A 70,910-nucleotide genomic window follows, 5' to 3' on the forward strand; every position below is an offset into this window, starting at 1 on the left:
ATTTTGATTTCATTAATTTTTCTGTCAATTCCTATTTCCAATCTCCTTGATTGCTGCTCTAGTTTTTTCTTCTGCTTACTTTGGACTTACTCTTGAGAATTTCTAAAGTCTACTCCCTTAGCAAATTTCAAGTATACAATATGCTAACTCTAGTTACCGTGCTGTACATGATGTCCGCAGGATGTATCTATCTTACAACCACAGGTTTGTACTCGTCGATCACTTTTACCCATGACCCCTGCTCCCTCATCCTAGCCAAGCATCTAATCTAATCTCTTTACGAGTCTGGATTTTTAAGATTCCACAAATGCGTGAGATCATACAGTGTTTGTCTTGCCCTGCTTTATTTCACTTGGCATAACACCCTCAGGGTCCATCCATGTGGTCACAAAGGGCAGGATTTCCTTTTTTTAATTGAGGAATAATATTCCATTATATGTATGCATTTACATATTTCAAATATTCAAAAATTTTAATTCCACCACAATTAACACACATTAGTTTCAAGTGTACAATATAGTGGTTCAACAGTTTCATGTATTACTCCGTGCTCATTCTAACGGTGCTCTTCCTCTCCTCCACCTACTTCACTCATTCCTCCCACCCACCTTCCCTCTTGCAACCACGCTTGTTCTCTGTATTTGAGAGTCTGTTTTTTTGTTTTTCTTTGTTCATTTGTTTCTCAAAGTCCACATGAGTGAAATCATACGGTATTTGTCTTTCCCTGACCTTACTTCACTTAGCATTACACCTTCTAGATCTATCCGTGTTGTTGCAAATGGCCAAGATTTCATTCTTCCTATGGCTGAACAAACATTCCATTGTATACATACCAGATTTTGTTATCCACTCATCGATCTATGGGCACTCAGGCTGTTTTCATGTGGCTATTGTAAATGATGTTTCAATTAACATGGGAATATAGGTTTCTTTTTGAAACACTGATTTCATGATCTTTGGATATACACCGAGAAGTGAAATTGCTGGATATTGTAGTTGTCTTTTAAAATATTTTATTTATTTATCTGACAGAGACAGAGCACAAACAGTGTGAGCAGCAGGCAGAGGGAGAGGGAGAGGCAGCCCCCCATTTCCCCCTGCTGAGCAAGAAGCCCAACGCAGGACTCGATCCCAGGACTCTGGGATCATGACCTGAGCCAAAGGCAGATGCTTAACTGACTGAGCCACCCCTTTTAAAAAATTTTTTTTAAATTAATTTTTAATTTTTAAAGGAACTTTCACACTGTTTTCCACAGTGGCTGCACAAGTCTACATTCCTTTTTTTTTTTTTTCTTTTTGAGAGGCAGAGGCTTTAACCCACTGAGCCACCCAGGCGCCCCGCAAGTCTACATTCCTACACAGTGACAGAGATTCCTTTTTCTCCACATCCTCACCAACACTTGTTCTCTTTTGGTTTTTTTGACCATAGCCATTCCAACATGTGTAGTTGAAATTTCACTGTGGTTTTAATTTGCATTTCTCTAATGATTAATGATGTTGAGAATTTTTTTCATGTAACCTGGTGGCCATTTTAGTATCTTCTTCGGGGAAAAAAAAATGTCTATTCAAGTTTTTAAACTATCATTTAAATTGGATTATTAGTGGGTTTTTATTTTAATGCACTGTAAGAATTCCTTACGTATTTTGAATATTAAACCTGCATCAGATACATGGTTTATAAATATTTCTTCCCGTTTCATAGGTTGCCTTTTCATTTTGCTGTTTCTTTTGCTGTGCAGAAGCTTTTAGTTTGATGTAGTACTGCTTGTTTTTTCTTTTTATTTTTTGTGCTTTTGATGTCCTGTCCAAAAATGTGTTTCCAAGACCAATGTCAAGAAGCTTTCCCCTTATGTTTTCGTCTACAAATTTTATAACTTTAGGTTTTACATTTAAATTTTAGATTATTGACTTTAGATTTTTTCTAGTTATATGCATCCAATGCTAGTAATGTCCAGCTAAGTAGATTTCACTGCATCTCACAAATTTTGATGTTTTGTTTTCATTTGCATTTCATTCAAAACATTTAAAAATTTGAGATTTCTTCCTTGGTTTACATATTGTTTAGAAGTTTTTTTTTTAAAATCTTGCTTTAGTCCATTTATGCTGCTATACTAAAATTGTTTTAATGAGGGGATTTCACCTGGTCAAGTAAAAACATTTTTTGAGTATAGTACCCTTAAAGAGATTTCCTTATTAAAAAAAAAAAAATACCATAGACCTGGGTGCTTCACAACAATAGAAACTTATTCCTGGGGCGCCTGGGTGGCTCAGTGGGTTAAGCCTCTGCCTTCTGCTTGGGTCAGTCTCAGGGTCCTGGGATCCAGCCCCGCATCAGGCTCTCTGCTCAGCGGAGAGCCTGCTTCCCCCTCTCTCTCTGCCTGCCTCTATGCCGATTTGTGATCTCTGTCAAATAAATAAATAATTTTTTTTTAAAAGTGCTAAACCGGGCACTCACAGTGTTTATTTAAAAAAAAAAAGGAAGAACAACAATAGAAACTTATTCCTGATAGTTCTGAAGACTGTGAAGTCCAAGGTTGGGAAGGGATAGCAGATTCAGGGTCTGTTGAGAGCCCACTTTTTGCTGTGTCCTCAGCAAAAAGGGAGTTCTGTGGGCCCTCTTTCATACAGCACCAATCTGATCCATCAGTACTCTACCCTCATGACATTCTCACCTCTCAAAGGCCCTACCTTCCAATATCGTCACGTTCAGGATTAAGTTTCAGCGTATGAATTCTGGAGGACATACACATTCAGTACACTGAAAATCCTCATGTATTTGGGGATTTTCCAGCTATCTTTTGTTATTGAATCTAGTTAAATTGTGTTGTGTTCTGAGCGCACACATTGCATGATTTCTATTCTTTTAAATGTGTTAATATGTTCTGGGGAGCAGAGTGTGGTTGATCTTGTTAGATGCTCCATGTGAGCTGCAGAAGGATGTTGGTTGGATGTTGAAAGATGAAGTTGTCTACTGTTGCCAACTATATGCAGTTGACTGAGAGAGCTGTCGAGTCCAACTGTGTCCTTACTGATTTTCTGCCTGTTGGATCTGTCCATTTCTGGGAACGGGGTGTTCAAATCTCCAACTATGACAGTGAATTCCTCAAGTTCTCCCTGCAAATCACCAGCTTTTGTATCACATGGTCGGACACCATCGTTAGGGGACTACACGTTGAGGATGGTTCTAGTCTTGGAGAACTGATCCCTTTGTCCTTATAGAAGATCTGTCTTTATCCTTGTGAACTTGCCGTGCTCTGACGTTTGTCCAAAGATTAACACAGCTACGCCCACTTTCTTTGGATTAGTGTTAGGATGGCATGTCTTTCTCCATTCTTTTGCTGTTGATTTATGTGTGTCTGTATAATTAAAATGGGCTTCTTGAAGTGCCTGGGTGGCTCAGTGTCTACCTTCTGCTCAGGTCATGATCCCAAAGTCCTGGGATCGAGCCCCACAACAGGTTCCCTGCTCTGCAGGAAGTCTGCTTCTCCCTCTGCTCCTTACCCAACTCACTAATAAATAAAATCTTAATAAAGTAAAATAAAACAACATGGGTTTCTTGCAGACAACATACAGGGAGTTCTTTACTGACCCACTCCAACAGCCTATCTTTTAATCGGTGTATTTAGGCCACTTTTAAAGTAATCACTGCCCTTGTTCCTTGTTCTGATTTTTGTCTTCTTTCTTACCCTATCAGTTATGCTTTTTTATTTTTTAATTTTTATTTATTTATTTATTTTTAAGATTTATTTGACAGAAAGAGCGATCACAGGTAGGCAGAGAGGCAGGCAGAGTGGGGGAAGCAGGCTCTCCGCTGAGCAGAGATGGTGATGGGCTCGATCCCAGGACCCTGGGATCATGACCTGAGCCGAAGGCAGAGGCTTAACCCACTGAGCCACGCAGGTGCCCCAGTTATGCTTTTTTAAAACCTTTTTTGGTCACTGCCGAACAATTTGCAAAATATATTTACAATTACTGCAAGTGCACTTCAGTTTTTATTTTTTGAGGAGGGGAGCGGGGAGAGGGAGAATGAATCTTCAACAGGTTGCACACCCAGCATGAAGCCTGACGCCAGGCTTTATCTCACAACCCTGAGATCGTGACCGGAGCCGAAATCCAGAGCTGCATTGTTAACCAAGTGAGCCACCCAGGCGTCCTTATGCAAGTCCACTTTCAAATAACACCATGGCACTTCTCAATTAGTTCAAGGACCTTATAGTAACAAAATATTCCTAATTCTTATCTCCTGTCCCTTGTATCATGGCTGTCTTTCACCTCACACATATGCTGTCATCTTCAAAAACATTACTCTTATCTGGAGCAAACTGACTAGATTAGCTCTCTCCCTTCTCGAACAGTCGTCCTTTCTTTATGCAGAGCCGATTTCCGACCTATGTGATTCTCCCTCTCTCTGGAAAACGTGCATCTGTTGCAAGGCAGGCAAACCGGCAACGAATTCCCTCAATTTTCTCTCAGCAAGTCTTTATTTTCCGATGGTAATTCACAGGATACACAATTATAGCTCGGTCTTTTCCCCTCTCTAACCAGCTTAAAGATTTCCTACCGCTCTGCCCTTGCATGTTTTCTAAGTCAGATGTAAATCTTATCTTTCACTCACTAGATGTACAACCCTCCCCCAACCCCCAAACTCTCTGGGTTTTTTAAAGGTTTTTTTTTTTTTTTTTAAAGATTTTATTTATTTGACAGACAGAGATCACAAGTAGGCAGAGAGGGGGAAGCAGGCTCCCCGCTGAGCAGAGACGGTGCGGGGCTCGATCCCAGGGTCCTGGGATCATGCCCTGAGCCGAAGGCAGCGGCTTTACCCCACTGAGCCACCCAGCGCCGCTAGAGGTTCTTTACCTACGACTCTCTGCAGTTCGAGTGTCACGCGCCGCGGTGCAATTTTATTTTGGAATTTGTCCTCCTTCCTGTTCTCTGAGCTTGGATCTGCAACAAGTTGGGAAAACTCTGTCACGGTCATTCCAAGTATCGCTTCTTTTCCTCTCTCTTTTCCTGCCGGTGTCCCCCTGGGCTTATGCTACACCTTTTGTTGTTGTCCCAGAGTTATCTCTCTCTCTTTTTTTTTCCATTCTTTTTTCCCTCTTTGCTGTTCAGTTCGGACATTCCTACTGACATTACCTGAGGCTCAGCAATTCTTCAGGTGTGTCCCATCTCTTAAGGAGCTCATCAAAGGCTTTCTTCATTACTGCCACAGTGGTTTATTTCTGGAATTTTAAGAATCATTTCACCTCTCTGTTTGTATTACCCATCTGTCTCTACATGGTGTCTACTTTTTCCATTACTGCCCTCAATAGTAGTCAAGGTTATTTTAAGTTCCTGGTCTGATACTTCCAACATTTCTGCTGTATCTGATACTTACGTGTCTTTTCAGTGTTTGGTTTTTGGGGTTTTTTTCCCCTTTGATTTTATTATGCTTTAAGTTTTTGTTGAAAGCCAGACCATGATGTACTAGAGAAAGGGAACCACAGTAAATGGGAATTAGTAATATACTGGTAAGGTGCAGAGCACACTACAGACCTACAACTAGGTCTGGGACCAGAGCACCTGTGCCTCTAGGTTCTGAACTCAAGGGCTTCGCAGTTTTCTTCTCGCCCCTCCAGGTAGTGAAGTACGGCCAGAGGGACAGGAGTTCGGGATTTCCCTTCCCCGGGTCTCTTAGGCCTTGGCAAAATAGTTCGTCCTGAGAGGAGGGCTGGTTAAAACCAGAATACTCTGGAATATTTAAAAATGGCTCCTTTCCCCCTTCCGCACTGGACAGAAGCCTGAGGGGACTTTTCTCCGGGATCTACAGCGAGACTCCCGTAGAGCTGCTGGAGGCAAACTCACCTAAGTGTGAGGGTCCCCTCCGACTGGGCCCTCCCGGATTCTCCACTGCCCTGGGCCTTCAGCAATCTGCCAATGACAGTTCAGGTTTTCCTGCCCAGCTTATAACTGCTCTGGTAGGTTCTAATTCTCTGTATGTGTCTCGTGCCCTGTGACCTCACTTCTCTGCCGGATCCAAGAAGGAAGGTTGGTTTTCCAGTTTGTTCAGCTTCTAACTTGTTAGGACAAAGTGATGACTTCCAAACTCCCTACAAGCTGGACCAGTAAACTAGAGGTTCTGCTGGAAGACTTTTGAGGACTGATACCATTTCTCATTATGTCTCTAGGATTGTTTCCCCTGAAGTTTTTGTACTTGGTGGGACTGAAGTGGCTTGCCAATTCATTAAGGTTACCTAGTGTTTTAGCAGTGTTGTATCTTACAACCCTTTTTATTCATGTCAGGTTTGTCAATCTGTCGATCTTTTCTAGGAATTAACTTTTGTTTTCATTGATCTTTTTCTGTTGATTGTCCTATTTCACTCGGCTCAGTTCTCTTCACTATTTCCTTCTGTCTGCTGCGCTCAGGTTTGGATTCTCTCATTTCTTGGTGTATAAATGTTCATAGGACTTTATTGTTATCCTCTGTATTTCTGTCATGTCAGAAGTGATTCCCCATCTTCATTTCTGATTTTTAGTAGTGTCTTTTTTCATAGTGTAAAGGTCTGTCATTTTGCTGATCTTTCCAAAGAAACAACTTCAGGTTTTGTTGATTTTTCTCCATTTTTCCCCATGGAAAAGAGGGCAATTCAACCAAAGGTCTATCTTCAAGCTGGCGTTGTTGTTTCCAACTTTGGGAACCTATCAGGAGCTGGGGTGAAAACCACTGCAGGTAGATGGAACTAGAGGGCATTATGCTAAGTGAAATAAGTCAATCAGAAAAAGACAATTATCATAGGATCTGACAGGAGGAATTTGAGAAACAAGACAGAGGACCATAGGGGAACAAGGAAAAATGAAACAAGACGAAACCAGAGAGGGAGACAAACCACAGAGACTCAATCTCAGGAAACAAGCTGCGGGTCGCTAGAGTGGAAGGGGGTGATAGAGAGGGCGGCTGGGTGGTGGACACTGGGGAGGCTGTGTGTGGTGGTGAGGGCTGTGCACTGTGTAAGACTGATGATGAACCACAGACCTGTACCCCTGAAAACAATACACTGTATATTAATTTAAAAACACACACAACACTGCAGGGAGATGGAGGAGGTGGGAATGGAGACGCACAGAGACACACCCTCTTAGAAAGGAAAGCCAAGCACGCGGCCTTCCATGGCCAGCTGACCCCCCACGCCCCCCTATCAAGAGACTGCCACTCCATCCCTGAAACGAAGAACCATGTGTGCACAAACCCAGAGCATGCTGTGAGGCAGAGAAGGCTCAGCATCTGTGCTTGGGAGTCAAACACCCCAAATGACAGGACTGGGCCAGAGCCATGATGCCCCCCACACAAGTGGCAGCCAAGGGCTAGATGGCACCTGCCCTGCCCGGCCCACTGCCAGCATCCCCTCCTCAAGGGTCCTGGTGGGGCAGCATGGGCCAGCAGGGGAGGAAGAGTCCTTTTAGCTACTGAATTAGAAAAATGAGTCTCTTTCAAAAGAGGTTTCAAGCTGAACACGGGTTCCAGCCGCTGCTACACAAGCCAGATGGGAACCATGAGAGGAAGGGGCCCTGCAGACCACAAGGCAAGAGGAGACTGTGGGTAGAGGGAGGTGTCCTGGGACGAGGCCAGGGCAGTGAGACCCTGGCCTCAGACAGCAACCTGAGGTCTGGGCAGTCCCTTGGGCCTGACTGAGGCTGTCAGACGAATGCTGCCGGAGTGTCCCCAGGACGCCCTGTCCCCTCAGCCAGAATCTGCCCCTAAGCTCACAGCAGGACAAGCTCAGCGTTCCTCCTAGGCATTCCTACAGGTGAACATGGCTACGCATCCCTGAGTTCACAGACCAAGAGTCTGGACAGCAAAGGACCCCACATTATCCAAATCTCTGCTTCCTGAGAGAGGACAGTGTGAAGGTGATGTGCTCTCGCTGCCACACCGCTGGGGCTCGGGACACCTGAGGGCCACTGCCAGAGGCAACCCACACCTCCCCTCCTGCCCGAACCTCCGGAAACGGGCCCCAGGCTGTGTCCCACTTCCTCCCACCAGCAGTCACAGACAGGCTGGTTTTGTTGTTTTAGGCACTGGGGTTACGGTGCCTTGCTGGCTCCACAGTCACCTGGAGCCGCGGGTCCGAGCAGCCACAGAGAACAAGTCTTGTGCTTTTGTATTATTCTTTATTTATTGGTCCTACCAACGCGACCCTTACCAGGCCCCCTGTTCCTATGTGCACTGGCTTTGCCGACACTCGTGCCGTTCACCCGCGTCCCGAGTTGAGAGCGACTGCTCCGTCCTAGTCCTTTTCCAGGCTCTGCCTTATTTCCTCAGAATCTGAAGGCATTTTTTGTTTGTTTGTTAGGGTCTGTGTAAAGGTTCCTTGGCAGGAAAACATGCATATGATCTTAAAATAAAGACAACATTTCTGACACTAAGGTAATGCACAGAAAAAAAATACAGTACTCAGACATCATTGCAAATAAATACCCCATACAGATGAAGTCATCGTAAATGTAACATTGTTTCTTATGAACCAACACTGTAATAGAAGGTAAAAATAGGGGTCCCTATAACTAGGAATAAGAAATGCTTATTCCAGGAAACAGAATTCTTTTATTCTTGCTACTTAAATATTATTATAATTTGTCCTTTATTTTGGAGAAGGGAAGACACTTTCTTCCTCTGTGAGTACCAATTTCACCGTAAGCGCAGCCTCACTCAGCAAACCCGACAGGACACAGCCCTGGGTTGCTGAGGAGCTATACCGAGTTCTGTTTCCTGAAATGAACAGTGATTAGTTACACCAAGCCAGAGAACATAGAACGTCTCTTCCTCACAGCTGCGGAGAGTACTACGGCTAGCCCTCGCCCCAGCGCACGGGGCCGACAGCGCCGGCGCCCCTGCCTCCTGCTCTTCGCAAACGTGGCATGCTGTTCGCACCGCCTGCTTAGCTTGTCCCCCAGGTCCATTTGGTTCCCAAAGCACACTCGATGCGTGTGTGTTCACGTTCCTTCTCTCAGCCCCTGAATTTGCAAGGATCTGCACGGTGAAGAATCACTGACTAACAGAATTTCGCACAATTGCTGTTTTCTTTCCCTCGATGAAGATGCCCAGGCTCAGGCACGAAGGTGTGCGCCCGTTCACACCTCTTGGTCCACCCTGGCCTGCAACACTCCCAACCAGCTCTTTGCTATCCATGTCAGAGCCGAAACTACGCTGGGACACCTCCCTTAACTGATGAAGGCACTACTGGCAATGATTACTAACAAAAAGGTGTTGAAATAGAACACCCTAAAAATCGACGACTGTAGGATTTTCTAAGTGTACCACAATTTGGCACAACAACCAGAGTAACAAAACAATTCCAATTTGGAATTTCACTGGAACAGTTGTATAAAATTCTGTTAATCAGTCATGCTTCACAATGTCCCAAAACCCAGAAGATTCTGGAATTTGTAGGTAATACTACTCACTCAATAATTTATCTTTTTGTTTTCAAGTGCCTATTACTGTTTAACCAGAGCAAAGGTCAAGTTTTCTTCTTGTTACATTGAACTATTCCTAAGAATAATAATAATACAATATGAAAAACCCCAGAATTGGAATACCCTGGATTTCTTAATGAACATGGCATTTAAAATCTGTAATTTCAAACATGAACCATAATGCCGTGTTAACATAAAAGGCTGCTGAACCACAGCGCGGACACGTATCGCTGAGCTCCTTGCCGGGTCGAGGCCTCCATCTAAACAGTCTAGAGCTACATGCTAGGAAAACACATCCATGCCACGTGCTGATGTCAGATCAACACGGCGGGAGCTAAGACGGAGCACTACAGGACCACGAGACAGACCACGGCATCTGAGACCGTCTCTATGGGAGGGATTAAGGAAGCAAATATAATATCAAAATATCAAAAGTGCACAGGTTGATCGGATAAAAAAAGGGCGTCTGTAGCAGGGAGCCCCGGTGCTGAGTGTTTCTAGCGGGTTTCTAAGCAAGCCTGGTGGCCGCTGTCCGAGCGGGTTCTTCAGCGCTGCACAGAGGCCTTCCAGGCAGCAGCTGGCGGCATTCTCAACATTAAAGCTTTTCTCTCTCTGCCATTAAACACTCAGGGAATGCTAACTTGGAAAGAACTGCAGTGGCATATCCAAACACGTTTCTAAGTGGACTTTTAGGCTGCCCTTCCTTCCTCGGCGTGGGCCCGCGGGAGGGGGAGGGGCTGCAGTGTGACAGGGCCGCGGCCGAGTCCTCCCGGCAGCTACTCTACAGCTGGAAACGGGAGAAAACAAGACAGCGTTAGAACCAGCACCGCTCAGATGACCGCCGCCCGGGCTGGGGCAGGACGTGGTGCATTAGTCGGCGGCAGAGAAGACCTGCGTGTGTTAGGAGGCGCCGCCAGCCCCACTGCCTCAGGGAGCACCTGCAAGCAGGAGAGCAGCGGCAAGAAGCGGCGGGCGGGCCGGCGGGCGGCCGGCCAGGGCCCCGGGAGACCTGCCTGCAGAGGGAGCGGCCCGGCCCCTCTTCGGCTGGGAGAGGGATCCGAGACCCAACAGCTCATCAGCAAAGCAGCCTGGTACTCGGGACTGGCACGGCCGGGCCCGCCATCCCCCTACTCTGGTTGTCTGCCAAGCCCACCGCGGTCTGTGCAGTGCCTGGAGTCTGCTGGGGACCGAGATGTGCCTGGGAAAGGAGGCGAGAGCTGTATCGGGGCAACATAAACCCCCCTGGGCATGGAGAGATCAGGCAAGGAGCCCTTCAGGGAAAAGACAGAAGCCTCGGGTCCTGCAGCCCCCAGGGAAACAGGAAGAGAAATACTGCAAAGGAAAGTGGGACCTCAGGTGGCCGTGGACGCCAGCACTGGGAACGGAGAGTCCTACAGCTGCCTATGCTGCCCGTGCCCACATCTGCAACTGCACTGATGAGGGGGACGCACCACCTGCGTGCGGAACAGGCCCCGGGCATGCGGGGCTCCCTCTCCACACTGGGCTGGGCTCTGGCTACAGAGTGGGAGTCCCTTGTCCCAGCCCATCCACTGGAGATTTCTAGAGCCCTGCTCTGGGGGTGTGTGATGATGAGCAGAGGCTGCAGAAACCTGCCACGAAGGCTGGCACACCCTAAGTACAAAACGATGGGCTTCCTGTGAGAACAGGGTTTGGCCAGGCACTTACGAAGTTTTTCTCAAGGAAAAACCCCAGGCCTTGGGCCTACCAATATGTCACCTCACAGGCCACCAGACGGGTGTGCAGATCTCAGAAGAGAGGCTGAGCTCTGGACCTCGCGAGCATGAGCTGTGCCCTGTGCATGCACGTGCCCAGACTGGAGGACGCAGGAGTCGGGGCTACTGTTTCTCTGGGCTTGGGGAGGGAACTGTGTCCTGAATGTGCTGTGCAGTGAGATGCCGCATAAACCACAAAGGAATTCTGTGAACTGTGCCAAGCTTGGCGCGGCCCCTGACGCTGCGCCTGGCACCGGGCCGGACCCGCTAACGCCGCTGCATTAGACACGTGCGGAGAACATGCAAGTTTCAATTCGGGTTCTGCTCCCCCTCCTCACCCCTGGCAGGGGCCAACGGCACACAGACCCTGGGAAGCCACATGTGTGCTAGGACACATCACTCGGACCCCCCCGACACCCCCTCCCCCACCAGGAGAGCAGCTGCTGTGAAGGGTGAGAACAGACACAAAGCTCACAGGGTCCAGGTGGAACAGCACGCCGCCTCGGCCACATCCTTCCCTCTGTGCATTAGTCACGGTTAAGACCAGCCTAGCACCGCGGTCCCACTGCTGCTGGGTTAGTGGAGGTGAAGCGGACAGGTGACGTGCGGCAGGGTAGCTGCAGCGGCGGCCCCGTGGCCCTAATCGCAGTAAATGTTATACTTCTCGCCACAGACCACCTGGGTGGTGAGCCCGGTGCCCTCGGCCCTGTCGCTGGCACAGGCACAGGAGTGACTTACGCTCGGGGTGCCCGGCTTGGCCTTGGAGGCGGCCTTGGCGCGGCCCCGCCGGGTCTGCTCGTGGTCCAGCTCGAGCAGCTCCAGCCGCTGGGTGAGCGCCAGCTTCTGCTGGATGGCCATGCGCAGCAGGGAGTTGAGAGTCTTCTTCTCGTCCTCCGCGGCCGCCAGCTGCCGCTGCATCTCGTCCAGCTGTGTGATGTACTCGTCACACCTGTGGGCGCGCCAGAGGCGAGAGCGTGGCTGCAGCGGCTGGCAGAGCACCCCGCGGCGCACGCGCAGTGGAGGCCCCACCCAGAGCGCAGAGGGCAAGGGGACTCAGAGCAGACTGCAAGGACACGCCTGCCTCTCAGAGGTTCGCTTCCTCTAGGAAGGGCTCCCCAGCTGGTTTTCAGTAACGGGAGATGGCGGCTGCTCTGCGAACTTCCAGAAGGCTAAGGGGCACCCGGCCCTCACAGGTAAACCCAGAGGCAGGACCTGCCTTGTTTCCGGATCACTGTGCACAGTAGGTGCTGAGTTAAGTCACCAGATGACCCACCAGAGTCTGGGAAAGGCACATATAAATGTGACCCTTCTTGCCATCTCCTTACCTGGGACCTATGTCCCCTCTCTCCGTGGAGCTGGGAGAGAAACACCCACTGCAGGTCTGTCCCTGAGGGAGGCAGTGGTGGGCAGGCCCATCCCTCACTCCCCCTGCCATGGCCCTCCCTCTTGCAATTCTGTGATCTCAGCTGCATTTGAGATGCCAAGTTGTTAAATGAAACTGATTACATGGGCTCGTCCCATCCCCGGTGCCTGCCCAAGACCAGCCCCTGTGGGTGGTGCAAACACCCAAAAGCAGGGCCCTGAGCAGCCTCCTGCTCTGACTTCTGGGGGAGGTGGATGGGTGCCTATGTCCACAGCTGGCTGCTCTCCCCAGCTTAATCCCTGGCCAGCAGGTCAGATGGGGCACCCCAGGACGTCACTGCCAGGCAGGGACACTTCCTTGTGAATCTACAAACTTCCTGTGGAGTTCTGGGGAGCTAACTATACTCGGTATCAGCCTCAGCCCGCACCCCCTTTTGACCTCGTGCCTCCAGCCCGGCCTCTGGGCCCTGGTCTCTCAGCCTCTGCCGCCAGCCCCGTCCTCTTGCGAGGGGAGTGCAGACGGCACTGCAGGTGACAGCCCTGTGGGCCTTCAGCAGCTGCAGGGGTGGAGCCCCCCGCAGGGCCTGACCCCGGGCCCCCTGGCAGGAGCCGTGGCAAGTACCTGGTGGCGAACATGGCGCGCAACGAGGAGAAGGTGGCCGCATCCTCCTTGAGGGCCTTCAGCTCGTTGCGCAGCTTCATCATGGTCTCGGTCACCATGGCCTTCTCGTTCTCGTACTTGCTCTTCAGATTGGCCAGGGCCACCTCAGCCGTCTGGGGGTCAGAAACACGAAGGGCAGGGGCTTGAGAAACACGGGTCCCTGCCGGAGGCCCAGGGAGGGGGGAGCCCCGCCCGCCCAGCCGCACACCTGCTTGTTGGCCTTGAGCACGGTGCGCAGCGTGGTGATCTGCTCCCGCTTGGTGCTCAGCAGGGACTTCAACTTGAGAATCTCCTCCATGAGCGCCTCCCGGTCCTTATCTGCAGCGGGGCCCAGCTCCTGGGAGGCCAGGCGCTGCCGCGACAGCTCTGTGGTGCGGTCCACGGCCGCTTGCAGGTGCCTGATCTGGTCGCGGATGATGGCGATCAGGTTGTAGATGTTCATGGGCTCCCGTCGCGGGTCACTCAGGGGCGAGGGCAGAGAGGGGCTGGGCGAGGGGCTGCTGTCCCCCGCGCCACCCTCTGTGGCAGGAGGCCCTTTGGGCAGGACGGGTGAGCGGCGCCCGCGGGCCTCAGGGCTGCAGCGGCCGGCGCCGGCCGGGCCCTCTCGGTAGTAGTCCAGCACAACGCGGGTGGGCGTCTCGTTGTTACACATGCACACGTGATGGTAGAGGTTGGCCAGCTCCTCGCTGAAGGTCACCAGCTCGTCCTGGGCCACGCTCAGGCTGCCCTGTGTCTCACCTGCAACATCACTCACCTTCTTCAGCTCCGCCTGCAGCCGGGCCAGCAGCTCGCGGTCCTGGCGGCTGGCCTTCTCCAGCAGGGAGACCTTCTCTGTGAGTGCCTGGCTCTCGGCCTCGTGCTGGCCCTTCTCCTCTGCGTACCGGGCCTCACCGGCCTCATGCTCACTGCGCAGGGCTTTCAGCTGCTCGCGGAGCTCACCTGCCTCCGCCAGGGCCACACGGTACTTGCAAGCCAGGATCTCAGGCCCATTGATGTCCACCTCGTAGTAGTCACCGTCCTCGTGGCTGTCACGCTCCTTCTCGCTGTCCAGGGCCGTCCGCCGCTCCTTGCCGGCCTGCAGGCGCCGCAGGGCGGTGAGGTTCTCTGTGAGGCGGCTCACCTCCTCATGCTGCTCCGACAGGGCTCCCCGCGCCTGCTCCAGCTGCTTCTGCGTGTCCTGCAGTGTGGTCAGCAGGCCCACCTTCTCCCGCTCCATCTGCAAGAGCACAGGAGGCCCGTCAGCAGCCCGCAGGACCCCCAGGACAGACCCAGTGATGACCCCGCCTGTGCCACAGCAATCGCCCTGCAGGTCTCTGTGACGTGGGCAATGCGGGTGCCATGTGTGGAGCCCTGAGGGGCCCTCCCAGCCTGGAAGCATGCGGAGCTGAGACGGCCCTCCTTGGAGATGTGTGCCAGCCAGGGGCGGGCCACGGTGCAGACGCCAGGAGACCTGACATGATGCAGCATGGGAGGCTGCACGTGGGCCCGTGAAAGGGCATGAGGGAACCCTGGACAGGGCCCAAACTGCCACCTCATCGCCAGGACCCTCCTCCTCAGGGCACCTCCCCTGCAACTCTGCACTGTCACTACAGCAACGACGGGGCCTTTACAGTAAACACCAGTAAGAGGGGACGCGCGCACCCCCAAGGCCCCGGCGCTGTGATGACCCCCGCCGCCCGCACCTGCATCAGCTGCTGCTTCAGCTTCTGGATCTCGGAGATGTTGAGCTCGCTGAGGAGGTCGGACACCAGGCTGGGGGAGGGTGGGGCGAGGCCGTCCTTGGAGGGCGTGGAGGTCCTGTTGTCTGGGGGCAGCTTGGCCAGGCCGCCATGCTCGAAGCCGTTGGCCAGGGCCTCGGTGTCGTCGCTGAGCTTGAGGCCGTCCAGGGAGACGTGCAGGTGGCTGGTGTAGAGGGAGTCGTTGATGCTCATGTAGTGGGACAGCTCCTTGCGCAGGCTGAGCTTCTGCTCTCGCTCTGTCTTCAGGGTCTCCAGCGCCTCCTCCAGCTGCCGCTCCGAGATCTCCTTGAGCCTGATGGCATCCTCCAGCTGGCTGTTGAGGTACTCGGTCTCCTCCTCCAGACGCTTGATCTCATGCTTGAGGCCTTCAAACTCCACCTGGAAAGACAGGGACGCTGTCCTGTGCCCATACGAGGGGGACATACTGGCGTGTGGCCACCGCAGCAAGGGCTGCTGGATGCTCAGGGGCTCTGGGTCCCATGCACCTGCTGCTGGCAGAGCCGGAGACACGACCGGACCCGGAACACATGCATCCCTGCTGCACGCGGGTCGGGTCACTTGAAACAGCAGCACACACACACTGGCTGGAAATTCCAGAGCTACTTCACGAACATGAATAGTTGGTTAAATATTCTAAGAAACCTAAAACACGCTATCAATGCCCATGCAAGGACCATCACTTCTAATCCTCTCTGCAAGCAAAAGCATGAGTACTGCCACAGAGGAGGGACATGCCGCAGCACGCCTGGCACCCAGACCTGGAGACACCCCAGTGGGAGCAGCAGACAATCCGGTCACACGGACTGAAGCCGTGTCTGCGGGCAGACAAGGGAGGTTCCTGCAGAGGAGGCTACAGGGAATTTTTTTTTTTTAAGGTTTTATTTATTCATTAGACAGATAGAGATCACAAGTAGGCAGAGAGGCAGACAGAGAGGTAGAAGTAGGCTCCCTGCTGAGCAGAGAGCCCGATGTGGGGCTCGATCCCAGGACCCTGAGATCATGACCTGAGCCGAAGGCAGAGGCTTTAACCCACTGAGCCACCCAGGCGCCCCAGAGGCTACAGGGAATTTCTGAAAGTATTTACCATTCTGTTATATTGGTGCAAGAAATGAAGAACACAACCCAGGGGCAGGGAGGCTGGGGAGGGAACTGGACTCCACCATCTGCCTCAGTTTCCTTGTCTCAGGACACTTGTGCATGACCACTGATGTGCAGTGTCCAGCAGGCCTGCTGTTGACATACACACGTGAACCCAGGCCTTCCCACGCAAGATTCAAACATCCAGGGCGCTGAGCTTTGGGGTTGCTGAGAAAAGGTCCCCCAGCCCCACCCTGCAGAGCTGTAGTGCCTGGAGAGGTTGGCAGGTGTAGGCCTTCAGGGATCTCACGTGGGTGTTCTGTTACCAGTGGAGGTGACCCTCCTGACCCCATCACAGCCTGAGGTGACCCTGCCTGTTGTTGGGGTTGTCTGAGTGCAGAGATAAGAGTTCGGACCTCTCCCTACTGCTCCTCAGTGCCCATCATCCTACCCGGGAGGCTACTAGGGCCCGGGACCACACACAGACAGAGGAGCAGGCAAACTGCTGTGGGAGAGAGGGGCCTGGACACCCCGCCTCCTGGGGTTCGGGTGTCTCCTCTCCATCACCTTCTGTATTTTTGTCCCACTTTTGCTGACTGGGACACCTTGGCCAGGCCAGCAGTCAGCCAATACTACAGGCAGAGACCTCATTCTCATGGTCCAGGAGAAGCCAGGTCCTGACCCCACACCCCTTAGTCCACAGCAATGTGCTGTGTGGCCCTGGGCTTGGCGATGGGAAAGAAGGCAGGGAACCGCCTGCAGACCACAGACCCGCGAAGCGAGGGGCAGGGGCTGCAGCCCGAACACTTGCCTGGTTCTGCCTGAGCACAGACACCTGCTTCTGCAGGCTGATGTTCTCCTCCTCCAGCTCCGAGTAGTCCTGCAGCAGGCGGGCCTCTCGGAACTTATACTCCTTGATGTCATCCCGCAGGCGGCCACGCTGCGTCTCCACGTTCTGGTTGATCTGCCAAGAGGAAGGTGAATGTGGGCAGCTGGCCACAGCTGGTCCCACTGGCGCTGGCAGCCACATAGCTGTGCCAGGACCTGGCTGGGTCCCTTGACCTCAGTCCCTGTGACATTCTGGGCTGTCCTGTATGTGATAGGACATTTCGTAGTTCCCTCCCACACTGTGACAACTAGAATGGTCTCCAGACGTCGCTGACATCCCTGGGGGCAGAAATGATCCCTAGACAAACTACCTCCCACCTGTCCCGTGTCCACACCCCAGGCGGCATCTTGTTCCTCGGGCCGGCGCCGCCCCCGGGCCCTCCCCTTTGCCTTCGCTCCTCGTGAACCGGCCTCTCCACCGTGCTGGGGCTTTGTAGACAAGACCCCAAGACTCCACGCAGGCACACACGTGCCAGCAATGCTGGATGGGTAAGATGAAACAGGGCCAGAGAGCAGGAAGGAAAACGTGAAAGCAACAGACAGGGGGAGTCATCTGGTGTCAAGCACCTGACAACTCACTACATGAGTCTCCGGCAAAGTGACCCGAGGCGGTGGCCAAGAGCGACACCAGAACGAACACACAGCACGGGACAGGCTGAAGAAAAGCAAGACTCACCCAGAAAGCAAAACTCCTGTTGAACAGGCAAAAATATGCAAAATGATACGGTCCAAGCGGCAACGTGAGAAAACACTGTCACTCACTGGAGGCAGCTGGGAATCCCTGACAAAGCCCCACACAAGCTCCGCGCTCGCACAGCCCTTGGTTGCTGCCCTTGTTAACTGTCAGGGTTAACGTCTGTGGCAACGTGGAGAGGCCCCCACATCCACGCACTTGGGCAAACGCCCGTCCAGACGCCACCACGCTAGATACAGGTCAGAGTGACGCCTGATCAGCACACTCTGAGAGAAGCAGAGCACCCTCCACGACGGGCCTCCTCCCATCGGTTCCAAGCCCCAAAGAAAAGATTAGAATGCTCTGGAAAGAGGAATTTTGCCTCCAGACCCCTCAGACTCCAACTGTAACCTCAGCCCTTCCCTGGGTGTCCAGCCACTGGCCCACCACCCTCACTCACCTGAGCTAAATCCTTACACGAAGCCAACCCTCTCCCCTGCTGTGCGGCGCTGGAGAGCCTCCCTACCGCCACAATCACGGACTCGTAAGAACCGTGACCGTGGGCCTGCCACGTCCACATGGCTACAGCATGCCGGGTGCTCCCCACTTGTGGCTCAGCCCACCCCGGCCTGCCGCACCTGCTCAGACCACCTGTCTGCTCCGTGGGGGTGGACACAGGAGGTGGCACGGGAAGCACAGTCCCGAGCAAGATCCGCTCCTCTTCTTCCACACAGGCTTTACTTAAAGCTCAATAACCACCTTCAAAACCCAAGGGCCCTGAGGTGGACAGAAACAGTAGATGGTGGCCGGGAGGAGGGGGTGCACAGGCCAGCCTGGGCTCCCAGACCCTCTGAGCCCCAAATCCTGAACTCCAGACTGCACGTGGAGGCCCTAGTGCACTGAAGGCACACACAGCCTGTGTCCTTGACTGACACAGAACTCCGTGGAACGTGCACGCGCCGCTGGTTCCGTCTGCTCCAGGCAGCACGGTCACCCCTGCCCAGAATTCCTCACTTCCCATGAACACCAGGCACATGCCTGCTCTGCGTCTCCAGAAATGCCCTGCCTACCCAGCCCTCTCTCACCTGGGGTGCAAGAGGTGCCCAAACACACGTGATATGACCTGACAAGGCCACCACTCAGGATGGAAGCCAGAGCCGGAACCCCGCAGCTACCTACCCTCTAGACTGCAGAAAGAGACACGAGGGGTAGCTCCCCCGACGGCCAGGACAACCTTCCCAACTCAGGGTGATGGGCCCACAGGGAGCCCATCCCATCTTGCTCTGTTGCTAAAAATGACAACACGGCCTCCCATCACCAGCACCTGGGCCGACAAAGGGCAGGGGGCCCCATGGGCGGAGAGGTCAGGGGCGCCAAGCTCACAGAGTGGCCCAGGACGCGTGCGGCAGGTGAGGGCACCGTCTGGGAATGCTACAGGATCCAGATGCCTACAGCAGACACAGCACCTCTGCCCAGCACACACCCAACTCTGAGGGCTCCGACGAGCTGCAACTGGCCACCATGTGCTTTGGTTTTCCCCAAAGTAAGCATCTTTTCCCAGACAGCCTGTCGATGGCGGCCTTATGATGGGCACAGGCAGTAAACACGTGACCCTCTGCCCCGACTGTGCAGGCCAGCTGGAGAAGGTGGACATGTGGGTTCCTCAGGTTCCTCATCAGCAAACCCTCTCCATGCCCCTCAGTGCCCCCAGCCTGTCAGCATGCTCCCACCTCAGCCCCCAGGGGCTCTGAGGAGAACTTGGGAGCAGATACTCCCCTTCATTGAGGAAGCCCTGAGGAGGCCCATAGGGAATGGCAGGCGGAACTTGCCCTGGACCAAACGGCTGTCCTCACACAGCCAGAGCAGCACCTTCCTGGCAGGAGGCACTGGTAGGTCAGGCCTTTGTCCTTCCAGCCAGGGCTGTGCCCACCCTCCCTGTCCACCCCAAGAAGGGAGGCACCCCAGGTGTGTGTGTGCATGTTGGGGGAGCGAGGGGTGGAGGGAGAGGAGGGGAGTCATGGCTGGGAGATGCCCTGCCTGGAAGGTTCCAGAGCAGTGGTGACGCCCTAGGTCCTGGGTCCTGCAGCCTGGGCCACAGCCGCAGGAGCTCCGGGTGGTGGGAGGAGGAGCCAGGAGTGAGAGGCAGGAAGGAGCATCAGGAGAGGGAACCGAGGAAGAAGCCTCACTTGGCCTGTGACAACCACACAAGCCGATCAGAGGGACCCAAAGGGGTCTCACAGGTGGTGACTCTCTCCTGCAGGCGCTCAGCTGTACTTCCCTCTCCCTTCCTCCCAGTGGGTTCTAGGAAGGTGATAAGCGATGACCCAGGCTGGACCTGCTGTCTTGGGGCAAACAGAGTCCTGTGATGGGCCCAGCCCTGCAGCTCCTGCCGCGACAGCAAGTGTCCACAGCTGTGTCATACGCACAGCAGCCGAGGCGCCTGTGAGACTGACACCTTACTGGAGTTCCTAGGAAGCCCCATGCCAACAGCCGCCGTCACCAGAAGGGCCAGCTCTAAAAGGGGGTAGGCTGGGGTGGCAGGTGGGCCTGCCTGCGACCAGGAGCCACCTTCTCCCGGCTGGGCAGGGCTCCCTGAAGTGCCTGGGCAGGTTAAGTGTTCTCCGCGTGTAACGGCAGAGGCCAAGGCTCGGGTGAGCTTGCCCTGTGCAGGCTGTCCAGGAGACACCTGCCTCTCCACAGACAAGCCTTGCCCAATTGACCTCATCTCCTGGCGGGCTGCTGCACATCGTACCCTGCTCCCCAGGAGGACGAGCACTTCCTCATGGGACCCATTCCCTCAAGACCCACACAGGCCTCCCGGTCCTCCTCCTGTGTGGGGCTCCACCCCTGTGGCCTCTTCAACATACCCACGTCCCCTCCTCTTGCCTCTAGGCTATCTGCCCATGTGACAGTCCCATCTCCCAGACCCTGGGCTGGGGGCCACCCCACGCTGAAGACCCACCTGGCGCCCGACAAGGCTGCTCCTGCCCCTAGCACCCGACTGTGCTAGACGCCTCACCTTGTGACCAGACGCCTTGCTTCCTTCCAGCGGGCTCTGGGCGGCCCAACACCACCACAGCGGCAATCAAGCCTTTCCTGGCTTCTGCCCTGGGTGACAGGGAGCACAGGTGTCTGCTGTGACAACTCTGTCCTTTATTCTGCGGCCCTAGACACATGGGGTCCACCAGGGCAGCAAGGACAGGGCCTGCCACGACAAAGAGATGACCTGGCAGGGCGCCCCAGGGCAGATGAGGCTGACCCCTCACCAACCCAGTCCCACCTCTCAGGAAGGCCTCGGTGTGTGCACGAGACTGGACTCTGCCTCTAGCCAGCTGTGGTCATGCCCAACTCCCCGGGACTCTGCTGCTTCCTATGCAAAAATGAGGCTCAAGGTCACGTCCCAGGACAGATGCTAGCTGGGCCCACCCAGACAACAGCACAGAAGTCAGAGGTCAGGACCCCAGAGCTGCTCGTTGGTTTCGCCATCCATGAGACGAGCAAAGTACGTGGATGCCCACGGGCTCACCAAAAGGAGTTGTTCTGGGGCAGCTGAAGCTGTCCCATGAGCTAAGCACATCTGTTATACAGGTCACATGACAGAAGCTATTGGATGCCCCTGGAAAGTCGACACTGGGGACTAGACACAAGCTGACTGTCTCGGGGGGTCTGGTCAAAGGACACACGGATGGCAGCAAGCCCAGGCACCAGGAGGGACAGCTATCGTCACGGAAGGGGTGTCCCCTGGGGTGACCCCGCACGACTTGCAGTGCATGTCCCACAAAAGCAGGTATGGGGCCGCACTTCTTGGGGATAGCGCTTGGTGTTGTGTTCCTGCGGTTCAGGCTCCTGAAGTGGGCCTGAGCCTCCCGTGCCAGCCTCTGGGAAGGGAGGAGACGCCACGTGCCCCCAGGATCAGCAGAAGAGTTCAGAACAGGGAACAGCCGGGGCTGGTGAGGGAGCGGATCCTGGTCTGAGCAGGGAGTAGTGGGGCTGACGGGGCAAGAAGCAGGGCCTTGAGAGGAAGAGGCGGCTGAGGGTGCGTGGGGTGGGGTGGGCAGGCCTCCTGAAGCACCAACAGGAAGAGCAGGAATCCCAGCCCCACCAAACCTGGTCTCACGAGGGACCAGCTGAGCTAATTTCCTGACGCACACAGCCAGGAGTCTGCAGGTCCCCAGGGTGTTCCAGACAGCCAGACAAGCCCTTCTGGAAGAGGAGGAGGGTGGAATGAGCCTGGCCAGCGGAGGGGCTGAGACTGCCTCAGTAATGTCAAACCCTGCTCCCATCCCAAGGCGGGTGATCCCGTGGGAGGAAGTGAGATCATGCACTCTGGCTCCACAACAGGATCCAAGCCAAGCTCCTCCCAGACCCACAAGCCTTGGTGACCTCTGACCCCAACCAGGGGCAGTGACTGCTCCCCCTGCTGCCAGATCCTGGGCTCTGTCCCAGAGCTCGCTGGAGTCCCCTCCTGGATCTGTGGGACCCTGACTGCTCCATACCCTCCCATCCGAAGCGTGAAACGGACAACCATCCGTCCCTCTGGTCACCTGTCACCCCTGAAGGAAACAGAGGGCAGACAGTGGGTCTCCCTGCGGCCCAGAACAAGGCCCCCTGCCCTTCTGGATGAGAACCCGGGGGTCCCGAGGCCATGGCCAGGACTCGCTCACACGGGGTCATGGCCACATGTGCTGGCCCTGTCGCTCGCCCACCCCATCATCGGTGGCACCAGACACTCGCCCCGACCCCACCAGGTGTGCCCGTCACCTCCTTCAGCTCCTGCGCCACGGACGCCAGGCGCTCGTTCTCCGACTGCGTGTTGGTGAGCACGTTCCGCAGCTGCTTCAGCTCGGTCTGCAGCTCCAGCACCTTGCGCACGTAGTACTGCTCCTTGGAGGCCGACTCCTGGATCAGACTCTCCTCCCGGCTCTCGCCGTCTGCCGCCACCTTCTTGTGGTTCGTGTGCGCCTGTCCAAATGCCTGTGCAGAGACCAGACGCTCGTAAGAGAGAGGTCGACGCTGGCCGGCCCTGTGGCAGGACACTCTGCTCACTCAAGTGCACACAAGCTGGACATCGGGGGAGGACGTGATGGGACATGGGGGGGGGGCTAGATGGGGGCCACTGGCCACGGGGGGGGTACTGGACACCTAAGGGCCACACAGGCTGCAGGTGGGAGTGACGGCGAAGAGGAGCTGGGAGGGGCTGATGGCCGAGGTGGGCTAGGACGGACCCAGCACAGGGAGTGGCTGGGGGCCGAGAGAGACGAGGTGGAAATGGGGTGTGCAGCAGAACAGCCCCTTTTGGGAGTCAGGCTGCTGACCCAGGGCCCAGGCAGGGGACTCCTACCCTAGTACCAGGGCAGGTCTGAGGCCCCCAACAGCACCCCTCTGCCCCACTCCAGATGGGAGAAACTGAGGCTCAGGGAGGCACCCTTCCCCTGCCTGATCTTGAGCACTCTATTCACCTATCCTGAGAGGCCACGGAGACCAGGGAGGCTTGGGAGGGTGTGAGACCAGGCCAGGGCCTAGTGATGGCACAGGACCATGAACCAGGATACTCAGAACCAGTCAACAGACTAGGACTGGGGCAAAGAGCAGAAAGTACCAGACAGAGGGGAGAGGGCACTGCCACCCCAACTGTGAGATCCAGGGAGGGCTCTGGGCTGCAATAGGCAGGGGGCCCTGCCCCCAGGCTCAGGGAGGAGCCCTCAAAGGGGAGCACAACCTGGCATGGTAGAGCCGACCCAGTCCACAGCCTCGGTCCTGAGCTGGTTGTGGCCCCCACCCAGTGCCTCCGTCCAGCTCTGGACAGCCCCAGTCCTCAGGACACAAATCCCAGGGGCCTGTGTATGTCCCCCGCAGCGGCCCCCTTCCCAGTGGCCATGCTCTGCAGATTCTCTATAGGGCTCCCGGCTCACAGAAGAAAAACAAAATCCAGGGAGAGCTACCAAAGAAGGAGTTGATGTGTTTATTTCTTGCAAAGAAACAAGGGCATTTTTACTATTTGCTATTTGATAAGAAGTCCAGGAACTCTGAGAAAACAATTGGGACAATATGCATAAAGATAAGGGTGTTACTGAGCAGGATCCTTTCTGATATAAAAAAATCAAGGGACGCCTGGGCGGCTTAGTCAGCTGAGCAGCTGAGCGGCTGCCTTCCCACTGGAGTTGTGATCCTGGGGCCCACAATTGAGCCCCACATGGGGAATCCTTGCTCAGCAGGGAGCCTGCTTCTCCTTCTCTCACTCCCCCTGCTTGTGCTCACTCTCTCTGATTTAAAAACAGATAAACAGGGGCGCCTGGGTGGCTCAGTGGATTAAGCCTCTGCCTTCGGCCCGGGTCATGATCTCAGGGTCCTGGGATGGAGCCCCGCGTCGGGCTCTCTGCTCCACAAGGAAGCCTGCTTCTCCCTCTCTCTCTGCCTGCCTCTCTGCCTGCTTGTGATCTCTGCCTGTCAAATAAATAAATAAAATCTTAAAAAAAATAAAAAATAAAAACAGATAAATGAAAAAATATTGAAAAAAAAAATCAAAACGTAGAAAGCCGTGGTGGACGGGTAGATGACGTGGGGTCTCCCCTTCCCAAGGACGGCTCCTGCTCTTCTGCCCCCAGCTGCCAGCATGGCCCACTCTGTGAAAACCCGTTTCCTTTCAAACCACGTCGGCTCAGCTCTAATTCCCGATGCTGTCCTCCTCTGTCCCCGGCCCAAATGAAAGACCAAACAGAGCCCAGATTCATGCCTACACAGGGCCCGGCCCAACCGGTGGCGGTGCGGACTGCCAGCTGCACACCAGCCTGGGGTGTGCCAGACCCCGCCAGGCTTCTGGAGGCACAGGAAGGACCCAACCCATGAGGCAGGTGCCCTGAATGAGAGCTGTATCTCCAAGCCTCCAGGCCAGCCTGACTGGGCGACCAGAGTACAACACACTTCTGAACCCCAAGCTGGAGTGTAGACGTCTCACTAGGCAGTGGGTCAACCACCAGAGGCTGTCCCAAGGTGAGACAGCTAAATGTTGTGACGCACACAGGTGTGTGCACACACACGTCCAGGCCTGCCAGGCTCAGCTCAAATCTGCACCTCCGCCCAGGCCCCAGCCCAGCCCTCAAGCACTGAGACAACAGAGCTGGAGATTTAAACATCCTGCTGAGCTAATAAAACAGTCACAGGCACTGATCTGGCTCCTGTGAGCAAAAGTTACCATTAACAGGGAACTTTATGTGACTAAGCACCAGAGAGTGAGGGGCAGGGTTCAGGTGAGCTCCGTGACAGCCCTCGTCCCCCCACAAAAGGACCTCTGGGTGTGGCACCAAAAGACAGACAATGGTGGGCATGCTGGCAGACCTTTGGGGAGGGGCGGTGCTGCAAGGTGGTGGACAAAGCAGAAGTGGCAGATGGCAGGCAAAGGCACAACTGGTGCAAACCCGTGAGAGAGCCACTGGCAGCCAACAGGAGGAGGTGGGGGTTGGAGGCAAAGACACGGAGCCCGTAAGTGCTCTCTGGTCCTGACCAACAAAGCTGATGGGCACAACCTGAAGGCATCAAAGTATGTCCCAGAACAAAGCCTGGGAACCCACACAGGAATTAACAGCACCAGTTCCCAACGCCGTAAAAGGGAAACCAGTCCACCACAATAGGGAGAGCTCACCGTCACTGGGAGAGGAGCTCACCATTGCCAAGGTGAGAGCCAGGAGACTGATTTCCACGGGTTCAGGATACAGACCAGACCCTGATCACATCAACAGCGACCCAGAAGACTTGCAAGATGGAAGTACAGAAACTGACGTGAGTGGGGCAACAGGTGGGCTTAGCAGCCGGCACAATGTGGAAGACTAATAAGCTTGAAGCAGCAACACCAAGACTACCCAAAATAAAACACAGGGAAAAAAAGACTGAAAAACCAGAGAGCTCAGAGTGAGCTGTGGGTCAAACAGAGAAACCAGAGTCCCAGGGAAGAGAAAGGGTGAGGATAAATAAGTCCTTGAAAAATCATAATGGCTCAAGAATTTCCAAATTTGATGGAAACTATAGACCTACAGACGGTAGCAGCTCATCCACCCCGGAGCACAAGATGAGAGAAACTAACCAAGGGTACCACAAAACTGCCTAAAACCAGCGAGGGAAAGGACACGCTAAAATCACCCAGAGAAAAGCAGCAAGTACAAGATGACAGCAGATTTCTCTGATGGGCCAGAAGACAGTGGAACCACCTCGAGAAACCACCTCAAGAAAGCAAAACAAAGCAAACCTATTAACGAGGGGGCTACACCCAGTGAAAACCCCAGAAAGGGAGTTCAGACAGACAAGAGCTGAAAGAATTTACCACCTGCACACCAGACATTAAATAAAATCGCTCAGGCAGAAGATAAACAGTACCAGATGGAAATTTAGATTTAGAAGGAGGAGCAAAAAGCACCAGAAATGATAATCATAGAATAAATATAAGACTTGCTTTATTGTTAAAAGCCCTTTAAGATAATGAATTAGAGACTCGATGCAATCCCTACCAAAATTCCAATGGTCTTTTTTGCAGAAATGGAAATTCATACAAGATTGCAAGGGGCCCAAAATAGCTAAAACAATATTAAAAACGGAACAGGAAGACTCAAGTTCTCTATTTCAAAACTTAATGCTACAGTGACCATGACAGTGTGATACTGGCATTAAGACAGTATAGCCCAATGGAACAGAAGAGTCCAGAAATAAACCCCTACATATGTGGTCAACTGATTTTTTTTTTCATTTATTTACTTGACAGAGAGAGAGAGATCACAAGTAGGCAGAGAGGCAGGCAGAGAGGGCAGGGGAAGCAGTTTCCCTGGCTGAGCAGAGAGCCCGATGTGAGGCTCAATCCCAGGACCCTGAGATCATGACCCGAGCAGAAGGCAGAGGCTTAACCCACTGAGCCACCCAGGCGCCCCTGGTCAACTGATTTTTGACAAGGGTAAAGATAGTTCAGTGATGAAAGAATAGGTTTTCAACAAATGGTGCTGGAACAAATGGATAGCCCTGTGCAAAGAATAAAGTCGAATCCCTACCTCACATCATATACACAAATTAACTCAAAATGGATCAGAGACCTCAACACAAGAACTACAACTAAAACTCAGGAAAAAATAAATAGGGATCAATCTTTGTGACCTCACTGGCATTCCTAATATTGATACCATAAGCATGAGCAAAAACAACAAAAATAAACTGAACTTGTCAAAATTAAAACATTTGTGTATCAAAGGGCACTATCAAGTGAAAAGACAAGCTATGCAATAGGATAAAATAGTTTTTTCTAAGATTTATTTATCTGGGGGCACCTGGGTGGCTCAGTCAGTGAAGTGTCCACCTTCGCCTCAGGTCATGATCCCAGGGTCGTGGGATTGAGCCCTAAGGTCAGGCTCCGTGCTCAGTGCAGTCTGCTTGAGGATTCTCTCTACCCCTCTGCCCCTCCTCCTGCACACACTCTCTTTCTCCCACATAAATATCTTTTTAAAAGAACACTTTTTTAGCTGACAAAGAGACAGGAGAGCACATGCAGGGGGTGCGGCAGGCAGAGGGAGCAGGAGAAGCAGACTCCCCACCAAGCAGGGAGCCTAACGTGGAGCTTGAGGCCAAGACCATGGTCCTGGGGACCATGACCTGAGCTAAAGGCTGATGCTCAACTGACTGGGCCACCCACGCACCCCCATGAAGAGTTCTTTAGTGAGAATGAGTTTAGCCAGGTTGCAAGATACAAGATCAATGTACCAAAAATCAAACACTTCTACATATGAGGAATGACGAGGAATGAACAATCAGAAAGTGAAAATTTTTAAAAAGCTACAAATAATAGCAACAAAAATATTCAATGCTGGGAACCTTGGGTGGCTCAATTGGTTAAGTGCCTACCTTCGGCTTGGGTCATGATCCTAGGGTCCTGAGATCGAGTCCCACATTGGCCTACCTGCTCCGAGGGGAGCTTGCTTCTCCCTCTCCCACTCCCTCTGCCTATGTTCCCTTTCTCACTGTGTCTCTATCAAAAAAATAAATAAAATCTTCAAAAAAAAATTTTTTTTTAGAGCACACACATGCTCTGGGAGCAGGGACAGAGAGGGAGAAAATCCCAAGCAGACTCCACACTGGTGCAGAGCCCAATGTGGGGCTCGATCTCAGGACCCTGAGATCATGACCTGAGCCAAAGTCGAGAGCTGGATATTCAACTGAGCCACCCAGTGTTAAGAATATAACAACAACAACAAGAACAAAAGAATATAACAACATTCTCTTTTTTTCTTTCAAGATTTTATTTATTTGTCAGAGAGCAGAAGCACAGAGAGCTGCAGGCAGAACCGGAAGAGCAGGCAGAGGGAGAAGCAGGCTCCCTGCTGAGCAAGGAGCCCTATGTGGGACTCCATCCCAGGACCCTGGGATCATGACCTGAGCCGAAGGCAGATGCTTAATGGACTGAGCTCCCCAGGCTTCCCAAGAATATACCAATATTCTTAATATTGTCCATTCTCCACAAATTTATCTTTCAATTCATCACAATGACAATCAAAATCCCAGCATTTTTGGTAGAAATTGATCAGCTGATTCTAAAATTCACATGGATATTAAAATGACCTAGAATAACCAAAATGACTTCAAAAGAAAAACATAGTAGAAGGACCTGATTTCAATACTTAGGCCATTTGGTGGCAAACAGATAACCTTGTAACAAACAGTGCTGGAATGAATGAATATCAATATGCAAAAAATCAACTTCAATCCCTATCTTACAGCAGTTTGAAAATTAATTTAAAATGGGTCATAAGGGGCACCTGGGTGGCTCAGTGGGTTAAAGCCTCTGCCTTTGGCTCGGGTCATGATCCCAGAGGCCTGGGATCGAGCCCCACCCACATCGGGTTCCCTGCTCAGCGGGGAGTCTGCTTCTCCCCCTCTCTCTGCCTGCCTCTCTGCCTCCCTGTGATCTCTTTCTCTGTCAAAATAAATAAAATATTTTTTTTTCTTTAAAAGATTTTATTTATTTATTTATTTATTTGACAGAGAGATCACAAGGAGGCAGAGAGGCAGGCAGAGAGAGAGGAGGAAGCAGGCTCCCTGCTGAGCAGAGAACCCGATGCGAGGCTCGATCCCAGGACCCCAGGACCATGACCTGAGCCGAAGGTAGAGGCTTTAACCCACAGCCACCCAGGCGCCCCCAAAATAAATAAAATCTTAAAACAAACAAACAAAAATGGGTCATAAGCTTAAACATTCTAAGACTTCCGGGAAAAACAAGAGAAACTGTTTATGACCTATTTAAAAAAACTGGTAATTTGGACTTCAAACTAAGGTAAGAGAAGGGTAGACTCTCGAGGGCATTAGGCAAAATGCAGTAAAATCAGACAGAAATACCGCACAATCTCTCTTATATGTGGACTCTAAGAAAAACCAAAAGCCACAGTCACAGACACAGAGAACGGATCAGTGGTTATTAGTGATGAGGCAAAGAGCTGGAAATGGTTAAAAAGAAAGGTAATTTTAAAAAGGTAATTCTATTGAGTTTTCAAGGTCTTTGTTTATAAGATTAAGTAGTTTTGGCAATCTAAATTCTTTATTTTCACATACTTTAATGAGAAACATAAATACACATGACTTTTGAAGACCCTGGGAACCCATGTTACAGTTTAAAAAACCAAACAGGGCACCTGGGTGGAACAGCACAGTAAGCATAAGACTCTTGGTTTCAGCTCAGGTCATGATCTCAGGGTTGTGAGTTCTAGCCCCATGTTAGGCTCCACACTCAGCGTGGAGATTCTCCACCTCTGCTAACTACCCAGATCTTAAAAAGATTCTCAAAGTGGATACGAGAAACTACACCCAAACAAATGCCAACTATATGCTGCTAACAATACACACACAGAACAAAAAGAAGGACAAAGAAAGCTGGCAGTAAACAAACAAGAAGACACACCAAGCAATACTAAGAAAGCTGGTATGGTTACTTTAAGAGCAAAGTAAGACTCCTAGACAAAAGGCACTGCCAGAAAGAGAGTCAAATAATGATAAAGCAAGTAATTCACCAGCACCTTTTGTTTAAAATCAGGAAACTATTTTTAGTTGCACAACATAAAATTCACCATCTTCATCATTTTTTTGTATTTTACTTTATTTTTATTTTTATTTAATTTTTATTTATTTTTTAAATTTCTTTTCAGTGTTCCAGAATTCCTTGTTTATGCATCACACCCAGTGCTCCATGCAATCCGTGCCCTCCATAACACCCACGACCAGGCTCACCCAACCTCCCACCCCCGCCCCCGCCCCTCCAAAACCCTCAGATTGTCTTTCAGAGTCCACAGTCTCTCATGATGGTTCGTCTCCCTTCTCCAATTTCCCCCAACCATCTTCACCATTTTTAAGGGGACAGTTTAGGAGCGTTGATGACATTCACACTGTTGTGCAACCCATCTCTAGAACTCTTTTCATTAACAAAAAAAAAGAACAACGCAGGGACAAGGCACAGACTGAACAAAAGTCTATGCAAATCATGCATCTGATAAAGAACTTCCATCTGAGATACAAGAGCTCTCAAAACTCAGTAAGAGCAACAGCCCCCTAAAACATGAGCAGAAGAACTGAACAGACAATTCCCCCAAGACGACACACATCCAGGAAAGAATCAGGGACTAGGGAGATGCCACCACACACGTAGGAGGGGCGTAGACGAGAACATCTGCCCTGGCCAAGGCCGCTGTGCGAGCAGACACCTGACAAAAGGCACAGCCACCCACTCCCAGGTGTTCAACAGAACCTGTGTCCACACAGTCCTGCAGGGTATCTGTAACAGCTGCGAAACCGCGCTGAAATGGCGGCAGGAGGCCGGCAGGGGGAGCTCCGTCTCCCCACCTTGCTTCGTTCCCCCAAGGCTCACTCAATGCCAGCTCTAGGGAGCTGTTTATCACAAGGCATCCCAGCTTGCTGCCCCAGCTGGGGCACCTCATCCCTCCCATCTCCTGCGCTCACCACCCCAGCGGGGGAACCCCATCCCCTGTGCTCACCGCCCCAGCTGGGGGACCCTGTTCCCGCGCACGAGCCCCAGCTCACAGGCTGGGAGGCTGGGGGTCTCAGAGGCGAAGTCACTCAGCCCAACTGAATTTCTGCTGACCAAAGGACCCTCACCCAGTCTGTGCACCACCTTGAGACCCGCCTCCCCACCCCAGGAAGGCGCACAGCAGCAGTGTCCATCGGACGGCAGTGTCCAGCTGTGGGGACCCACACCCTCAAAGCATCCCCTGCCTTGCCGCGCACCTCCCAGGCCAGTGTGCACCGGAGGGTCCCCAAGGCCCCTGGTGCTGAGGAAGAAAGGCGGTGCCCTTCTGGAGGGGCCCAAGATGCACACCTGGGCTCTGAGCTAGTGGCCCTGGAGGGACCGGCAGCCGTGCTGGTATGAGGTTCCCCTAAGGGCTGGCCTGGCCAGGGGTGGGGCGACAGTGTTCCCGACACGGCTTCGCGGCGCGCACCCCACCTGGCAAGCCCCAACACGGTCCCGCAAGCCCAGGCATGAGGTCAGAATCAGCCCTACTTCAAGTTCATCCCCACCCTTGTGGACACCTCAAACACCTGCAGTCAGGGCAGACTTGGTGGGGGAGGCTGGGTTTGCCCAGTGCGGAGGGCTCCCTGGGGCTGGGGAGGCGGGTAGAGGGCACCTGCAGAGGCAGAGGGAGCAGCATGAGCAAGGGCTGGGCGGGAGGAACCAAGCTCTTCTCAAAGCCTTAGGAGCCACGGAAAGTCTGGGCAGGAAGGCCCAGCTAGGAGCAGAGGGCTGCAGCGGTGGAAATCTGGCCCAGGGCAGGGACAGGGACCGGCGGGTGAACAGAGCAGGGCAGGTCCCTTGGTCAGACCCTCCTCACTTGGCTGTGTGCAATCACACCAGTCCCAGGCGGCTGCAGCACCTCCTCTTCCCAAGCCAGGTGTGAGGCCGACGTGGCATGTGCAGTTCTGAGCACAGTCTGACACACGTACACCCAGCATTTCTGGCCGAGACCCCAACAGTCCCCACTGGCACACGGAGGCCGATACCCAACCCCCACCAGGCCCCCACTGCCCCAAGGAGGCTGAGAGCCAGAGACAAAAGCAGAGCAGAGAAGCAGAGAGAATGAGAGACAAGAGCTGCGCTGACCCCGAGAAGCACCATTGGCCTGGGGTAAGCAGACCGCAGCCCGGCCAGCCACAGCAGCCCAGGCCTGGTTCTGCTGCTGAATCTGTACCAAAACACACCCGAATGGGGAAGCTGAAGCAGCAGGCAGGATGCCCAGGCCACTGCCCTGAGGCCATGGACACAAGAGCCAGGGCTCAGCAAGGGTCCCTGGGACCCAGGCCCACACACAAGTCAGCAAGCCACTGGGGACAGGGAGCCTGCTCTCTGCAGGGAGTCTGCGAACCTTCCAGGCAAGAAACTCCATCAGCCTGTCCCTCACGGGCCCAGCTCCGGGCACAGGCCCCTGAAGGAGGTAAGGTCCCTACAGGGGCCCCAGCCTCGGACCCTGCCCCATCCTGGAGGGAGAAGCCAGGCAGTCCCACTAGGTAGGTCATCCAGCACAGGGACAAAGATGGGGGGGATAAACAGGAAGAGACCCCAAGCAGCTGCACACTCAGGACCAAATCTCCACTATTCAGGGTTCCCCAGAGAACACACATCGACGCAGACCTAAGAGATTTACTACAGGCACTGGCTCAGGCAGTTACAGAAGCGAAGTCCCCCAGTCCGCCGCCTGCACGCAGGAGACCCAGGAGAGCGGGAGGCGGGGTGTGAAGGCCTGAGGACAGAAGACACTGTCCCAGCTCCGGGACAGAGAATTCAACCGTCCCATTTCTGCTCTGCTGGGCCAGAGGGCCTGCCTGAGGCCCGCCCACACGGAATCAAATGCTAATCCCTTCACAGACACACCCAAAAGTCAGGGCTCCCAACAAGGCGGTGTCCTTCAGCCCAGAAACTGAGCCGAGGAGCGACCAGCACACCAGCACCGAGTCAGTCTGCGGCCACGGCTCCCAACTCCGTCCCGCAGGGTGCAAGCAGCCAGGACCACACAAAGGAGTAAAACTCTGTTTAGGAGACCAGGCCCACGGCCAGGCGTGGCCCTCGAGCAGCCGTCTGCAGCCCCCCTGGTCTGAGTCAGCCCCTCCTCGTCACCTGGCGCCCACTCCCTGCGGCTTGTCACACAAGAACTCCAAGTGTATGTCGAAGGGCCCATGCCCACGTCAGGTCGGGCCTGGGAAGATGGGGGTGTGCCAGGTGCACGGACGCCTCTGGCAAAAGCGCAGAGGCAGGACCGGGCGGGCTAGGAGGAGCCCTGGACAGAAAGCCTCTTCCTCCTCAGCGGTGGAAGAGCCGGGCACCTGGCCGGCAGGAGCACGGGGATGAGCGTGGCGGGGCCCACTGCACACTGGGCTGTGCGTGACATGCCTGGCCCAGTGCTGAGGCAGCTGGAGGGACCAAGCCCAGGAGAAACAGGACTCGTCGAGCTGGAAGAGCAACCCCACAAGGGACTGCACCCACCCCTGTGCTTGGCCAGTCCCTGTGGCTCCCAGAAGGCAGTTCCTCTCCTCTGCAGTGGCCTCGCCATCTGCCCCCCAAAGACACTGGTCATCAGTGGGGTCATCCGCCCTGGTCACAGAGGCCGACCCTTAGTTTCTGGCCCCCGTCCATGGGACCCAGAAACAGGTTGGCACGGCGAGGCAGAAGGAGCCTGCTCCTGACTCCAGGCGGGGCCTGGCTTCCCGGAGAAAGGCCTGCATCAACAGGGCAGAGGCGGCTGGAAGCCTCCTCCAGGCGGGGCTGTGCTGGAGAAGTTCCCTTCCCAGACCAGTCAGTCTGGCTGTCAGAGCCAGCAAGCACAAGGCACGCCACTCCAAAGAAACCCAGAGGAGGGAAGGCAGAGGTCCAGGAAGCCCTTTCCACAGGGAGGCTGGAATCCAGGACTCTCGGCTCCTCTGGTATTGGAAGTCCTGGGCTGACCCACACTCACCCACCCACAGGGTGCCCCGCTTTCCCTGAAGGGCCACTAGGCTGCACCAAGATGGGGGTGTCCCAGGAACCCCCAAGTCCCATCAGCTGCCTGTCCCCACCCCCAGCCCAACACAGCTCTGATGTGCTTACTGCGTGTCTGGGAAGACAACAGACACTGCTGGGCTCCCAGGGTCAACTCTGCCCCAGCTGGGGACCCAAAGCCTGGCACCCTGGGAACCTTCAAATGGTCAGAATCACTCTCTCCGTTCACCAATGGCCTCAAGAAGAGTGAGGAGCCCCTAAGGTGTCCCTCGCCTCTTTTCTGGTTCAAGATGGTGTCTGTACCCGAATCTTGCCCTGGAGAGTAGCTTCTCAGAGCAAATGTGTATCAAGAGCCCTCCACTGGGTCACACAGGCCCAGCACCACCTGGAGTGGAGGGCTCACACCTTCTTCACCTGCTTCTGCCTTGCGGGAGGGCAAGCAGCCAAGGGACCCACAGGGAAGAAGAAACAGCAACCCCAGTCCGATGCCGGCCGCCTGCAGCCGGTGCCCGACAGGTACTGACCAACTGACAGATTCCCAGTCAAAACTGGCACACGGGCCCCGGGGCTGCCGCACTCACTCCGTCACAGGGGGATCGGGTGACTCCAGGGCAACACTGTGACTCATGCATTTCCCCATGGCCAAGCTCTCTCTGCAGGAGCCCCCCAGCCCTACAGGAGCCTCATCCAACACCAGGCCGGGCTGAGGCCCGGGAACTGGATACAGATACAAGCCCAGGAGTGGTGGTATAGGATAAAGATTTTACAGCACTAAGGGAGTAAATTCTCCATCACAGATGGGTCAATCCTAGCCACACGGCGGTCGCTGGCGGGAACAGTCAGGCACAAAATACTGAACACTGCAGAACGCATCGACTCACGAAGATCCAAGGTCTGGGGGCGTTCAGCACCACGCACGTCAATCAGAAACAGCCTCAACATAGAGAAGACACAACAGTGATCCCACACCGGAGGCACAAGGTTCTTTCCAATGAGAGCATTTCCCTAAGGAAACGGCAGGACAACGGGATGGGCTGACCTCACCATAATGTCAACAGAAGTCAATGTGCATGTTGTGGGCCACGCTAGAGCAAGATCAAAATAGATGCCTCAAGTTTTCCAAAAATCTAAAACTGCTCTCAAAAAATAAAAGCTATTTAAAAATGTATTAGCACACACCCAAACACAGGAAAATCGATCCCTTCGCTAATCCCTGCAAAGAGGAGGCCATCCAGAACACACACCAGGAAACCGAGTGAACAAAAACCAGAAACATCTCCTATCAGCACTCGGGGATCACTGCCAAAACAGTATTGTGCCGGGGGAGGGAGGTGTGCTAAAAATACACGTTAGTGATAAAAAGAAACACAGAGACTCAACAAAGTAAACAGACAAAAGTCTCAGAAAGAGGAAGTGTCACAACAAAAGCCCGAAAGCAAAATAAAAAAACAAAAGCAACGAAGCTGGTGACGGTTTTATCCAGGGTGGTGGTCTGCGTGGGGCATCTGCCTCTCTGTCAGGCACCCAGAGGCCAGTGCTCCCGCATCCCAAGGTGATGTGCTTGCTGGGGCAGGGCCGGGCCGGGCCGGACTCCAGCGCCTCGGCCAGCGCCTCGCTGCTCACTGCCACGTCCCCTCCCCACACAGGACAGGGCAGAGGGGCGGTGACCCTGGACTCGGTGGACACGCTCATCCAGGAGCCCCCCCAATCCTCCCTGCACAGGAGGCCCAAGGGTACCCACACGGAATGTGCGCACAGAGACTTGGGAGGCCCCAAGCAGCAGCTACGCTTCCCCGGGAGCACCAAGCCCGCAGCACTAATCACGATTCAGTTTTATAAAAAGACGGACCAGGCGCCAGCGTAAGCAAGCCGGTATACTGAGCGGGTCATACAGCGTGTCAGAGGCTGGACTACACACATTCCTGCCGCAGACGGAGTAACGTGTGGAAAGGAAGCAAGACCACCACCCACACCGAGATGCACTGGCGATGACTGGCCTCGCCTTCCCACCAAAGCTCTACAAAAATGGACCGGCCAGCTTTCTTCCTGACATCCTTATGAGAACATCTGGGCATCAGCAAACAAATGCACCCAGACAGATGAGCACGGACGCTAGCCAAGAGCGAGTGCGTGAATAAACATCAATCAAGCCCTGGGGTCCCACCCCTGGAAAGGACAAGGGAAGAGAACCTGCGCCCACAGGGGACAAAGGTTAGAAGACACAGAAGAAAGGATGCGAGGTGACAACCTCACCTAGGAAATGCACCGAGGCACACCTCCGGAAAGCTCAAGAGAGCTCTCCAATCCTGTCAAAGTAAGCTGTTAGGATAGGGGTCCGTAATAAGGAACAATTTATCATCTCAACATCAACGTTAACCCTTAGACACTACCTTAACTAGAACCCCAAGACTTAGAGGAAAGGACAAGTCCGGCGGGGGTGGGGGGGCACCAGGCGGCCGTGGGCAGCGGGCGCCACACCAGGCAGGGAGCACCACCACGGGGCTGGCAGCAGCTGCCCCAGACCCTCTGGGGTCATCACAGAGCAAAAGTGAAATTTCGCCTGGCCATGAGCAAAGAGAAGACTCTCCCTTCACCTCCTAAAAAGCCCGCCGTTACATTCACCCTTTCCGTGGATACAACTCAGCAGACTTTAGTATATTCAAAGGGTGGCGTGACCATCATCATGACTGCCACGTTCTCATCACCCAGAAAAGAAGACCTCACCCCTACCAGCATCGCTCCCCAGCTCCCCTGCCCCAGACACTAAAAACCACCAGAGTATATCTATGTCTGCTGGTCTGAAGGCAGGGACACTTTCCAGAAGGGGCGCCTCCTAGGACATGACCGCCGTGACTGGCCTCTCGCCAAGCATCACGGTCCAAGATTCACCTAAGGTTCACCCACATGCGGCACGTACCGGCGCTTCGGGGCTGCTCAGGATGCTGGTGCTGTGTGCCCGCTGGGGCCGCTGTCTGGGGCAGTCCCGCAGGAGCAGACCGCTAGGTCATGTGGTAACTCTGTGTTTAACGCTGCGAGGACCCCCCCACCATTTGCCAAGGCAGCTGCCCCATCTTACCTCCCACCAGCCAAATGTGGGTTCTGATTTCTCCACATCGTCATCAGCTGCTGTCCCTGATTAGTGTCCCAGTGGGCGGAGGCCCCCTCCGGCTGAAAGACCCAGAAGAGTAACAAGACTCGCCACCATTCCCAGCAGTGTCTTCACTGTATCCTTTCCCTTAACGCCAGTCTCCAAGTTCTCAGGAGGATTCGCGTTCAGGTTTTTGGGAGGACGAAGGTAAGGAAGAGGTGGAGGCCTCAGCTGTCCCCGGCAGAGGACCACGGGGCCCCTGGGCCACCCACCTCCGCCACTCCTCCCCCACCACACCAGCGTCAGAATAGATCACGCCCCATGACAGAAGGTTCCACGTCCAGACTACGAAGAGCTCCACGCATCAGTAAGAAATAGGCAGACACCTTCCAGAAACACTGGTGACGGTCCCAAACAGGCTCTCCACAAAGGAGTGTCTCCAACCGGCTAGTCAACAAAAGACTGGCGGCAGGGGCGCATGAGAAGGGCTGGAGCCAGCAGCCAAGGGATGCGTCCAGGGCAGGTGTCCCTGAGGACGGCCCTGAGGCACAAGTGGTCCCCACACAGCACCCAGAACAGCTCCATGGCCCAGCCCACAGCCCTGCTCGGCAGGGTGGCTCAGTCCCCAAGCCGCCAGCCCCCCTCCCGGTCTCTGCACCCTTCTGACTCTGACAGGGTCCGGGGAGGAGATGCCACAGATAGGAGAGTCCCGGGGGAGAGGGCAGGCAAAACCCGAGCCCGGAACACTTTACAGTGTGCGCCAACGGGAGCCCACTAGCTTCTCTCTCATGGGGGATCTCCTTGCACAGGCGAGAGAAACCCGACTCTGAGAGCAAGGGACTCCGTATCATCTCCCAGGTGCGACCGCCAGAGAAGGCAGGAAAGAGGCAGGGGTTGGCAGGCAGATCCAGCACCTGGCTCTGTTTAGCTGCCTTGCCTCAAAATCACCTGGGGAGCCAGAAACATCTGTTCACAGGTGCAGGTGCACCTGCTAGGCAGTGCTTCCCAGTCTTGGGGCGCCAGGCCTGGAATCTGGAATGCTGTGGTTTACTGGGGCAGTACCTGTTAATCCTCAGATCTGGCTAAGGCTGGTCACGCTGGTCCTTAGTCCCACTTCACACGACTTACGGAGATTATCTCCCTCCTGGCACATGGCCCTGCACCCCCGGCGCTGGGTAACCCAAGCAGCAGAGCCCAAGGAGGGCTCAGCCTTCTTGCCAGGGGACCAGGGTGGCTGTCCGTGCGTGTCTGTCCTGGACAAGGGCAGATGGGTTGCACTCATGGGAATCACCAGGAAAGGTGAGAGTGCAGGTGCACACAGAGCCCTGCACACCGGTGACCCCAACATCCCCAAGGGGGAGGTGTTGGTGACTCAGGCACCGACTTGGCCCCCGGCCCAGCTAGGAAGCCAACCATTAACACAAAGGTCTGCTAGAGAATCTAATTACTACAGAGGCCAGCAAGGCTCCCGGGGCCATGTGGGGTGGAAGGCACCTGCTGGGGACGCTGCTGGGGGCACTGCTGGGGGACAGCCATGCGAGCACAAGCAACTCTGTCTCCTCATAGGTGAGTTACGCATCCATGTAAAACATGGGGGCTGCTTACAAGACAGTAAGTAATCAGAGCAGTAGCCAGAGTCGCTCCAGAATCTTCTTCCAACCCCTGAGATGCATCCCACCTGGACTGATGCAGCCCACCGTGTGAAGAAGGGTCCAGCCCCACCTCACAGTGAATCCAAACACCAGTGGGCCCAGGGCACCCGTGCCTTGCACCAAGTGTGCCCCTCCTTGGTGGGATCAAGCGAGCCCATGCCTGGCAAGTGACAGATGCTCCATAAATGCCTATGGATGGCCAGGGGGACATGGGGACACTGTGGGGATGGGGGTGGGGGGTAAAGGGGTCGTATCAGAAGTGGGTGGGGACAACAGTCTGCTGGGAGGGCTGGAGATGCTAAAGGTTAGGAGGGGGAGCCAGAGAGCAGACCTCCTCTTTGGATTGGGAACCTCCCCTGGGCAGTGGAGGCAGTCCCCTCGTGGACTTGGGAGTCCCCTCCCAGGAACAAGGACTTCCTCTTGGGACTGGGGGCCTCCTCCCGGGAACGGGGGGCAGATGGAGGCTGTGGGCATACTCACACAAACTCTCGCCGGCTGATTACCCTTATTCATCAAACCGGCATGCCAAGGGTCCATCCCTGTCCCAGGCCCCGGGGATCCCTGTGGGACATCTGTCCTCCATCAACCCACCCTCCCCACTATGTGGCTTTTGGCCTCAGTTTCCCCAGAAGCACCTGTACACTGACTGTGGGGACCAGATGAACCAGACCCGAGGACTGATGCCCACATGGGAACAGAATCCAGCTGCCTGTGGACGGCTGTCACCCCCCGCGCCGCGCCCCCCCATCCACCCACACTTGTCCCACTGCCAACCACACACCCCAGCTGTCCTGGGCAGCATCCAAACATTAAGCTGCTTTTAGAAAACTGGGAATCCACTCCTGGGCGGTAGGGATTTAGCCAGAATCGGGTGCATTTAGAGAAGATTACACCCTAATTGCCTCAGTGTCAGCAGGCAGGCTTCTGGCCAGCTGAGCCCCAGAGCTGGCGGCGGTCCCTAGGGACCCGGGCTCTACCACCCAGGGACCCGGAGGCCAGTCCTGGGCCAGAGGACAAGGCCCCATGTTCCCACCGCAGCCGGCCGCCCACCACAAACCTCATTCAGCAGCCTGCAGTCATGGCAGGAGGGGCAGCTGTCCAGCTCCCACCTGCCCTGCGTCCCCAGGATGGCCTGGGCCGGAAACACCAGGAGAGCAGCCTGCGCTGGGACGGCCTGCTCTGTCTCCAACCTCAGCACGTCTTCTCCGTTATTCGCCCTGTGGTGAAGGGACACCCAGCAAGCCACATGGTCAGCCAGTGGCCAGACTCCACCTCAGGACCCAGAGCCTGCAACTTTTGGGGACAGATGTGGCTGTGGCCAAGGCGAGACAGTGAGTCTGAGGGGTGAGTGTCCCCCACATCTGGCATTCTGTCACGCTCACCCTTGCAGGGTTAGCCCCAGGTGCCCCCAAGGAACGGGTGCGGGATTACCTGCCGTGAGGGGCTCCCACTCCCCAAGGAGAGAGGACACTGCTCCACCTGGGAAGAGAGGGGAGAACCTCCTGGGTGACAGCCAGGGCCCTGTACTGATGCCAGCTGTCTGGTCTCCCCGCCTCGCCGCCCCTTCACCCTGCACGCCTCGAGGCTATCCGTAGGGGTGCAGCTTTCAGGCCCGTCGTGTGCTGTGCTGACATACACACATGCATGCACATGATCCACACCACGCTCCACGACGCCCTCCATGCAGACTGCCCAGGGCCATCTCATGGCCACGACCACAGCGCCAGCACCGCGTCATGTACAGCAGCGACCCCGTAAACCGCAGCTGACTGCCACCCGGAAGTGCAAGCCTAGACGCACTCTCTCTCCAAGCTTCGCAGCCGCATCCTGGTCGGAGGCATTCCAGGCCTCAGCCGGTGCGAGCCCAGGGCATCCCCCGGTGGAAGGGGGGCACTGAGAGAGCGCAGAGAGAGGTGTACTTGGCAGCAAGAGCGTGTGGGAGCCCCACCTGGGCCGACCGTGAGTCCAGTGGGTGCCTGCAGACCTGTCCCAAAGCGGCGACAAGGAGCAGCCACAGGGGGAGGCTGGACCCGGGGCCCGGCAGGCTGGAAAGAGACTCCTGGAAGGTGCTGGGCACCTGAGGTGACAGTGGGGGCACCCAAACCCAAACACTTCTGGAGTGACGGAGCAGCCCCTGGTGCAGGCAGCCAGTGGAACACCCAGGGGTACTGGGTCTCGGGTCCGACCCCACTGACTGACCCCACATGCGCCCCCCCCACTACTGCCTGGATCAAATGCACAGACTGTTAAGCAGATCACTGGGTTGGTTTATCAGGAAGAAAGTCAACCCTCGCTGAGCTGAATCCCAAGGGAATGAAAAATTACATGAAGACACTGTCCTGCGGCCGGCCTTCACGGGGACACAGACTAGCACACTGGTCTTTTATCAAGAACCTTACCGACTGTGCTGGTGATTTTTCTTTTTAACCACGTGCATTGTTATTTTTTGTCAAGATTTTTTAAAAAATCACAGTCACAGTTGTCAGGGACCATAACCAACCCCATCAACACAGGGCTGAGGCCTGGGGAACAGGCCCCAGTCAGGTGCGCAGAGTCATACCACAAAACTGCAGGGCTGAGGGGACACATGAAGCGACGGAAGCCCAGTGAACCCACTAGCGCATGGTCAGGAGAGTGGGATATGATCAAAAGAGTAACTGCACAGAACAATGGGACAGAGTGCGGGCAGTCCCGGTATACAGTGAAATGACTATGGGCGGGGGCGGGGTGACACACCAGAGCAGAAGAGTCTTGTCCCTGCAACAGATGGTGCTGCCACACCCGACACCCCCACGTGAAGAAGTGCATCTGGACACATCTTATGCGCTTCACAAAACTAACTGAAAACCAAACCCCTCACCAAAAAACAAAATGCAAATCAAAGACAGAAACACAGAATTGGGATAATCCTGGGTTTGGTGATGCAGATCTCGGCACCAAAAGCACAACCCGGGGGCGCCTGAGGGACTCTGTTATTGGCGTCTGTCTGCTCTGTCTGCGAGTCAGGTCATGATCCCAGGGTCCCTGCTCAGCGGGTAGCCTGCTTCTCCCTCACCCACTCCCCCTGCTTGTGTTCCCTCTCTCTCTGTGTCTATTAAATAAATAAACAAAATCTTAATAAAAAAAAAAAAAGCACAAGCCACAAAAGCAAGATGGCACAAAACTGAAACTGTTCTGTGAAAGACCCTGCTACAAGAGTGAAAAGACCAGCCACAGACTGGGAGAAATTACTCGAAAATTAGGACTTGTGTCCAAAATAGATAAAGACCGCCTAAAACAGTAAGAAACAACTCAATTTTCAAATGAGCCAAAAATGAGTGCCGACACCTCACCAAGGACACAGACAGCAAACAAGCACGCGACAAGCTGCTGTGCATCGAGTGCCATCTGGGGACACCAACAAGACGCCACTCCACCTTCCGGAGTGTCCAACATCTGGAGCACCGGTCACACCAAACGCTGGTGAGGACGCGGAGCAGCGGGCACGCGGGGTCAGGCTGCAGAGACGCAGACTGCGCAGCCACTGTGGAAGCGTCCAGGGGTTTCCCGCAAAACTAAACGTACTCAATCCAGCAATCACACGTCTGGGTACTGACACCAAAAGGGCTGAAAACCTACCCCACGCAAAATTTGCACGCAGATGTTTGTGACAGATTTATTCATAATCGTGCAAAGCTGGAAGCATCCAAGATGCCTGGTGTGAATGGACGACTATGGTAAAGCCACAGAAAAATCCCTGAAGAAGCTGGGGGACCCTAGGAGGGAACACGAGCGCCGAGCAGTCTAGCTATTTCGAGTGGATGAAGCCACCTCACGGGAGGGGTCGGGGAACATGGAGCTTGCTCAAGTACCTTGTTTGGAACTAAGTTGAGTACAGAAGATCAAAGGCACAGAAGCCCTCGACTCTAGGTGACACGGGCACAGGTCAGCAGCTGTGACCCTCCTGCGCACCTGCACTGGGACAGAGCAGTTACGTGTCTGCGTGGCGGGTGGTGGAGCCCGGGGGGTCTCGCTGCTGGAGGGAGGCTGCGGCCGAGCAAGGCGAGGCAGCCAGAACGACACACGCGGCTGGGCTAGAGCTGGAGACATGGGTATGAATCCACGTTCAGCTTAACAGTACCCAGGCGGCTCCATCTAGAAATGTCTGTAGATGCGCGTGTGCACTGGCTGCTTGCTGTACCCACACCTGTCGCCCGGCTCTGTCCGCCGGGAGGGCGTGGAGGCAGTGGCTCTGCAGCCGCAGCAAACACCCAGCACCCAGATCTTGCTGCTGCTGCTGCTTCTTGTTTTTTTCTTTTTTTAAGATTTTATTTATTTTATTTTTTGAGAGAGAGAGAAAGAGAGCGAGCGAGCACACACAAGCAGGGGAGGGGCATAGGGAGAAGGAGAACCTGATTCCCCGCTGAGCTGGGAGCCCAGTGTGGAGCCCCGTCCCAGGACCCTGGGATCATGATGGGAGCAGAGGGCAGATGCTTAACAGACTCAGCCACGCAGGTGCCCTCAGATCTTGGCTTCTAACACCCTCCCCAATAGAAGAAACCAGGCTCCTGGAAGAAATGACCGGTTCCGGGACTGGGGCACGGATGAGCGGCACCAAAAAGTTGCTAAGAAAGGAAGGAAGGAGGGAGGGAGTGACAAAGGAGGGAAGGAAGGGGGGAGTGGAGGCGGGGAGGAGGGGAAGGAGGAGGGGGGGAGGAGGGGAGGGAAGGAGGGAGAGGAGGGGAGGGAAGGCACGGAAGGAAGGAACGCATCGAAGGAGCGCGTCGGGGATGGACAATCGTGACACGGAGTGTCAGGGGCACAGGAGCAAATGCGAGAGCTGCCAGGGCCCAAGCGGGAACAAGTGAGCGACCAAATCAGGAGTCCTGGAACCTCACACAAACGTACACTAAGTGTCTGTGAGCCACGACCACTATAAGCCCGTGGATGAGTAACTCAATAAACAGGGAAGAGCCAGGTCTCCCATGCAGAAAAATCCCAAACCACGTACACAGACGCTCCCATCCAGGAGGCGTCTGTTTGAAAGGGGGAAGCGGTGCCCTGGCGGAGGAGACCCGGACAAACACCCAGGAAGCGATGTGGTGAGAAGAGCTCTTCACCGCTGAGACCCTCCTCCCAAAAACACATCACCCCACCCCAAGCCCGAGAAACACAGGAGAAAAAATCCCAACTGAGGGACATTTGGCAAAACACCTGCCCAGCGCTCCTCAAGACTGTCAAGGTCACCACAAACACAGAAAGTCTGAGAACCTACCACAACCAGGAAGAGCCTGAGGACACGTGGGTCTGTCTTGTGGGATCCCACATGGGGTCCTGGGGACAAGACCACATGAGCAAAGGCTGAGCTCCCACCAGCTCCCTCTGTTCCTCAAACCTCACCCATTTCTGGAACAGATACTGTAGCAGAAGGGACTGCTTCACCAGGCTGGCCACAATGACAAAGTCGGGGGACATCAGTGCTGGCCACAGCTTGCTCCTAGGCCGCTATGGGATCTGCCCTCCCTAGCCAGTTGAGCACCTGCAGTCCCTGCCCAGGGCCAGGAGAGCCTGGCCCCATCCTGGGACCAACATGCCCTCTGAGCACCCCAGGTTAGAGCTCTAGGGCATCCAGGGAGCCCCTCAGGTTGGCGGACAAGCCTGGACCCCTGCAGTGCACACAGGATGGGGCGTGGAGAAGGACAGAGGAGCATGCCCAGGGAACCACAGGCAGCCAATGGCTGAGGCCCACAGGACAGCATGGGGCCACCCTCACACTATCACCGCCACGGCTTCTGGGATGCCGGGACACTGAGGCCCAGGGAAGGGGGCCACTGGGGTCACATCAAGCCTTGCTGGCATACAGCATGGGCCATGACCCTTGCTCTGAGCCAGGTCCCCACATGTGGAACGGGGTCACAGAGAGCTGGCACTGCTCTGCACTGGCCAGGACACACCCGACTGGTCAGCATGAGCCCTGGGGGGCAGAAAAGGTGCAAGAAGGCGTGCTGGACAGGTGACCCGGGAGCCAGGCCACCAACCAGCAGAAGGCAGCAATCCCATCAACTTTTTAAGAAAAAGGAACACAGGGGCGCCTGGGTGGCTCAGTGGGTTAAGCCTCTAGCCTTTGGTTCAAGTCATGATCTCAGGGTCCTGGGATCGAGTCCCACATCAGGATGTCTGCTGAGCAGGGGACCTGCTCCCCTGCCTACCTGCCTCTCTGCCTACTTGTGATCTCTGTCAAATAAATAAAATCTTTAAAGAAAAAAAGAAAAAGGAAACAAACATAAGAGTGGGGCCTGTGGGAGAGAACAGCCCCAGGTGTGGCGGGAGGCAAGGTGAGGGCAGCCTCAGGACAGGTGCCAGCAGGCTGGTTGGTAAAGTGACAGTGGTTGGTAAGGTGCCCCTCAGCCAGGGGCACCCAGCCGACCCTGCTCGGCTTTTGATGCAAACAAAGGACCCCTAAAGCAACATTTCTGAGTCCAACAGGGAAATCCCAATGCTGACCAGAGATCACGACAATGTCAAGGAATCGTTAACTTCGTCAGATGTGCGAATTCACCCGTGAATGCTACAAAACGTTCACCTTACAGCCCTTATTTTTCTCAGCCCGACTCCGGAGCGCTTACAGAGAAGCAAGGCCCAGGAAGGAGAGAGCTGGAGCCACAGACCCAGGCAGAACACACATGCCCACCGCACGATTCCCTCTGCTTGGGTTCTGCCTGAAACTTCCCCTAAAGGTAGAAACCCTTAGCAGGGGTGCCATGCAGACAAACCCGTAAAACCCAACAGTTTCACACAGCGCAGCGACTGACCAGAAGCACACGGCGTCTTCTGAACCCACGGAAACCCAATCTGTGTTCACATGAATTAAACCTGCTCTTCTGCAACCCAGACCACGAGACTGAACTGTGTGTCTTTGGAAGCTGTTACAGCTGCCGTTTCCTGCTTTTCGGAGTAGCTTGTACAGCTGCCCCATGTCCATGGGAAGAAAACATCTGGCAAATAGAAATAGCACGCCTTTCCCCATGCTCGCCATCAATCACCTCCTGAATCCCCGCACACACACTGCTTACGGCTACCTGCTGACGCTTCTCAAACAGACATACGATTTTTATTTTATTATTTTTAAAGATTTTATTTATTTGACAGAGAGAGAAATCACAAGTAGGCAGAGAGGCAGGCAGAGAGAGAGAGGAGGAAGCAGGCTCCCCGCAGAGTAGAGAGCCCAATGTGGGGCTGGATCCCAAAACCCTGGGATCATGACCTGAGCCGAAGGCAGAGGCTTTAACCCACTGAGCCACCCAGGCGCCCCGACATACGGTTTTTAAAACATACTAACCTCTAAAAAGGAAACCAGGCCCCAGACCTCCTGCCTGAGCCCGATGGCCCTGCGACCCTGTGACCCTGCAACCCCAGCTCTCCGTCTTCCTGCTGTGGGGGCGGGCTCCGGGCCCGGGAAGGCCTTGCCTGTCACAGCCTGCAGGGCCCTGTCCAGCCCCTGCCCACCTGCCAGCCTCTCCTCACTGGCTCGGACGCAGCCAATCTCTCTATATCCCCCCGTGTGCAGCGGCATGTCACCCAGCACGCCGCTGCGACAACTGTGACTGCGGGTGGCTGCCCCTCACTGACAGGGAAACTCATCTCCTCCCCCCCAGGACGGGCCAGGGTCCCTGAGGCGACAGGGAAGTCCAGCAGGAGTCCGTGTGGCCCTGGCCACTCCTCACTCGAACCACCGCCTGTCCGTGTGCTCCAGAGGCACTGGCCGCCCCCAAGCCCCGAGCCGCAGTCCCCCGCCCGGACCCCGACAGCCAGAGCAGCTCGTCCAGGGCCAGGCGGGGCCCACCCTCTCCCTCAGGGCCAGCGTGGAGACCGTGGCCCTGGAAGGCATGTGCAGCGCCCCCTTCCCTGCCGGGGCTGTACCCATCCCAGGAAGCAGCTCAGTCACAGCCCGTCACCACGGACAGGAGAGGAGGGGCCATGGGGGCAACACCAGAGACTCTGGCATTTCTAACGAAAAGCCCTCATGATCGCTTTGCGAGCCCCGCCTGACACACAGTCCCCAGGCGGCGGGGTGGGGAGCAGCCGGCAGCGCAGCCACGGGGGCCAGCTGGTCACTGTCCTAGCTCCCCCGCAGCTGCCTCCCTCGTCTGGACCTTGTGTGCAGGGCCACCTCTATGCCCCCAGGGCAAACCACACCCCACCTTCTGCCCCAAGTCAGGCCCCTTCTCACCCACGGCAGAACGGCCACCACACAGCAGCCCAGAACGTGCAGTCCCCTGGGGGGCTTCAGCCCCAAGGACTCTGCTCCACCTTCTAGGAGAATCCCCACAGGCTTCAGCCAAGTCAGGGCTCTTCCCACCCCAAGCAAACACTTGAGGCGGCCTCCAATCCCACCGCCCCAGCAGGAACAGGGGCAGGCCACACAGGCTCAGTGCCTTGAGCAAAACTCAGCTTCTCTGTGCCTCAGCTTCCCCAGCTGTAGGAAGGACATAACAAGGTAATGACCCCAAGGATGGGTGTGGGGGCTGTAGGAGTCAGTGGGGCATGGGGAGGCCTTCACAGCACCCTGCTCTGTGGGACTAAACTGACTCAGAGCTCTAACTTCTACGCAAAGACCCTGAGGGGACCCAGTGCCTGAGGACTCTGTTCAGAGTGGTCACCCCCACTCATCCATACCTCAGTTTCCCCATCCACTGGGAGAGGAGGCTAGGAGAGGGAGGGAGGGAGGCCTGAGTGTAGGAGACAGAGCAGCGCGCCACTAGCTCTGCCCAGGCCCTTCAGGCCCGGCAGGCCCGGACACACCAGCGCTGAGAGCCGGACGCAGGTAAGTCCAGAGGGGACGCAGCGGTGAGAGGTACCCAGGCCCGGAAGGGCAGGCGGGCAGCCGGGCAGGCCCGTGGGCGTTCCAGGAGCCGGGAGAGGCAGCGCGGGCGAGAGCAGTGAAGGCAGCCAAAGACACAGCGCGGTAGTGCAGGGTGAGCCAGGCCCTGCCGGGGCCCCGGACCGCAGACTCTGCCACCCAGTCCAGGGGACTGTGGGGACTGTGGGGACTGTGGGGACAGCGGGGAGGGGAGCCAGGCCTGAGGGAAGGAGCTGACGACACTAGCTAGCAAACACGAAGTAAGCACTTACTGGGTGCCGGGCACTGTGCCCAGCCCGCCACACCACAGCCCGCCAATTCCGCCTGCTGCTTCCCAGGACCTAGGTATGCTGCGCCAACAAGAGCTCGAGGCTGCGCCCAAGGCAGCAAGGGCACTGACACTACACTGACCCTACACGCCCTCCAGGCCCCACTCCCCGAGGCCAAGGACCACCCACTCAGGGCACCTATGGGAGCCCAGCAGGCAGGAGCTCCCACCCAACACATCTACCCCCCCCAGACCTGAAGATGCAGCTGACGGTAGAGAGAGAGATGAGCACCCGGCCGCTCAGGACAGGAAGCACCACACGTCTGACCAGAGGCCAGCGACTCTCTTCCGCCCAGAGCAGGGAGGGGACACTGGGACTTGGGATGGACCGGGCCCGTAAGAACAGCAGCCCACTCGCCCTGGGCCTGGGCACACACAGCCACTCACCTGTGACCAGCCGGCCTCCCTCCCTCACAAACAGGACCGTCTACAAAGGCTGGGCACAGCAGCACGAACACCCTGTCTGAACAGGGTGCTGTTCGGTTTGCTGACAAACCGAACCAACTCTAGTTCGAGAAACTAAGTCTTAAAAGAACAAAAATGGCTCATCTCTACTGAAGAAAAAAAAGACCCAACAAAATTGATCACCTTAGATCTTGATTATTAAAGTAAGAGTTAACATATCCAAGTAAGACCCCGACTACGGTGAACGAGGCTGAGAGCCTGTGCCGGCCTGGGTGTGAGGGGGCCCGGCGCAGGCTTCCCACTTCCCACAGCACGTCTGAGGCTCCGACGCTCCTTCCTCCGTGGGAGGAGCCAGGGTTCCGGACCGTAGAGCCCGGTGTCCAAGGCTAAGGGGCAGGTTCCTGCAGGAGCTGGGAGGTGACATCAAACTAAGTAAGCAGGCACTTAAAGAACACGTGTGGGGACTGACACACCGTCCTCCTGATTTCCCTCGGGATCCACCCTCCAGACACACCCCACAAAACGGAGCCAAAATTCTTGCACTGATCAAAACATCTGTGTCTGTGACAGTGAAGAGCTGACAACTGAATGGCCTCTAAGTGGGGACTGGTTCTTTCTGCTACAGTCCGTTCTGGTCTGTTTCTAAACTGGACATGAATGTGAGCTTGTCAACACAGAAAGGGACTGTGCCTGCTGCTGGGGTGGGGGGTGGGCAGGTGTTCAGCAAGCAAGGGGAGGGGGGAGGACCAGAGGCCAGAAGGGGGCCAAAGGAGCTCCTGCTCTGTATTCTCACCACCCCCCGCCTCCCTCCACTGGTGCATCCCCTCACCCCACATATGAACATGGGGCCTTTGTGGGAGGGGCCACATGCCAGCCAATCTTGGCTCCACGGAGGCGCCACGACCTGCTGGCAGATGACAGGACCACGGGTCTGATGTGCTGCCACCTGCCCCCGCCACCGCCGTTGGGTCAGTTTACCGATACCAACCAAACACCTGCTTCGCCTAGCACAGATCTAAGCGCCTGTGAGGACTACTACATTTTCTCCTCCTCACTATCAGAAGAGGACCCTACTAGTGTCCCCAGTGAGGCAGGGAGGCTCTGAACATTACAGGCACCTCCCTGAGGCCACTGGGAGCAGACATGCGGGGAGGTAGGCAGTCAGGAAGGCAGCAAGCATGGTGGATCCCAAGACCAAGGGCCAATAGCCCAACTGGATAAGGGGACGTGTCCGGTGGGGAACAGCACTGTTAGAAAAAAACAAGAGGCCACACATCTGACCATGCATGGCCTTTTCAAATATACAACTCTCAGACCACTCTTTCCTGAGTGGAGTGGCATTCCTCCTGCAATGCTGCAGGAAAAGCTAGGGCTCCATCCCACAATCCCGACTCCAGCAAAGAGCTGGGCCTGCATCCAAACCTGGATGTTCCCCCCAGAAAGCAACTTCTTCCTGCCCACCCCCACAACCCGCCCAACAGTCATGGAGACCTGGAAGAGAAACGCTGTTTAAGTCACCCAGAACTGCCTCAAGGAAGGCCTGCCCAGCTCTCCGGAGGGCCAGAAGGCACCCTGGGGGGTCCCACCTCATCCGGGGGCAAAAATCACAGGAGACACAAGGCTCTTTCGGGGACAAACACCCACAGACCTGTCACCAGACCCTGGGACAGCGGCCAAGGCAGCCAAGACAGGAAGTAGGCGGGAGAAGTACTGCATCCCAGAGAAGTGATGAGGGGGGCAGTTGCGGAGCTGAGCCTAGGACAAGGGGGATGCCAGGTATCCTAAAATGACCACATTCAGGGCAAGCCCTTGTTGCGGCCCTTCTCCGGCCTCAGGGCGCTCACGGAGGAGAGGAGAACCCGTCTGCCTGGAGGTGACGGGGACCCAGGCCTGGCCTCTCCCAGCCAGCTACCTGCATCCGTCCCACGCCCCCATCCCCCAACCCAGGAAGCCAAACGCCGCAGAGGAGACCGTCCCACCCGCCCCGAGGCCTGCAGCCAGAAGCAAACAGGCTGGCTACACGGCCCCACCCGCAGCGGCCCGAACTCTCGCCTGCGCGCCGTCCACACGTGCGGGCCACTGCAGCACTGCCTAGCGGACCGGACACCCTGACCCCCGGCGCCGCAGTGCTGGCCCGGCCGGGCCGCAGAGCTGCCCAGGGCTCTGCCAGCCCGGGGTCCGGGGTCGGCCCGGGCGCGGCGCCGCCCCCGCTCCTCACCTCCTTGAGCTGCTCCATCTCGCCGCGGATGGCCTCGTAGTCCACCTCCAGCTCCTCGAACTGCAGCTTGAGCTGGTGCTTCTCCTCCAGCACCGCCAGCCCGTACTCGGCCGCCTGGATCTTCTCGCGCGTGGTCTCGGCCAGCTCGTGCGACAGCCGCTTCACCTCGGCGCGCAGCCACTCGGGCTGCGCCTCCATCACCAGCCGCGCGTACTCCTCCTCCTCCGACGGCGCCGACATGGTGGCCCGCGGCCGGCTACCGTTGCTCTCAGCGAGGTTCAGGCCAGGTTCCCGTCCGCCGCCGCCGTCGTCGCCGCCACCGCCAGCGCCGCCGCCGCCGCCCAGCCCGACGGCGCCCCGGCCGCCGCCGCGCAGCCGCGGTGAGCTCCGTGCCGCGCGAGGCACTGTGGGGGCCGTAGTCCCTCCCGCACCGACTACAAGGCCCGTCGTGCCCCGCGCGGCCGGGCTCGGCCGTGATTGGCCTGCGGCCGCACTGAGCCGGGTCCCTTCTAACGCCGTTGCCTCCGTCACCGCCTCCGCGAGTATTGTGGGGGCCTTCGTCCCGCCTCCGGGTCCCACTACAAGACCCGTCGTGCCCAGCGCCGCCGCCGAGCCGTGATTGGCCCTGGCCTAGGCCACCGGCAGCCCCCGGGGGGATTGTGGGGGCTGTAGTCCCGCCCTCGCCCCCACGGGTGCCTGCTGCCTGGCGGTCCTGCCCGACGAGGTTGGCATCCCACTGCCCCGCGGAGGCGGACACAAAAGGTCTCCCGCTTTGGTGTCTTCCTCCATTTCTTTCAGCCGTGATTTTTCATTTTCAGCCTACACTCTTTGCCTCCTTGGTTTAACCCTTACGTGGTTTTTTATGCTCTTGTAAGTGGCATTGTTTTCTTGATGTCCTTATTAGCTTGTTTATTGTTAGTGTGTAGAAGTGCTCTGGAGTTTCTGGGTGTCGGTCTGTTGTCCTGTAATGTCACTGAACCTGTTTATTAGCTCTAATAGCTTCTCTGGGTTTTGGTGTGGAACCCAGGGCTTTCTCCATGGAATATAGTGTCATCCGCAGTTTTACTTATCCGGGTCCAATCTGGATACCTTTTGTTCCTTTTTCTTGTCTGATTGCGGTGGCTAGGACTTCCAGGGCTCTGTGGAACAGAAGTGAGTACAGCGGGCATCCTTGTTGTCTTCCTGATCTTAGGAAGAAAGCTTTCAGTCTCTCACCCTTGAGTATGATGTTCACCGGGTTTTTCATATATAGTCTTTATCATATCAAGGAAGTTCCCTTCTATTCCTAGTCTGTTGAGTGTTTTTATCATAAAGAGGTATTGGACTTTATTCTATGGTTTTCTGCATCAATTGAGATGATTATGTGGGGTTTTCCCCCTTTATTCTTCAATGTAGTGTCTTATAGTAGCTGATTTTCGTTCTTTCTTTCTTTCTTTTTTTAGGTTTTATTTATTTATTTGAAAAGGAGAGAGAGAGAGCCTGAGCAAGGAGAAGGGCAGAGGGAGAGGGAAAAGGGAGCCCGATGCCACACTCAATCTCAGGACCCTAGAGTCATGACCTGAGCCAAAGGCAGCCGCTTAACTGACCTAGCCACCCAGGCATGCCTTACATTGGTTTGTTTTCCTATGTTGAACCATCCTTGCATTGTGGGAATAAATCCCTTTTGACCGTGGTGTATAATCCTTTTAACATGTGACAGAATTTGGTTGGTGAGGATTTTGTTGAGGATTTTTGCATTAATGTTCAAAAGAAATAAATGGGTTTTGGGTGCCTGGGTGGCTCATCGGGTTAAAGCCTCTGCCTTCGGATCAGGTCGTGATCCCAGGGTCCTGGGATCCAGCTCTCTGCTCCGCAGGGAGCCTACTTCCTCCCCTATCTCTCTCTGCCTGCCTCTCTGCCTACTTGTGATTTCTCTCTCTGTGTCAAATAAGTAAAATCTTAAAAAAAAAAAAAAAAAAAAAAAAAGAAAAGAAAGAAAGAAATGGTTTTTAAAGAAGTTATTCCTAAAGGCATATGAAAGTTTTCAGATAGGGCTAAGGGGCACCTGGGTGTCTCAGTGGGTTAGGCCTCTGCCTTCAGCTCAGGTCATGATCTCAGGATCGTGGGATCAAGCCCCCCATAGGGCTTTACACTCGGCAGGGAGCCTGCTTCCCCATCTCCTCCCCCACCACCCCACATTCCCCCCCACCGCCTCTTCCTGCCTCTCTGCCTACCTCTCTCTGTCAAATAAATAAATAACATCTAAAAAAAAAAAAAAAAAAAAGATAGGGCTAAGTGGAACTGAATGACATACGGTGTGTTAAGTAGGGAAGGAAACAGAAGAGAGGGTTCCTGTGCACTTAGCTCTGGAACCGGGCCTTGCAAGGGCCTTGCGCATTGCCCACAGAACTGGAAGAGAAGTGGAAGCGCTGCGATTGAATGGTGACAGCATTAGGTGTGCTTAATACATAAGAAAATGCCCTTTGGGATATGAATACATCCCAAAGTATTTACAGGTGGAACATAGGATGCATTGAGTTTATTTTATTCCAGAAGAAGGGGCAATGAGGTTAATGGAAGAAGCAGTTGGTGGCAGTTGGAGTGGAGTGGTGCACACACTGCTCGATATGCTCTAGGCTTCTACATCTATTTTTGAAATTCTTTTAGTGAAAATTTTCATGTTTCCTTGTTGGAATGACATTATCGTCATAAAACAAATCATTTCCCTGTCTCTTCTCTGATGTGTCAGGCTGCCATTAGAGTGTCGCTTAACTTCCGGGTGGCTGTCCGTACTGGGAATAGATACATGACCAGTGGACGTGAATTCTGACCTCATACTTTGACCTACATCTTATTTTGTTTTAATTTTTTAAATAAACATATAATGTATTATTAACCCCAGGGGTACAGGTCTGCGACCTACATCTTATTTTGAGTTGATCTTTTGGTATCCCACTTACCTGTTGCTCTCATGTGTCTGCCTGCATGAATTTACTTTTGAAAACTCTGTATGGTTTTTAGGTAATATCCACATGTTTAGAATTTCAATTTAAAAGAATATACAACTACAGTAGTGCCTGGCTGGCTCAGTTGGTAGAGTATATGACTCTTGATCTAGGGGTTGTGTTTGAGTTCCATGTTGGGGGTAGAGATTTCTTAACTTTTTTTTTAATCCAAAAAATATACAAAAAATAAAAGAACATGAACTACACACCTATCATAATGGCTAAAATAGAAAAAAAATGATGGCAGCAAGAAATGCTGGCAAAGATGCAGAGAAACAATCATTCATACACTGCCTTCAAGAAAGCTATTTGTCTTTTTCCTATAAAACAGAACGTGCTGTTGCCACTAGACTCAATAATTTCACTCCTGGACATTTATCGTAAAGAAATGAGAACTTGTTTTCACATAAAAATGTGTACACAGGGCGCCTGGGTGGCTCAGTGGGTTGGACCGCTGCCTTTGGCTCAGATCATGATCTCAGGGTCCTGGGATCGAGTCTCGCATCAGGCTCTCTGCTCGGCGGGGAGCCCACTTCCCTCTCTCTCTCTGTCTGCCTCTCTGCCTACTTGTGATCTCTGTCTGTCAAATAAATAAATAAATCTTTTTAAAAAAATGTGTACAGGGGCACCTGGGTGGCTCAGTGGGTTAAAGCCTCTGCCTTCGGCTCGGGTCATGATCCCAGGGTCCTGGGATCGAGCCCCACATCGGGCTCTCTGCTCAGCTGGCAGCCTGCTTCCCTCTCTCTCTGCCTGCCTCTCTGTCTGCTTGTGATCTCCGTCTGTCAAATAAAAAAAATAAAAATAAAAAAAAAATAAAAAATGTGTACACAGATGTTCACAGCAGACTTATTTGTAAAAATCCCAAACCAGAAACAGCCCAAAATATCTTTCATCAGGTTAATAGTTAAAAAAAAAACAAAACCCACCAGGGTACACCTGTACAATGAGATACTACTCAGCAATAAAAGGAATGAGCTATGGAACCCACAACAATCTGGGTGAATATCCAGAGAATTACACCAAGTAAAAAAAGCCAATCCCAAAAGGTTATGCAATGTAGGATTCCATCTACATGACACTCTTGAAATGACAAAATTAAGGAAATGGAGAACACATGAGTGATTGCCAGGGGTTGGAGTTGGGGGGGATATGTGAGCACATAAAAGAGCAAAGTAAGGGACTCTTGTGGTCACAGACATGTTCTGTATCTTGCTCTGATGTGTGACATGAAAATACACACTTGATAAAATTGCACAGAACACACTTAGTGACTATATGTAAACCCAGGAAGATCTGACTTAGATGGGTGGCTAGTAGCCATGCCAGCCTCCTCTTTGTGATATTGTACTAGAGTTAAAAAACACATAACTGAGAAATATAAACAGAAAATACAATGTGGGGAACGCCTGGGTGGCTCAGCTGGTTAAGTGGCTGCTTTCGGCTCAGGTCATGATCCCAGCGTCCTTGGATCAAGTCCTGCATCGGGCTCCTTGCTCAGCCGGGAGCCTGCTTCTCCCTCTGCCTCTGCCTACCACTCTGTCTGCTTGTGCTCACTCTCGCTCCTCTCTCTCTCTCTGACAAATAAATAAAATCTTTAAAAAATAATAAAATAAAAAAAGAAAATACAATGTGGCTTTAATCTGATGAACAAGGTCTTAATCCAAAGTGCTCATTTCTGGGGGCACCTCAGTGTCAGTCCATTAGGCATCTGACTTCAGCTCAGGTCAAGATCCCAGGGTCCTGGGATCCAGCCCCACACTTCTCCCTCCCCTCCTGTGATCTCTCTCACTCTCTCTCTCAAATAAATAAAATCTTTAAGTGCTTATTTCCATCAGAGACAAAAGAAACTAATGATATCAAAATCACATATATTTGTATGTGAAAGAAATACACAGAGAAAAGTAAGCCCCCTTCAAGGAGATACACAGACAGATTACTTCTCCTTTAAACAAAGCAAGAGTGTATGATACTCACTGGTTCCTCTCAGCAATCCCTTTTATGGCTGCATACTTCTCTGTGGTATAGGTAAGCCATACTTCCACTCCACTGATGGACAGTGAGGTTGTTCCTGATCTTTTACGGATACATCATTGTAGCAATAAATATCCTCACCTTTAGGGCTCATAGGAGGAAGACAGTACAGTTGGTAAAAGTTGCTGAGTTACGGTCGCCTTAGCGGTGTAGTTGATACAGCTGCTGGGATGTGAGCTGCTCTGGGCACCTTTCCCAGGCTGGCCTCTGACTGATGAGGGGACACCTCTGTCTCTTGGGCTTTCTTGCCAGGACCTCACCTCTGCTCTCCAGTGACCAGTGGTGGGGATCCTCTTGCTTGAGTCAGGACAGCTCTGATGAGGGGCATCCAATTGGAATCATCGCCCAACAATGCGGATTGTTTCCAAGAACCTCCACTCCTCCATAGGGCCCCTTTTGCCTTTTGAAGTTCTGATAAACTTCTCAAAGATTTCAAACAATCCTTATCAAAACGCCAGCTGGCTTTTTTTTTTCTTTTTACTTTCTTTTCTTTTCTTTTTTTTTTTTTGCAGAAATTGATCAATGGAATAAAATCAAGAGTACAGAAATTAACCCACACTTTCATGGTGCATTGATTTTCAGCAGATCCTTTAGGGACAACAGGAGATCCACACACAAAAGAATGAAGTTGGAACCCCACCTCAAATTTAAAATCTGTGCTCCAGAGGACAAAATTAAGAACAGAAGGGAGAAAGTCTTTCAAACGACAAGATCTGACATCTGGAACTCTTGAGGGTAGGTGGACTTGGAAGTCAACCTTAGGGACTCCGGCAGCTGGCGCCCTCTGCTGGCCACATTTAGCTCTGCGCCTGCAGACCCTGCCGGGGCAGGCCTAGGGGAAGGATTTTCAGGGGGCAGGAGGAGGGGTCAGGAGGGAGAGCAGCAGGGGCAGGGGAAATCTTCCTGCAAGAACACTGCACTTTAATAAGGGTGCCACCAACACCGGCAATGTCCATGCCAGCTTGGGCTACCAAAGCAACACACCACAGACTGGGCAGCTTACAAAACAGACGTTTATTTCTCACAGTCCAAGAGGTTGTTCAATATCAGGGTGGCAGCACGGTTGGGTTCTGGTGAGGCCTCTTCCTGGCTTGTAGATGGCAATCTTCTCCCTGTGTGCTCTTTTTTTTTTTTTTTTAATTTTTATTTGTCAGAGAGAGAGCGAGCGAGAGCAAGCACAGGCAGACAGAGTGGAAGGCAGAGTCAGAGGGAGAAGCAGGCTCCCCACGGAGCAAGGAGCCCGATGCGGGACTCAATCCCAGGACGCTGGGATCATGACCTGAGCCGAAGGCAGCTGCTTAACCAACTGAGCCACCCAGGCATCCCTCCCTGTGTGCTCTTGTGGCAGAGAGTGAGCTCTGGCGCCTCCCCTCCCCCTCCCTCTCCTCCTCCACCTCCTCTTTCTTCTTCTAAAGGCACTAACCCTTTGGACTGGAGCCCCACCCTACTAACCTCATTTAACCTTTATCAACTCCTCTGGGCTCTTCTCTACCGGCGCACCAAGGGTTTGGGTTCGGACATGGGCATTTGGGGGGGAAACAGTTCAGTCCATGGCAACAAGAATAATAGGAGTGCAAGATGGTGGAGAAGTAGGAGACCTTAGTTTGGTCTGGTCCCAGGAATTCGGCCAGCTAGGTGTCAGATCATTCTGAACACCTGTGAACTCAACAGGAGATCTAAGAAAAGAAAGCCTGCAACTTGACACACAGAAAAGTGACCACTTTCTGCAAGGTAGGAGGTGAGGAGACGTAGATCCAAGGAGATATATGGTAGGATAAAGCACGAGGAAGGAGCCTCCATCAGCCAGATACCGGAAAGTGACAGAGCAGCAGACCACAAAATCGGAACTTTTAGAAGTCTGCTCTGGTAAGGGATGTCCCTGCCTGAAAGGTACTCAGGTGGCGAAGTGGGGGTAGAACCCTAGCTGGGACAGTGTGGTCTCAGGATCCAGGGTCACAGAAAGAATGAAAGGGCCTGAGTCCAGTGAAATTCCCGGTACCGGAGTGCGGCAGCTGGCTGCAATCAGTGAGTCCAAGTGTGCGCCTTCAGCTCGGGGTTGCCATAAACCTTGAACCCCACACAGTCTGGTGACTGCTTTGCAAACAGGGGCCCAGCAAGTGGCAGAACTGGAGTGAGAGTCCCTCCCTCCCCCCCAGGAGGAGCAGCATGGGTATGTGCCACAGGAGTCTGCAGGGTTTGGGGACTTGAAATGGGGTCACCCGTGCCTGAGATAGGAATGTTTGGTCACAGGCTGGGTTGAGCACAGAGTGCGGACAGAGACCAGGGAGACAGGAGTGATTGACTGCTTTTTCCTAAGGACACATGGAGGGGGCAGTCTTTCAGCTCTGGGACTGGAGATTGGGAGGCCACCAATGTCTTTCTCATCCACTCAAGCGGGTGGAAAGCCTTCAGGGAACAAAAGCCACATAAAGCAATCTGGAGCTACTTACTTTGCCTGGCCCCTGGCAAGGGCAGTGCAATTCTGCCTCGGGCAAAGACACCTGAGAATCAGCACAATAGGCCCCTCCCCCAAAGATTATCAGGAACATCCAGGCAAGACCAAGTTCACCGATCACATAAAACCCCAAAACTCTAGCACTAGGGGAAAATAGTATATAGAATTCATGTTCTTCCTCCCTCGTGACACCTTAGTCTTTCAATTTTAATTTCTTTTCACTTTCCTTTTTCAATGAATTTCTTATTTTATCAACTATTTTAAAGTCTTTTTTAACTTTCATTTTTATAGTTACATTCTATCTTTTCATTGTATTTAATTTTATTTTTGTACACATATAATTTTTTCTTTCTTTACAGTTTTGGGATCTAGTTTTCTAACAAAGAGGCCAAATTACCCAGGATGCACTGCATTGCTCTGTTCTATTCACCTGTCTGATCATATTCTCTCTCTCTCTTTTTTTTTTAATTAAAAAAATTTTTTTTCAGTGTCAGATATCATCTGATTTCTTTAGTATATATTTCTCTGAGGTTTTTGTTGCCATTTGAGTATATTTTTTCCCTCTTGTTCATCTCTTCTCTGGACTGAATGACAAGATGGAAAAACTCACCTCAAGAAAGAGAACTAGAGGGGCGCCTGGGTGGCTCAGTGGGTTAAGCTCTGCCTTCGGCTTGGGTCATGATCCCAGGATCGTGGGATGGAGCCCCGCATCCGGCTTTCTGCTCGGCAGCGAGCCTGCTTCTTTCCTCTCTCTCTGCCTGCCTCTCTGCCTACTTGTGATCTCTGTCAAATAAATAAAATCTTTAAAAAAAAAAAAAAAGAAGAAGAACTAGAGGCAGTACTGAGTGCCAGGGACCTAATCAGTATGGATATAAGTAAGACATCAGAACTAGAGTTCAAAATAATGATATAAAGATATTAGCTGGGCTTGAAAAAGGCACAGAAGACACTAGAGAATCCCCTTCTGAAGAAATAAAAGAAGTAACATCTAATCAAGTCAAAATAAAAAAGGCTATTAATGAGATGCAATTAAAAAAATGGAGGTTCTAACTGGTAGAATAAATGAGGCAGAAAAGAGAATTAGTGAAATAGAAAACAAAATGATGGAGAATAGAGAAGTTGAGTAAAGAGAGATGAACAACTACTGGATGACAATGGAAGAATTTGAGACATAAGTGACACCATAAGATGAAACAATATTAGAATAATTGGGATCCCAGAAGAAGAGGAAAGAGGGAGGCAGCAGGAATTTGGAGCAAATTATAGCAGGTACCTTCCCTAATCCGGGGAAAGAAACAGGAATCCAAGTGCAGAAGGCACAAAGAAACCCCCTCAAAATCAATAGAAATAGGCCAACACCCAACATATAATAGTGAAATTTGCAAATCTCAGAGACAAAGAAAAAATTCTGAAAACACCTCAGACAGGAGGTCTGTAATCTACACAGGCAGAAACATTAGATTGGCAGAAGACCTATCCACAATGACCTGGCACGCCAGAAAAAACTGCCATGATATATTCAGAGAACTAAACAAGAAAAACATGCAGCCAAGAATACTATAACTAGCTAGGAGAGATCATTCAGAGTAGTAGGAGAGATAAAAAGCTTTCAGGACAAACAGAAATTAAAAGAATTTGTGATCACCAAATAGCCCTACAAGAAATATTAAAAGGAATCCTTTGGGGGCACCTGGGTGGCTCAGTGGGTTAAAGCCTCTGCCTTCGGCTCAGGTCATGATCCCTGGGTCCTGGGATCGAGCCCCGCATTGGGCTCTCTGCTCAGTGGAGATCCTGCTTCCTCCTCTCTCTGCCTGCCTCTCTGCCTACTTGTGATCTCTGTCTGTCAAATAAATAAAATCTTTAAAAAATAAATAAATAAAATAAAATGGATCCTTTAAGCAAAGAGAGAGCCCAAAAGTAACACAGACCAGAAAGGAACAGAGAAAATCTACAGTAACAGTCACTTTACAGGTAATATGATGGCATTAATTCATATCTTTCAGTAGTTGCCCTGAATGTAAATGGGCTAAATGCCCCCAGTCAAAAGACACAGGGTATCAGAAAGGATAAAAAATCAAGACCCACTGATATTTTGTTTGCAAAAGACTCGTTTTAGATGCAAAGATATCTCCAGTTTGAAAGTGAGGGGGTGGAAAACAATTTACCATGCTAATGGACATCAAAAGAGAGCTGGGGTGGCAATCCTTATATCAGAGAAACTAGATTTTAAACCAAAGACTGAAATAAGAGATGAGGAAAGACACTATATCATAATTAAAGGCTCTATCCAACAAGAAGATCTGACAATTGTAAATATTTATGCCCTGAACACGAGAGCAGACAATTACATAAGTCAACTAATAACAAAATTAGAGAAACACATTGATAATAATACAATAACAGTAGGGAACATTAACATCCCACTCACTGAAGTGCATCACCTAAGCAGAAGATCAGCCAGGAAACACGGGCTTTGAATGACATCCCGGACCAGATGGACATCACAGATACATTCTGAATGTTCCATCCCAAAGCAACAGAATACACGTTCTTCTCGAGTGCACATGGAACATTCTCCAAGTAGATCACATATTGAGTCACAAATCAGGTCTCAACTGATACTAGAAGATCAGGATCATTCCCTGCATATGGTCAGACCACAGTGCTTTGAAACTTGAACTCAGTCACAAGAGGAAATTTGGAAAGTACCCAAATACATGGGGTGTCTGGTGGTTCCGTCATTAAGTGTCTGCCTTCAGTGCAGGTCGTGATCCCAGGGTCGTGGGATCGAGCCCCACATTGGGCTCCCTGCTCAGAGAGGATCCTCATTTCCCCTCCCCCACTCTCTCTGCCTGGTATTCTGCTTGCTTGTGCTCTGTCAAATAAGTAAATAAAAATTCTTTTAAAAAAATCAATACACAAGGAAAATACACACCTAACAAGAGAGCCCCAAATTATATGAAGCAAAACCTAATAGCATTGAAAGGAGAAATACACAATTCAAAACTGACCGTGGGAAGTGTTAGGATACTGCTCTCAGTAATCGAGAGAACAAGCAAGCAGCAAAGCACAAAGGATAAACATTGAACAATGCTATCGACCAACTTCACCTAAGTAACATTTACAGAACGTACACTAGTGACTACAGATTACACATTATTTTCAAGAACTCTTGGAACATTCTCCAGCATAGGTCAAATGTTAGACACAAAACAAGTCAAAGTTTAAAGAGATAGAAATTATGCAAAGTGTGTTCTCTGATTACAATGGAATTAAAATAGAAGCCAATAACTGAAGTCTGGAAGAACCTCAAGTATTGAGAAATTAAGCTACAAACTTCTAAATAATCCATGAGCCAAAGAAGATGTAAGAAGATTAAAATTTAAAATATTTTATTTGGGGCTGTCGGGTGGCTCAGTTGGTTAAGTGACTGCCTTCGGCTCAGGTCAGGATCCCAGAGTCCCGGAATCGAGTCCCACATTGGGCTCCTGGCTCTACGGGAGGTCTGCTTCTCCCTCTGAGCTTCTCCCCTCTCATGCTTTCTCTCTCACTCTCTCAAATAAATAAATAAAGTATTTTTTTCAAAGATTTTAGTCAATTAAAACAAAACACAACAAATTAAAATATAAGGGATTAAGGAAAAGCATTGTACAGAGAATTCGTTGTCTTAAGTGCCTGTCAAAAAAGCAAAAAGGGATCTGAACCAAACAACTCAAGCATCCACCATAAGAAACTAGAAAAAGAAGAACAAATTAATTGTAAAGCAAATAAGAGGAAATAAATAATGAAGATAATAGAAGGAAAGAAATAATAAAGATTAAAAGCAGAAATCAATAAAACATCAATATAATCAATGAAACCTAAAGTTGATTTTAGGAAAAGACCAACAAAATTATCAAACCCTTAGCTATAGTAATTGAGAAAATAAAAGATAAGACACAAATTACCAGAACCGGAAATGGAAAAGGGGACTTCAACGCTGTCCTGGGTGGCTCAGTTGGTTATGTGTCTGCCTTCAGCTCAGGTCATGATCCCAGGGTCCTGGAATCAAGTCCCACACATGGCTCCTTGCTCAGTGGGGAGTCTGCTTTTCCCTCTCCCTCTCCTCCTGCTTGTATTCCTTCTCTCTCTGTCTCTTTGTCAAACAAATAAATAAAATCTTTAAAAAAAAAAGTAATAGTAATATTTGGTTGGATTCCCCAGTGAAGCCGTTTGGACCCACAGTCGGTGTTATGAGAATGTTTTAAACTACAAGTTCAGTTTATTTAATACCTACAGGGTTATTCCAATAATCTCTTTCTTCCTGAGTTATCTTTGGTAGCTCTATTTCATATAAGTTGTCAACTCTATTGAAATGAAGTATTTTATATAATTCTCTTATTTTATTTTTTCATTATTATTATTATTTTAAGATTTTATTTATTTGACAGACAGAGATCACAAGTAGGCAGAGAGGCAGGCAGAGAGAGAGGAGGGGAAGCCCCAGGGGTGGCTGCCCCTGACGCAGGTGGACCGCGTGCCCCCAGGGAGCAGGCCGGATGTCTCCCCAGGGAGCTGCAGTCACTGTCCTTCACCCGAGAGCCAGTGTCAGAAAGAAATTGCTTCACAGACTTCATCTGTTCTTGTGTCACTCCATCTTGGAAGCTGAAATCATACTTTAAAGACTTAATTTTAATTTAACTGTAATTTCTATGTGACTTTTTGAAACTGTTTCCTATTTCTACTTGTAAAAGTATTTATATAGGGGGCGCCTGGGTGGCTCAGCCGATGGAGCGTCTGCCTTCAGCGCAGGTCATGATCCCGGAGTCCTAGGATCAAGCCCGAGTCGGGCTCCCTGCTTAGCTTCTCCCTCTGCCCCTCTCCCTGCTTGTGCTTTCTCTCTCTCACACTCACTCTCCTTCTCAAATAAATAAATAAAATCTTTTAAAATATATATTTACATAGAGAGATGTAGCTTCTAAGCACACTTTTAAAATTAGGCATGGCTTTTAAAATCTGAAAGCGTTTGTATTTTTGCTTAAATGCCTAAAATCAGCGAGGAGAGTGTCCAATTAGGTTTTGGCAGACTGAAGTACAGGAAACAATTTGTGAGTATTTGTAGGTTGAACAATCATCTTTCTCCAGATTACTATATCCCATTTTCAATGTCCAGCCTCCACAGGAGAATTCTAGATGAATTCTGCAGTATTGCTCGTCTTCTCTCTGAGATGTACACTGCCGGCTGCCTGCCTTCCTGATGTGCCCGTAACCGAACTGGTTCCACATTATGCGTTAATGACTGGCCTCAAGCCGGTGCGGGAGAGCTGCACCCAGCCTGAAGAGCAGCACGAAGCAAGGCTCTGTTCTGTATTATTTTAATTGATTTTAAATGAAATATTCTGTATTATTTTAAAACTCCAAACTACACATTTCCTTTTAAGCCAAAATAAAAAGTTTTTTTTTGTGAGGATTTTAATTAATTTTATTTTATTTTATTTTATTTTTTTATTTATTTTTTTTTAAAGATTTTATTTATTTATTTGACAGACAGAGATCACAAGCAGGCAGAGAGGCAGGCAGAGAGAGAGAGAGAGAGAGAGGAGGGAGCAGGCTCCCTGCCGAGCAGAGAGCCCGATGCGGGACTCGATCCCAGGACCCTGAGATCATGACCTGAGCCGAAGGCAGCAGCTTAACCCACTGAGCCACCCAGGCGCCCTTTGTGAGGATTTTAATAAGTGCAGCTGGGGCATGAGTCATTTTTGAAGACCACAGACATCATCAGGAAGCAAAAATAAATCAGTCCCTGCCAGGCTGTCTTAGAGGGGCGGGTGGTACGCAAGCTCGCTCTCTCTGTCCCCTGATTACCGACTTTGTACATTTTCCCAGTTATCTTCTGTCTAAATTTTGGGAAGCAGAGAGAGGTAGGAAACTTTTTTAATTTGGAAGGAACTCTCAAGAATGTCAATAGCAATCATAACAAACCCCAGGGGCCCAAACAAAATTCTGTTCAGATGCTGGATATTTTGTTCAAGAAGAACTGTTGACAGGGGCACTTGGGTGGCTCAGTGGGTTAAAGCCTCTGCCTTCGGCTCAGGTCAAGAGTCCTGGGATCGAGCCCCACATCAGGCTCCGGAGCAGAGAGCCTGCTTCCCCCTCTCTCTCTGCCTGCCTCTCTGCCTACTTGTGATCTCTGTCTGTCAAATAAATAAATAAAAATCTTAAAAAAAAAAAAAAAAAGAAGAAGAAGAAGAACTGTTGACAGAACTTACTGGAAAAACCATCTCTACGTTGGTCGCTTGACTAGTCCTGCTGGCACCATCTGAACAGTGGGGTGTTGTAGGTGAGCCGTGGAGGACCCTCCCCAGCAGGGCTGCCATCTCCCCAGATTCAGACACGAGAACCTGGAGAGTTCGGGTTGCCCCTAACTAGCAACGAAGTAGGGTTTTTCTCGTACTCTGCTAACAGAGTCATTGGCAATTCAAGTTTTATACTGGACCTGGTTTATTTTTCCCCTTAGCTCCAACTGGTGAAATTTGGTCTTATGGAATCATCAAAAGGTAGGTTTATGGGGCGCCTGGGTGGCTCAGTGGGTTAAGCCGCTGCCTTCGGCTCAGGTCATGATCTCGGGGTCCTGGGATCGAGTCCCGCATCGGGCTCTCTGCTCAGCAGGGAGCCTGCTTCCTCCTCTCTCTCTCTCTCTCTGCCTACTTGTGATCTCTCTCTGTCAAATAAATAAATAAATAAATAAATAAATCTTTAAAAAAAAAAAAAAAGGTAGGTTTATAAATTAAACCTGCATATTAAGTTCTTTCTCAGCCACTGAGAAAACAGGTCCCTGTATTATAAATACCGCGGGTTAGACAGTAAACCCAGTGACGGAAGCTCATTCACTTCCTACGTCACATGCAGTCCAGATGCAGAGACATCCATCGCCAGCCGCACAGGCTCCAAGCAAAGCCTCCCTGTCCCGCGAGGAGACCCTTCTCTTCACTCCGGCATTCGAGCTCGCCCTTTGACCCTGGTCTGATCCCCATCACCTGCTTTCTTCTCCAACTTTTGAGCCTAAATTCTTCAGCTCAGCGTGGACTATGATACAAGATTACCCTGTCCGGATTGAAAACTTAGAAGGAAGAGGTGGTACATTTGGCATCTGTCTTGTTTAGTCATTTCAGGTTCTAGCAAAATTGGATTTTTAATCACGTAATATTTAATCCGAGCTTTGTATCTGTCCAATATTTTCTTTTTTTTTTTTTTAAGATTATTTATTTATTTATTTGACAGACAGAGATCACAAGTAGGCAGAGAGGCAGGCAGAGAGAGAGGAGGAAGCAGGCTCCCTGCTGAGCAGAGAGCCCGATGTGGGGCTCCATCCCAGGACTCTGGGATCATGACCTGAGCCGAAGGCAGAGGCTTTAACCCAATGAGCCACCCAGGCGCCCCTGTCCAATATTTTCTTATGAAAGTCTGAAATTTGTTATAGTGTGACTTTGCTTTTTTATTTTTATTTTTATTTTTTTTAGTAACAAAACCCCAAAACCCTAGCATCTGCTTTGTTTGTCTCTAATCTCATGTTAGTAAATAGACCTTCTGTGCTCTCATGCTGGTGACTGGGCCTGCGCCATAGGGTCCTGCCCCATGTGTTCCCGTGTGTGCCCCTCTTCTCTCTTTCTCTGTGGTGTGACACTATCCGTGTCCTCTGGGCCCCACTCCTCCTACCTTCGGTGGCTTCTTCTCTCCAACCTCCTGACAGAACCGTGCTCCATGCCCTGCGCTCCTGCCGTCCAGGCGGTGCGATCTCTCTGAGCGGACGCGCCTGCCGTCCTCGGTGGGCTCAAGTCCTGACGCTCCCTTGCATCTTCCTCTCATGGATTGTGGCCGTGCACCCCGCTGCCATCTCGCCACCGTGTGTCGGCGTCCTTCTGCTATCCTCGTCCCGAGTGGAAGCCCGTGGGAAACAGTCTGGTCGGCTGCCAGCGCTTACGGCTTCCACTTTGGGACACAGCTCTCCTCTGTCCCTTCAGGACCTCGCATCTCGCTGGAGGGACATGGCCACCCTGGAAGCCTCCGAAGCCCCGGACCCCGCCCCCCTGCAGATGGCCCCAGACGTGGACACCAGCCACTTGCCTACAGGGGCCTCTCGCCCAGAGGAAGCCCGACCTGACTCCTGTCTTCATCCTGTTACAAACACAAAATTCAACTGAGGAAACCTTATTGCTTCATTCGACAAGCTGCGAACTGGGAAGCTCCCGGGGGCTACAGAAAAGGAAAGGTTTTCGAAGGCAGCAAGGGAGTAAATGAGATCGTTTCAGGCAAGGTCACGGCCCTCTGCGGGGCGAAAGGGTCTTATTAGGTAGGTCAACCACCGGGCTGACCCGGGCTTCCAGACTGACTGCATCCCTGGGAAGGCTGGCCCTGCAGTTAGGGTGGAGATGAAGCCCTGGCTCGGAGACGAGGGCAGCCCAAGGATGCCCCCTGGGGCCTGCGGTTTTCCTGTGACAGGACCTTCGCTCACACTGTCCTCTGCACGAGTCTGTCCTTACCCCGTGTTTGCCTGTGGCGGCCACTGAGTGAGAAGGAAAACTCTGCCTTCTGGGTACTGGAGCAGCGTCAAACCCTCCACGAAAAGACCAAGTAGCAGATACCAGGCTTCGATGACACCACGGCCTCGGTCACAACGACTCGGGCTGTCCTCGTGTGCAGAGTAGTATAGACGGCTCACGGATACCTGTGGCCGTGTTCCAACAAGAGTGTCTACAGATCCTGAAGTCTGGATTGCATAGAAATTCCGTGTGCCTGGAATATTCTTCTTCGCTTGGTCTTTTCAACCATCTCTCAACGTGAGAACGACTTCAGCATGTCCGCGCGGACAGGACGGGGGCAGGAGGGCTCCAGCGGGGGGTGTGCTTTGTCAGCCCCAGGGCTGGAGGAAGGCGCAGTGGAGTGAGGGCACAGGACAGGAGTGCGGGCGTCCAGCCACCCAAGACTAGAAGGTGCCCATGAAACTTCTGAAAATGTCCCAGACCCCCAAAATTACCCGTCTAAGTCTTCTGATGCTTTAGGACCCATCTTGCTAACAGATGCACAAAATAAATGGAGACACAGTTCAGGCCTCCGGTGGCTGGATGCTGAGGGGCCGAGTGTGGTTCCCCCAGAAGGAGCCGGTGGGGCCCCTCGCAGGGACTGCCACCGCCACAGCGAGGCAAAACAAACGTCCAACGCTAGTTTGGCTTTTTGCTTTTTTCCATAAAAGTGACAATTCTCTTCAGATTTCTTTTGGTTAATTAAAATGGGTACTAAGGCAGGTCTTTGGTAAAAGCAAAGTGGCCTATTGACAACTTTTATTTATTTATTTATTTTGAAGATATGTTTATTTACTTGACAGAGAGAGCACAGGCAAGGGAAGTGGCTGGCTCTCCGCTGAGCAGGGAGCCCAACGCAGGGGCTCGATCCCAGGACCCTGGGATTGCTGAGGGAGCAGAAGGCAGGCTGAGGACAAATCACAAGCTGACACCCTGTCCCCACCCATCCCCCTCCCACACTCCTGGGTGGCATCAGTGTGATATTCCTCCTGGAATGCCTTGCTATCAATGTCTTGCTAGAGGGAAAAGAACCTGAACTTGACAATGGCACGGCCTCCAGTATACTGCAGTCTTCTTTAACACACACAAATCCTTTTGAAACCTTCCTTTTCTTCACCTCCCGATTCCCAAGTATAGAGTCAGCCACAGCTTACAACCCCGACCCATCAGCTCTTCCCGCCCGCCGGTCTGTCCTGGATCCTTAATAAAACCATCTTTTCCCACCAAAGACGCCTCAGAACTTCTCCTTGGTCGTCGGCTCCAGACCTCACCCCACCAAGCCTCACATATATTCGAAAACCCCACCCTTTGGTCCGGAACATCCGGCTATCAGTCTTCGCATCTAGACTCTGAGCCTCGGTGGGGACTTGGCGAGAACTTTCTCTCCTCTGCTCTCATTCCGGGGGCCCTTCAAGGAGGACAGTCCTACTGCTACGCTTGCGTGTCGATGGCTCAGACCGTAATCCTCTAGTCCTTGGCTACTCTACGGGAAGAAGAAAGCCTTGCCATTTGGCTGGAAGTCAGTACCCTGGCCAGGATGGTAATAAGACCCAGAAACTTGATGCCCTCTCTTTACTCCTGTCAGTATACAAAATTGTCTGTCTTGGGCACGGGACAGCCACCAAAGTCATCAGGACGGCTGCCCATCTTAAGACTCTCGTGTGAGGTTTCCTCCTGATTGATTTAATCTGATGCCCTCCACATTCCTGGTCTAGCTGCTTCTGGCCGCGGGACCTCCACGGACAGCCGCTAAAACCAGTAGCTGAGGGAACTAAAACCCAGCCAGGGGCTGTTCCCTAGGGAAGTTGGCTACAAGGACTACGTGTGTTGGAATGTCGCTTAGACCATGATGGATTTTTATCTTCACTGGTTTTCATCAGTGTCCTCTGCCAACTACTTAAATTAAAAAATTGGGTAATTTCCCCTTGTAAAACTTTTCTAGTATTCTCCATTAAAAATAGCAGGTTCTTTAAGGCAAGGTAAAATAAGGCGTGACCTTCACGGCATGACCTTCAAGGCCTGGTAGTTCCGTCCATATGGCAGAACCCATCATCATCTAGGAGGCGATGGGTAAGTGGAGATAGAGCAGGCCTCCGTCCTACAGGGGCCTTTAATGGCTGCAGTGATCATAGCGATTTTGTTCAGGGGGATGCCTTGGATCACTTTGATACCAGGAACCTCTGATATATCCTGTGTATGGATCACCACCTGGGAGTCAGGGGGGATTTTCTAGGTAATGGACTTCCTTTAGCCTTCAGTGCCCAAGGAATCTCCCTTAAGATGCCTTTTAACCTACTGTAAACAATTCAGATTGAAAAATTTAGGAAAGGAATGATCCCCTGTAACACTGCATGGCCTCAGTGGGATCTGTAGTTAGCACTCCTGTGGGAAAGAGGATAAATGGGCCCAGGGTAACTTCATTGCACATACCTAGGCCTTCATTTCTCTATGATGTGGGAAACAAAGGGAGAAGAAAAATTATTGAATTTCTTTACCACCTACAGCCCATTGATAAGTCCTTGAAAGAGGCAGAGTGACCCTACTCTACGGACTCAACTCCTAAAACTCTGCTAAAAGCAAAAGACAATCCTAGCCCAAGACTGCCTCCCACCCCCAGGATCTTGTAAGTTTACTTTAACATAAAAATTGCCTTAGAAATGTCCTTTATCTCTAAATTCCCCAAGATACAATTTGGCAATCACCCCCCAGGCATATGGCCTATGGATATACATCTGAAGGGTCTCATGACTAAGGTTTCATTAGACGGTAATAAATGACCTTTTCCCAGCAATAGCGAACCCCCTCAAGGTCCTGGAAACCTCACTTCCAAAATTCCTTAGAGACTTGGGCTCTACCTAATCCCCTCCCAACTTGAAAGTGTATGACCCCGTGCAGCCCTTTTTGCCTACAGGTCCTGTCCCTGTATTTTTAATAAAACCACCTTCTTGCACCAAAGATGCCTTGAGAATTTTTCTTGACCATCCACTTCAAACCCTAATCCTTTGCCTACATCACTCTATACCAGGAACCCCACTTAAGGGCCTCTTGCACAATGTGCTTGCCTGAAGGTGTCAGTCAAGGTGTGGGCAAGTAAACTCTCCTGAGGTGTTGGGTGATAGTTATCTAAACAGGCCTCCTCCGAGTGAACCCCAGTTGCTGGAGGAAACACAGACCATTCCTGGCAACGGGGACTCTGACTCTCTCGCTGTTCCTCCCAACAGATGGGGGGACTTCTCCCTCATTAATTTCCCAGGTTAAAGGCCACAACTGGAGCCAACTGTGGTTAGTCTTCCTTGGACAGGGACGTCAAGGAATATTCCCAAGCAGCTGTGGAATCTCCCTTTGTGTTGGGGGAAATTTCCTGTCTTCTCCGGCGGACGTGATGCCTGTTCCCCCCTCAACTGGTGGGAAAACATGGCGTCCACTCCTCTGTTGGAGCAGATGAGCTCTAAAACCCAGAACTTTGCCTCTTCTGCCTCCCCCTCCCCCATCTCCTGATTCTGCCCCACCTTGGGTGTGGCCTGCATAACTGGCTTCTAGACAGTCCTGCTTGCCCCCTGCACCCTCCCCTCACCGTCAGGGAACAGGAAGGACCGCCTGAGACAGAAGGCCGCCCACTCCTCACATTTCCCCGCCAGAGTCTCAGGTGAAACAAAACAAAACAAAAAAACACCAATGGGGAACTAATTGATTGGCTTTTAGGTGGGCCCAGATGGAGCTGTTTCAGCATTTAAATTAATTTAAGTTTGTTGGTTTAAGATAGACCTGTCTTCAAAGTTACCAGCCTCAAAGGTGAAGCGTTCATTCTGTTGGCGTTTACTAGTGGGTCGAACCAGCTCCTGTTTTCTCCACTGCAGTTTGTCAGTGAAAAGAGGACTTGGAGTGATGCCTAATCTTGTTTGACTCAAAGTTTTCAGGGGTGATTGTTGAGATAGCTTTCAAAGTCTTTGGTAACCTGAAACGTTAAAGTTTTGCCAGGATAATACGTGTGATTGAATTTGTGGGACATTTAGGTCTTCTCCAAATAGGATAAAGTGTTAAAGCCTTGAGTACTGGACATACGTTTGTGCTCTTGACAGCTTATTGCAATAAACTCAGGATAAAAAAAAAAAACAACACCTCAGGATGTTTGAGTCTGTTGATAAACATGCTTTGTGCTTAACTGACTCACCAAGTTGACTTCTAAGAATCCTGGTGTGACCATTGACAATTCGTTACTACTTAGTTTTCATTGGAGACAGGCTTCTAAGACTGCAAAATTCTGCTAAATGTTATTAAGACCGATGGAAATAAGGGGAACAAGTCTGTAGAAAAGGAAATATGAAAGAAATAAGGAATGGGAGTGCATTTGTGTTGAAGGTAAAAGGAAATAATTGTTTCCTAAATAAGACGGTTGTTTGGAGAGAAATGGCTTGGGACAAAATCTGAATGCAAAAGGGAGTTGTAGAAGGTTTGTGCAGGGCAATCTTTGGAAAGGAATTTTAGGTGTGGCAGAACCGACTAAGATTAGAATAAAGGGATTTTAAAATTACGGAAGCATAAGATTAAAATTCTCTCTCAGTTCAAAAGACGTGGGAATTTTCTAGAGTCTGTTGGTCTGCTCTTGATAAAATGTAAACAAAGGGTTTTTTTCCTCTTTCATCTGCTGGGAAAACCAGTTTCTATGTTTTGTCTTTATCAGGTCTTCAATTACTCAGTTAAAACGTCTCAGTGTTAACAACTATAACCCTATGTATTTGTCCTTGGAATCTCTTCTTGCCACCTTGGTT

At 52.5% G+C, this 70,910-nt stretch overlaps 1 protein-coding gene across 2 annotated transcripts; it reads right to left on the reverse strand.

The window, feature by feature from the left end:
- Positions 1–8,102: 8,102 nt before the first annotated feature.
- BICD2 (BICD cargo adaptor 2) lies at positions 8,103–50,462 on the reverse strand. 2 transcript variants are annotated; one of them, XM_059412036.1, is made up of 8 exons: positions 50,114–50,462; positions 22,348–22,560; positions 16,837–16,989; positions 14,892–15,326; positions 13,418–14,425; positions 13,171–13,322; positions 11,925–12,135; positions 8,105–10,240 (listed from the first exon to the last, which is right to left on the reverse strand). In XM_059412036.1, exons 1-8 carry the CDS (start codon positions 50,351–50,353, stop codon positions 10,235–10,237), a joined length of 2,418 nt encoding a protein of 805 aa, XP_059268019.1. In that variant the 5' UTR covers positions 50,354–50,462; the 3' UTR covers positions 8,105–10,234. The 2 variants fall into 2 exon arrangements, with proteins under 2 accessions (XP_059268017.1, XP_059268019.1); XM_059412034.1 differs by having other exon boundaries at positions 8,103–12,135.
- Between the last annotated feature and the right edge of the window lie 20,448 nt (positions 50,463–70,910).

The sequence above is a fragment of the Mustela nigripes genome, chromosome 9 (assembly GCF_022355385.1).
Source record: "Mustela nigripes isolate SB6536 chromosome 9, MUSNIG.SB6536, whole genome shotgun sequence".
In the NCBI taxonomy this organism is placed as follows: Eukaryota; Metazoa; Chordata; class Mammalia; order Carnivora; family Mustelidae; genus Mustela; species Mustela nigripes.

Coding starts and splice junctions, on each gene's coding strand:
- BICD2 (XM_059412034.1), bottom strand. CDS start 50,353: ATGTCGGCGCCGTCGGAGGAGGAGGAGTACGCGCGGCTGGTGATGGAG. Junction 16,990..22,347: donor TGGCGCAGGAGCTGAAGGAG/GTGACGGGCACA, acceptor TCCTCTTGGCAG/ATCAACCAGAACGTGGAGAC. Junction 14,426..14,891: donor TGAAGCAGCAGCTGATGCAG/GTGCGGGCGGCG, acceptor GTGCTCTTGCAG/ATGGAGCGGGAGAAGGTGGG.